This window comes from Lactuca virosa, chromosome 2 (genome assembly GCF_052849685.1).
Source record: "Lactuca virosa cultivar CGN04683 chromosome 2, Lactuca_virosa_CGN04683_v6, whole genome shotgun sequence".
NCBI classification, from domain to species: Eukaryota; Viridiplantae; Streptophyta; class Magnoliopsida; order Asterales; family Asteraceae; genus Lactuca; species Lactuca virosa.
The window spans coordinates 44,527,489-44,599,577 of record NC_136427.1 but is presented as its reverse complement, the minus strand read 5'-3'; the positions used below and the strand labels follow the sequence as shown (position 1 = coordinate 44,599,577).

Below are 72,089 nucleotides of genomic sequence, written 5' to 3'. Positions count from 1 at the left end.
TTCTCCACCAATTCATTTAGGGTCTTACACCCCGTAAAGCTCAAAAACTCCCGAATATCGTCCCTCAGCATGGAATGATATCGGGTCGGCCTCATTTCCTCATCAGTAGCGTATTGCGGAATCAACAAAGCTCGTTCCCGAAACTTGGCGGTGATTTCCGCCACAGTCTCGGTGGTCTGCTGAAAATCATGAAACTCTCGCACTAGTCATTGCACCTCAATGGGTGGTGAAAACTCCAAATCAAATCTCTGAACAAACTCGGCCCATGACATCTCAGCCACCCCGGCTGGTCCCACCTGTTTAGTAACCTCGCCCCACCAATCCCGGGCCCTGTCTCTCAGCATGCAAGAAGCAAACCCAACCTTTGCCACATTCGGGCAAGAACTCGTGCACTGGGCGTTTTCGATACCCGCTACCCAGCGTCGACTGACAATGGGGTCCCTGACCCCGAAAAACTCTGGCGCCCCACACGCCTTGAACTCCCGGAACGAGGGAGTTCGGGCTCCCAACTGGCCCGCAACAATCTCAGTCCTGAATGATCTGAGTCTCTCCTCCATGATCTCCATTATGCCCTCCTTGACCGTCCCAAAAATGATTGGGGTAGCGTCAAGGATGCCCCTGGTAACATCGGCTGCAATAAGCTCGTGCAGCCTCTCATCTATGCCGTCTGTGGTGTCACCCGATTCATTCTCGGATCCAGATCCCGATCCTGATCCTCCCGCCCCGAAACGTGTCACTACCATGCTGAACTGGAATATCATAAATCATAACGATCAAGATTTTCATAAAACGGATCTCTCCACATCGGCCCTCCTTGAAGTTGTCAGCTCTAACATTGGCTTGGGTACAGGTCATGTGCTTCCAGTAGTACGGGCCCAATACTACCTTCCACACCTACCTGTACCTTTCCCCAAGGCTCGACCTGATAATTCCAATTCGTCCTAAATAAACCATATACTACCAACCACCGCGTAACTCACATCCTGGACTATTCTAAGATTTCCTCTACCCACATCAACAGACCAATCATCACACGTTGCCTTTATGCATGCAAATTATACACAGAAGAGGATCAAATAGACTTTCGAATAAAATATTCTACCCTAGGACAACAACCAAACAAGGAACAGGAAGTAAGGCCAAATCGATCATTCTAAGGCTATAAGCTCCTAACCGTATATAAATTTAAAAGCATACACATAGCAAATTCCATACGATCATCCAAGTTCAAATATCAAAATAGCATGACTAGCATATTGGGGTTATACTTACTTGGCTCGGCTGATCACGCGCGTTGCACTCTCATCTTTTCCTTCTTTCAAAAGCTTTTTATGTTATTTTTGAAAACAAATTTACCCTTTTCTTAGTTTGAGTCCTGACACACCCGAGAGTATGCCCGAATCCCTCAAACCAAGGCTCTGATACCAACTTGTAACGACCCAAATTTTACAAAGAAAATTTTCATTTTTAATTAGTCAACCATTTTCATAAAACATAAAGATTCCAATAATCGTTTTCAAAACCATCAACATTACATCATTATTATTTTCAAAACATCAGAGTGTCCCCCAAACCAGATCGGAAAAGAGAGATAGAGTGCACGCCGCATCATCACGTCTTGCCTTTACCCTTGGACTCCGATGTACCTGAAAGAAATTCACAAACGGTAAGCTAAAAGCTTAGTGAGTCCCCCAGAGCATATCCCACACGTAAACCACATAACACATATCGAATTAGCCATATGCTACATAAGTCACAAAAGTCATGCATTCGACAAAATAAGGAATCCCTGGAAACCCTCCCGGGTCTTATACCAAATGCCACGGGAACCCCCACGTGGTCTTTATCTGCCATGGGAACCCCCACATGGTCTTCCTGCCTTGGGAACCCCCACAAGGTCTTCCTGCCTCGGGAACCCCCACAAGGTCTTCCTACCATACAAAACATAATGCAAACTATACAAGCAAATAATTTAGAATGCCATGGAAACCCTCCAAGGTCTTACACCAAAAGCCACAGGAACCCCCACGTGGTCTTCCATGCCAATAACATACGACCATATCGCACATTCAATCAATAATCGTATCTCATAAAATGGGCTGGCCTTGGTGCCTTAGATCCATTGATATGGTGAGAAGACTCGCCTCTCACAGGCTGAACCGGCAAACTGTAGTCGGATTTATCCCACGCTGCTCCTCCCAAACTGCCTATAATCAATGAGTAATTAACTCAGCATAATCCCATAAATACCCCCAGGGTCAAAGTCAAAGTCTATAGTCAAGGTCAACAGTCCATGTTGACCTTGACTCATCGAGTACAATCATTCACTCGTCGGGTTCCCTACTTAACTCGTCGACTCGCCGAGTCACCCGAGGGACTCATCGAGTTCCTTGGTGTTTACGGCCGTAAACCACCAACTGTACACCTTTGACCATAAACCCTTGGCCGTACACTCTTGGCCGTACACCCTTGGCCGAACACCCTTGGCCGTAAACGAGAAAACCCTCTCGACTCGCCGAGTCACTTGCACGACTCGTCGAGTCCCCCATCATGATTACGGTCCTTTCCAGTGGGACTTAAGGTCCCAAACTTTAGATCCAACATCTCCTATTGTAGATTTCACGTAAAGTTACAAACTTTACGTGCATACAGGGCCTTTCATAACCGTAAACACCAAAACTAATCCTCCAACAAGGTTTTCATTCATGGGGAGGGAATAAGCTTATAAAGCATGCAACTTTATGATATTTGGGACCTAAGAAGGTCCAGATCTGGAACCATATCCTTGTGATAGGTTCAGATCTAAGCTTGCTTCCATTTCCTCAAAGTTGGTCATAACTCTCAAATAGAATTTATGCTTAAGGTAACAGATTCATACCTCAAATCAATGTCCAAGACGAACTAGATGCTAGATCCAATGTTTTTCCCTTGATTCTTCTTCTCCAAGCTTGGATTCCTTCCCAAATTCCCAAAGTCAAGCTCTCAAATGCACACACTTCACACACTAGGGAGTTTGCGGCCGTACACAGACTCTAATGATGCTAAGGGAGGCTACAAGGGCGTTTAATGAGGCTTATATAGTGGCAAACCCCAAAATTAGGGTTTTTCATTAAACAGTCCTGACTTGTCGAGTCAGCCTTCTGACTCGCCGAGTCACTTCCGATTCGTGCCCCTGAAATACGACCCTACTCGACGAGTTGAGCTCCCAACTCGCCGAGTCCATGCTCAAATCCTTTCCAATTCAAACCAGGTGTTACAAATTTTGAGACTTGTTGGTGATGATTTCTTTAAAGACTTAAAAGTCCAAGAGATCCAATCATCCATATTTTTTTTTCACCCTCTTTCTCCTATAATTTTTTTTAAATGAAAGTCATAAGTAAAGAATTTACATATGGAAAAAAATCATTTTATAATAAGGAGATTTCATGTTAATGTGAAATAAAAAAATAAAAAAAAATGAACTTGCAAATGAGCTAGTCTCCTATTGATTTGGAGTTCTTACATGTCTGGCTTCTCGTTGACAAGTGACATCAAATTAGTGGTAGGAGGATAAGTATTCTATTCAAATTCCATAATGACTGATAAGGTTATGACAATCAGAATTCAAGAATAAATTAGCGATTCTGGGATGTTGTGGAGTAATCATACACCAACGTGTTGGAAAATAACACATTATTGTGGCCTAAGGACTATTTTGTAATACTTAGTACATGTTAGGTACATTTATAATGTGTATTAATGTTTTCCATAATGACATATCAGGTCCCTGGACTTAAATATTTGTAGTATCATGGATATGAGAATTGTCCATAACTTAAGGGACTATACTTGTGTGGTTCCAATCTCTTTTCCATAAGGTGAAAGTGATGAATATATGAACGATCTGGAGGAATTGAAGAGTCTTTCAGTTATGCTTGTACTCCTTATAAAACACCATGATCGTCCATTTTATCCATCCATCAGGAAATCATCAAGGCACCATTACGAGAAGACAATTAAGGAATCAATAACATGGTTTCATCTTCTTCAAAGATCACACTCCCAAGTAAGCATCACTGATCTCTTGTGAAGTTTGTGTTAAGTGATCTTGCTTCATCCTTGTAAACCCGCATTGTGGTATCAGAGCATGGTTCAAATTTCTTCAAATGTTAGACTTTGGTTCAAATTCCTTCATGTTAGACTTTGATTCTCATTCTCGTTTGACAAATTCCTTCACTGCCGTGTTAGAAATTCATCTTCAAATCAGAAAAATTGAGAGCTAGATATTTAAACAGTTCACAATCTGAAAACCATTTTCTTTGTTGTTTACAAAAGCCATACATATATTTATGTTAATTACATGTTATATTGTATCATTATCTTAAAAATATGTTCCTTTCAAAAGATGTTAAAACGCCCAGACATGAAAATAGAAACAATAGACAACATAAATCCATTCATTGTATACCAACGAATATGTGGTAATTTGTCATCTCTATCTATGCATGCCTTATGCAAACCATAAGAATTTCTTGACTTAATTTACCACTTCTATCAATGGTGTAGTGATGAAAGAGGCACCGCCTGGAGTAGATAATAGGGTTTACCTTGAATGGAGTTTGGCAATTTTATTTGGTTTTAACTAAGTATATTTGGTCCGTCTTCTTTATGGGCCTCATTTGTTTCCAACGTTTTCTTATTTTAAAGATTTAGCTCTAAAAAAATATAAATCACATATAAAAATAAATAAATTACTAAGAACTTTTATGGATTATTATGCAAAAAAAAGGATAATGCTTATAGTTGTGTATTCAATTTGATTTTGATGGAAATCCATATTAGACACATTTATTGTCTTCGAATCATTTTCTTTTAGGCTCATTTATGATATATACTTATGCTTCTATGTGCCATCGTGGTGTCCTTTTATTGTGAGGATGTATTAGGATGAAATAAGCTGTATTAATATTTAACTATTATTATTAATGCAACTTATGAAAATATGTATGCTATCGATTAACTGTAAGTGTCAATGATGCAATTGCCCATTATGGTCTTAATATAGGCCGAAGTAATTGTTGGTCATAAATAAATTATAGAAAATGGAATTTATGCTTAATTAATGGCTTTGAAATATGTGTAAAACTTAAATCTCATATGCTTACACTGAAACATTTAAGCCCTTATGGATGCATGCGATTCTATTTTCTTTTAAACAACCTCTATTTTGCATTTACAAACTTACAGTATGTATTTATGAGGACAGTAAAATTTTCAATCCTAATCTGTTTGTGTCCAATTTGTCAATATAATAAATTTAGTTGGTTTTAATTATCCTATAATTCCATAATTATGCATCAAATTGGCTAACAGTTAATGAACTTGATGAATTTACTTTTATTGCCAATAATAAGTGGTAACTTTAATATCAAGCTTATGTGACCGGACCAAACAAAGGTCGCTTAAGTTTGTCGTTTGAGTTTATTAAACACCACATTAAGCAACTGTTTGAGTTGTTTGTTTAAGGAACCCAAAGGCTAATTGAATAATTACTTATGCAGTGAATTTTAGCATAATATGCATAAATATTGTATCTTTGCCCAAAAATGATTACAATATTTATGTAGCGTAATATAATTTTAGGACACTATTATATTCAATTGTTAGTCTAGCTAAGGCGAAACTGATAATTGAGTAAGGCGTCTATAAAACCTATTATTTTGGTGTTTTAGGTATGTTGATATGCGTTATTTTGTTATCCCATGAAATCACGTAAATATCACTTAAAAAATGGTACAACTTAAGTAAGTGATAAGACTAGTTCTACTATGGATACAAATAAGACTTCAGAAAACCTTGTTGCAAAATTTGCCATAACAAAGGGTGTACATAACGATATTGTACCATAATGAAAGAATGGTTTGCAAAGAGAGGTAAGTTATATGCATTTATGATTTATAAGTCCTTTAGTCAACTAAATATCCCTATAAATATATGAATGATTGATTATCGCTCCATGGCACATTTGTATTTTTTTTTTCATTACAGTGATTTCATACAATTTAGAAGTTCGATTGAAGTCAATGAGCAATTAAAGTTGGGAATGATGAAGACTTAAACATAGAAAAATTGGTCTATCTTCATTATTTTTTTGAAAGTGGTTATTGTTTAAGTCTTAATGATATTCTTTATATATCAAGTATAACTTGAAACTTATTATTTGTATCTAAGTTAGCGAATGTTGGCTACACTTTAACATTTGGATACAATGATGTAACTATTAGTTTCAATTCCCATATTGTTGGCTATGATTGTTGAGTATGGTTTCTTGATGGATACCTCTAAAATTACAACTTGAAAACCACTTTTGGAATCATTACTATCGTGTAATGTTAATGAAATTTTGAATGTAACTGGGATTTGGAGACCTCATATGTGTTGTGGCATTAACGTATATGTCAAATATCACATAATAAATTGCTACGTCTCGTAAAATACGTTCTACCCTAACTTGACTTCTCAAATTTCAATAAATGAAATATGTATAAAAGGGAATAAGGAAGGAATTACAAGAAGTTTGTAATTTCCTAATGGCATCATAAACCTTCTACATGGGACATAAGTGGTCATAAATCATATATATACCTTTTAAAATTTCAATCTTATTTGTACTTACTACATGAACAGTCAAGGTCTCTTAAAATGCTTAAAACCTTTCAGGCAAGAGTTTAAAATTAACTTGACCTGAAAATAAAAGTAATGAGATCAGAAATAGGTGGTGTCTATTATGTATGTATTGGGACTTTGGTCAAACCCCTCGATCTTTCATTGAATTTTGTAAATATCGTGACCTAATTAATCAATACACTGTGCCTAGTACTCCTCAACAGCACCATGTTCTCGAGTGAGGAAGAGAACCTTAATGGACATGGTGGAAAGTATCTTGCAAACACTAACTTGACCCAACATGAAAATTATAAGCCGCTTCCTTATAACGATTTTCGTCACATAGTACCTGGATTAAGCATGTAGGATTTCTTAGGAATGCCAAAATCGGTGGGAGTGGTTTATTGAGGGATTTTGACCTTCAAGAATCTTCAATTATAATTCAAGTGCTCATTACTATTAGCACTTCATTAGGAGATTCTAGTTTTGCCTAATTTAAAAAAAAAATTCAAATGCATAGGCAAATGAAACACCATAAATGATCTCACTCAAGATGTTGGGCATTAAAACCCATGAAAATAGCATATACGACTTCTTTTATTATGTAATCGGCCCATAAACTTTGACGATTACATGAGACCAATCTTGATAAAGGGAAGGAAATAACCCTGTCACAGAGAGTGATGCCATAACTTGTGATCAATCAACTAAGTGTAGTGAATCTATGATTGAAGACCTTAATTTAATGTAAAAGAATGAGGTTTGGGAACATGCCAAATTACCAAAGGGTTTTCAAAACCATAAGATGCAAGTAGGTCTTTAAGACCAAATTGGACCCCAAATGATAAACATTGAATGTCATAAAGTTTGTTTGGTCACTAAAAAGTATTCACAAAATAGGGTATTTATTACCAAGAAACATTCTCATCCGTTTCTCGAATTAACTTCCTTAGGATCATAATGGCTCTAGTATTTCATTTGGATTTAAAGATACATCAAATATATGTCAAACAATTTTTTAACGAAGAGTTACACAATGATGTTTACATAACCCATGCAAACAATTACATTTATAAGGGTTAAGAACATCTGATGTGTAAACTCAAGGAATCAATACACATGCTGAATCAAGCTTCATGTCGATGGTATCTAATGTTCGACAAAGTGATGAACAATAATGACTTCATTAAGAACCAAGTAAATCAGTGTATATACCTCAACAAGAGTGGGAGGGACTTTATCATACTTGTACCATATGGAGATGACATTCTCTTGGTGAGTAATAACAAGATATGTTGCACAAATCGAAATAGTTATTGTCACATCACGTTGACATGAAGGATCTCAATGAAGCCTAGTATGCAATCATATCATACTATATTATAAAGGAAGCATTTTTCCTTTCACCACATTCATTTGAAACTCTCATGTATTTTTTCTTTCACCACATTCATTTGAAACTCCCATGACTTTTCAATTTCTTTCTAATGATAATTATAAGTTGGTTAAATAAATATCAAACATAAAGTGTAATCATATATAAACTAAATTTCAATATTAAAATAATATCTTTACTTCTACTTATAAATTTATGTTTTTTAACTTTTAACATATTATACTTAATTTATTAGTTTTAATATATTGTTGGATGTAAACCATTATCATTTTAAAGATATAATTTTGGAACAATTTGTATAAAATACTTAAATTATTAATTTGAATATAACATTACAGGGTCAACTTAAATATAAATTTTAGTTTAACTTAAACAACCCTAATAATATTTTGTAAATAGTTAAAAGTGATTAATCGTAGTGTCTTTCTAATAATGATTATAAGTTTGTTAATAAGGTTAAATAAATATCAAACCTAAAGTGTAATCATAAATATACTAAATTTCAATTTTAAAATAATATATTTACTTCTACTTATAAAGTTATGTCCTTAACTTTTAATATATTAGATTTAATATGTTGTTGTATGTAAACCATTATTAGTTTAAAGCTACAACTTTTGAACAGTTTGGACAAAATACTTAAATTGTTAATTTAAATATAACATTACAATGTCAACTTAAATATAAATTTCAGTTCCACTTAAAAAACCAAAGAATATTTTGTAAATAGTTAATAGTGATAAATTGTAGTGATAAATGCAAAAACTAAATTATAATCTCAATTTAACTAAAATATTTCCTAAAGATATTTTTATAATCTTTCAAAGTTTTCAAATAAGTAGCTTAAAATAATTTACAATAAAAATAGTTAAAAATAACTCTATATAAATGATTATATTGTTACCTTTAAAATCAAAAAAACAATGTTTGATGTTTTAAATAATTATAATGATAGAAATTAAAACATTAAACAAATAAATTTAAAAAAATTAATTAACAATAACAACAACAATAAAAAACATTAAACCATATATTATATTTAATTTTGTTGATGTGTAACTCGTGGGTAGAAGTCATTCAAACGATTGAGATTATACAAATATAATAGATGTATATATTATCATATAATTCAAAATAATCAATATATTATATCAATTTAGTATACAAATTATTATATCAAACTTAACAACAACGTTATTGCTAAATTTAAAAAAATATATGTATATTTGTAAAGACTTCAACTGTATAGGTGTTTCTGCGCAACGCGCGGGCATTCGCCTAGTAGGTATATAAATACAGAGAGGAATCCAAAGGGCTTTAGACTTATCCCTAAATACATATATTGAGTGTGTAGTAAGTCGATATAAAATGCAACAATACTTCCCATCACTTCCTTCCATGGTTAAGGTACACAATTTTAGTGGCATGCTTGACCGTTATCATTAAATCATTGTCTAAATCACTAGGAAGCTGCCAATAAAGTTTTATAATATTTTCATAGGACTAATAATGACAAACTTGTTTAGTGAAATAAATAATAACATATAATTGATATGTTTCTTGGCTATGAATTTACAAAATGCAAAGATAAGTTGTCATTACTAGGATACGTCGGTATGATGTTAGTCGACCAATATCATGGGAGAGTCATAAATAAACATTGACGGCTATATCAACTATGATGTAGAAATTTGTTTTCATAGATAATGAAACATTTAATGAAATGTTGTTGAGAAATTAAATCACATGACTCATGATCATAAACTCTATTTACCGGCCATTAAAAGAAAACTTATTTCTATAATGCTGCCTCTGTAAGTTTTCCATTAACAATAATTATAACGGAATAATGTTTTACCTCGATACAAAATAATTGTTCGTTAGAGAAAGTGGGGGAAATAATATTTGTATCGAACACATTAACACTAATAATATGCTATCGGATCCAATAACGAAAGGTCTATCACCCAATTATTTGAACATATCGTCAATGTGGGTTTAAAGTTATACCTTATTATGTAATTCTAACATAGTGCTTTAATGGAACTTTTAATTTTATTTATTCAAGTACTTGATTATTATGCCTCCATAATATGCAATTTGTCTATATTAATAACTTTTGCACAATGACGTTTTATACAGACAAATATAATGCATGACCACTTATATCTAAAGTCATTTGGCTTAAATTAATCTTAAGTTTCATATGAAGTATCATAGTATGATCGGTAGGGGTCCCGTATCTAAAATGGATGCGTAAGGTTGTACTTTTCTGCTTTTGATACGAATATAAAACATGATGAACTTATCTTGGCCAAATAATGAAACATGTAAAAATAGTCACTCGGCCAAGTGAGACAATGTTGGAAAATAACACATTATTGTGGCCTAAGGACTATTTTGTAATACTTAGTACATGTTAGGTACATTTATATTGTGTACCATAATGTTTGCCATAATGACATATCAGATCCCTGGACTTAAATATTTGTAGTATGATGAATATGAGAATTGTCCATAACTTAAGGGACTATACTTGTGTGGTTCCAATCTCTTTTCCATAAGGTGCAAGTGATGAATATATGAACGATCTGGAGGAATTGAAGAGTCTTTTAGTTATGCTTGTACTCCTTATAAAACACCATGATCGTCCATTTTATCCATCCATCAGGAAATCATCAAGGCACCATTACGGGAAGACAAGGAATCAATAACATGGTTTCATCTTCTTCAAAGATCACACTCACAAGTAAGCATCACTGATCTCTTGTGAAGTTTGTGTTAACCGATCTTGCTTCATCCCTGTAAACCCACACAACGAACACCAGATTGAACAAAATTTGATTGTACCGAATAGATTGGAAAAGTAAACCTCAAATTATGACTCAAAAGACTAAAATACCCTCTAATAATTTTGTTCCACATTAAATGAATCTTTTGCATTTGTGTATCAACCACCTTCATCTCAACTAAATGACATTTGTTTCCTACAGGAAAAAAAGATACAAAACTGTTTAATATTCTAAAATTCATCATTATTATTAAAAGTATTATTTGATTCAAGTTTTTTTTTTCTTTTATAAAGCATTGCATTTTCCCTTCACTTTCTTTTGGATGTGTGTTTCAAGAGCCGTATATGTTAAATATTAGTGATATCTTTTTCCAAACTATCTTGCAAATCCTTAGATCAAGTGGATGCTAGTGACTTATCTCAACATAAATTTGACCATGTCTGAATAAATGTCTGCCACCATAAGCATATGATGTACCTTGGAGTCATTCCAACATAAATTTTTTTAAAACATATCAGAAGGTTAAAATTAAAATAATAATAATAATAATAATAATTAAAGCTCATAAGGGAAAAAAGTGACCAAAACATAAAAAAATACATATCAAAGGTAAAAAGTGACAAATTCCAAAACATCTGAAAGCCTAAAGAGAAGAAATTTAACTATTCCTAAGTGTTTTAAGAATTAGTGTGTATATATTAATGAGTGAAGTGACTTTTTTAATAAATCCATAAATTATACATAAAAAATAAAGCAAAAATCTAATTCACAATTTTTTTTTATAGTTTCTCTATTAAAAATAAAAATAATATATTAATAAAAATCGATCAATAAAATACAATGTCTATTTCATTTAAGAAGAAATAAGATACTTCGGATTCGGTAAACTAAAGACCTTGGCTCCATTAAACTCGGAGCAGGCTGACCAGTGGGATCTACCGGGCATTGAAAAGGGGACGAGCCGACAGAGACTGTATCTCAAGATCACCGAATCCCTACCAATGGATGACGCCAAAGCCATGGCGCAGCAACAGCAACAGCAGCAACAACAACAGCATCTGATGCTACAACAACAACATCAACATCAACAGCAACATCAACAGCAACAACAGTTCCTTCTCTTACAGCAAATCCAGCAGCAGCACAAACAGCAGCAAGCAATCTCTCGATTTCCCTCTAACATCGATGCACATCTTCGACCGCTACAGCGTCCCATCATCAATCAACAACAGCATCAACAACATCAACAGCATCAACAGCAAAACCCAAATCCTAACCCTAATCTTCTACAAAACCCTAACCCTATGTCCATGAATTCACAGCTTAGACCTCCTAATCGCACCCAAACTCAACCTTCTCAAACTCCTCCAGCAAACCAGGCTGAATTGCAGATGGCGTATCAGGACGCTTGGCGAGTTTGCCATCCCGACTTCAAACGCCCCTTTTCTTCACTGGAAGACGCTTGTGAAAGGTGACATTTTTTTCCCCTTTCTTAATTGTGATGCTTTGAATTGTTCTTTGTTTATACTGCTATACCCATATCCTCGATTAATCTCCAATTTGGGAGAGTTTTATATGCGCTTAAACTGATTATATTTCTAGTATTTAGCAAGAATTGTGATGATTCTTACTTGCTAATCTGTATTTATAGGGAAAATTAAAACCATTAATTTGCGTACATGTTAGAAGTTAAAAGGCTGCAAATTCTTTATGTGTTAGGGCATGATGTGTTCATTCTTTCTATAGCTTTAGGTATGTTCTTTAGTAAAGCTGGTTTAGTTTGTTATTAAGACATTTATACTCTGAAAAATCTACCCCAATATAACAGTGAAAATGGACGCTGCTATAATTGGTAGATTTTTTTAAAATACAATGTTTTAATAGGAAGAAATGGAAGTAGGATGTTGTATTAAACAAATCTTTGAAAGGACATTGCTAATTATTGCATTTAACCCTAAAAACAATCTTCAACCACAATAAACCCAATTATAGCATTGTACTTGCAAGATTTTATTATTAAGACATTACACTTTGAAAATCTATCTAACTATAAAAGTGAAAATTGCTAATTATTTAAACGCAAGAAATAGCAACATAATTTCATTTATTTGTGCATTATAACATAATCCGTCTTTCTGATATAACACTTTTATTGTACTTCAAAAAATCTACCCTATTATAGCATTGTACTTTCAGTACTTTTTTATTACGACATTATACTTGAAAATCTTCTCAAATATAACAAGTTGACATTACTATATATTTATATGAAACATCAACCTCTAATGAACAAATAGTATATTTTTGTGGGTTTAGACTTTGGCCACAAAAGTTTTTTATTTCAAACTTTGGCCACAAAAGTTTTTTATTTCAAACTTTGGCCACAAAAGTTTCTTATGCTTGCAAATTTGGTCCCTAGACTTTTGTATGTTGGCACTTTCCATCCCCATAATCATCCACTTTGCCAGAAAGTATCTTATTTCAAACTTTGGCCACAAAACTTTCTTATGTTTGCAAATTTGGTCCCTAGACTTTTGTATGTTGGCACTTTCCATCCTCCTAATCATTCACTTTGCCACAGAGGTATCTTATTTCAAACTTTGGCCACAAAAATTTTCTTATATTTACACATTTGGTCCCTAGAGTTTTGTATGTTGGCACTTTATTTCAAGCTTTGGCCACAAAACTTTCTTATGTTTGCAAATTTGGTCCCTAGGCTTTTGTATGTTGGGACTTTCCACCCCCCTAATCACCCACTTTGCTAGAAAGTATCTTATTTCAAACTTTGGCCACAAAACCTTCTTATGTTTGCAAATTTGGTCCCTAGACTTTTGTATGTTGCCACAAACGTTGCTATTTCTATCTTTTAACAAAAAAAACAATCTTCTCCAGACTCCTACCGTATCATGTAGTTGCGGATTACGAAGCCGAGGAAGACGACAGAATCCTGGATTCCGACACGACCGGAACCGTCCTTTCCCGTTGCCAGCAGTGGGACCAAAGCATCGCGAACAAAGTCTCCGAATTCACCGCGACATTTGAAAAACAAGTCCTCGCATTCAACATCATATCGCGTAAACGCGCGATGGGCGAATTCCGTTCCGAGGAACGATTACTAATTGAACAAGCTCTGCTCCAAGAAGAGCGCCGCGCGCTCTTCGAAGCAAGGGCGGAAATGGAAAATCGACAAAAAGCAGGGCGGGAGGCGCACGCCGCTAGTATGCGCATGGCGGCGTTGGCTCAAGCGGAGGCGGCCAGGGCGGAGATGATGGCTCGGGCGCCCATTCGGGCTAGTGCGATGGCGGGGATGGAGGAGGATGGGGGTGGCGGCGGCGGTGGTGGTGGTGGGCAGGAGGAGGTGATGAATGGGTGGGGGAGGGAGGAGAAGGAACCGTCGGAGGATTTTTTGAATGATGAGGAGAGGGAGAATGGTGATGGTGGGATGCAAAGTGAGTGGCGTGAGGGAGGGGAGTTTGATTTGAATACTAGATGATGGATTTGTGATTTTTTTTAAATGTAATTTTAATTGTTAAAGTTGGAAAATGTTGTTAGAGTTAAGTTCTTTAGTGATAAAAAGAATATAAATTCTTGAATAACATGCATGTTGTAATAGATTAGAATTTTAATGTTATAAAAAATAAAAGTTCTGAGAGTGGTTGTGAATTTGTTTAATTTGATGTAGTTTTGTATTTTTGAATGCGTGCGGATTGATTTTGACTGAATTTGAACAAATTTAAGATTTTCAAATTAATATGCTTTGGGTTTTTGAGATTTCGAATTTTACTATATAATTGCAATTACGATTTCTTATAATTGATGTTGAATAAAGGTGGAAGATGAATAAAATATGAAGTGGAAGAACAAAAGGGGAAATGATGATAAGTTTGAAGGGTAGCACGTGAAGAAAGAAAAACAAAAGATGAATAACAGATGTTGTAAAATTGAAGAAAATGGAAAATTTAACTTAAGGATATGAAAAAGAAGGGAAGGAAAAAATAAATTAATTGTGTTCTTGAGATAAATGAAATGAAAATATGTGTTTTTAAGTTGGAAGGAAAGAAAAAATAAAAAATAAATGATACTTTTATATTTTTGTTGGTCACTGAACTTGCAATATCAAGAGCTTGAAGAACTTCCAACATACATACTTGTAGATAAAAGTTCACAACATGGCTGTTAGTAATTTACGTCGACGTGTTCAAAATTTGTATGCATCAAATGAAAGAAATGGAAATGGAAACAAAAAATTGTATAATTTAGTACTATGACAATTTTATTCCGTATGCATAAATCTATCTATAAACCATCAATCTCTTTAAGAAGACATGTTATGAATTCTGAGGAGGCTAGCAATTAATCGTGGGACGAGTTCAATGTCAAATTATTTTTTCTTTTAATAAAATTATAATTACAAGTTAAAAACTTAAATAAACTATAAGAGGTAATTAAATGCACCATCCATGGTTTGACGTACTTTCTAATTATACAACTTACACATACATTTTGAATGAAGCAAAAATAATTAATTATGTTCAATACATTTTTTTCGAACACATGGTCTGATGGTGAAACAGAAAGATATTATATATAGAGTTATAGACCTTTAATTTTGATGTGTTCTTACTGATTTAATTAATTTTGACAAATATTATCACCTTATAAAGTGCTCTTACTAATGTTTGTATTATTTTAATATTAGATGTAAAGGTCAAATATCTGTCACTCAAATTAGCATAATTTAACGTTTAAAATCATTGATCCTTGTAAACATAAATTGTATTTGCTTGGGAGAAAATCAAGAAGTGACCATTTAACCCAACTAAACATGCAACCTTGTTAACCCTAAACCTGATTGACCTGGACCCGACTAACCCGTAGCTTAGTAGGGTCGGTTTCGGGTGAACTTTTATTAAAAAAACCCGACTAACCCAAAACCCGATCGACAGGGCCGGACGCAGGAATAAGTAGCATTAGGTGCACAAAAAAGAAAATGATCAAATATAACAAAAGAGAAATTACAAGTGCATTAAACATAACAAACTACTGTAGACAAACTTCGTGAAGGGCAAATTGGTCTTTTTATGGGCAGGTTCTTGGTCTCGTGAAGCTTGTTTCCGTGTTGGTTGTGGTTATACAAGTTTTGAAGGTTTATTACCAAAATTTCATTCCGAAATAATGCATTTTTATCAGTTCCATTATTTAGAGCAAAATATAATATGCAAATGCCAACTAACAAATGCATTTTTATAAGTTCGATACATTTTGCTTGACAAAACAAACGAATCAGTTCAAAATGTAGAATGAGACATAAATTGAGTAAACCTAAATTTTAATAATTATGAAGAAAAGCAGTTGTTTAGTTTGAAACATATGTAATGTGTGGACACATATATGTGTGTAATGTGTATGGAAGAAATGTTAAAATAGGACCCCCCACAGGAGGCGGCTAGCTCGCTAGGTAATTACTTTACGACAAAAATGAATATAAGACGGTTAGGTATACAACCTTACATATAAAACATATTAAAACTACGTAGTTTCGATTAAATCTTATATAAAAATAAATTACTATTCAATATCTACATTTTCTCCTAATATATCTCCAAAATATGTCTTCTTCCTTCATTCACTCCACTATTTTCCGCCACTTCTTATCTAATTCCTTTCTTATTCAAATGACTTACATAAACTAAGTAAACATCTTGACGAATTCAAACTACGTATGTTCTTTGATTTGAAATTTTTCAATCCATGAATATATCGACAAATTAACATTTTTTAAACATAAAACTATTTTCACAAAATTTATCATATTATTATATTATTGTTTTGTCGTTTTCTATGATAAAAAGTTGTTACGTCGAGAAGAAATTTAATAGAAAATTATAAAAAGCCATGGGTCACAAAGAATTTGTATATAGCTTAGATATACCCAATTGTGTATGAAAATATATATTAAATATGAAGCAGGTTGAAATGATTTTAAGTTCGTGGGAGCATATGTTTGCTAATGAAAAAAATATATATATATTAAATATGAAGCAGGTTGAAATGATTTTAAGTTCGTGGGAGCATATGTTTGCTAATGAAAAAAAAAGTGATTTTTTAGTAAATGCTTGTCAAGTTAATGAAAAAGTAAACGATTAAGATAGAAATTTTAAAAGAAAAATGATTTAATTGAGTTTTATTGAAAACGGCTTCGTTTTAACAAGTTATATTCACCAATTACCAAGCCCTTACTTTACGGGTATGATTTTGTTGCTATAGATTTTTGGGGGCCGGTAGCAAATAGTACTTAAAAGGAGAAGTGAATGTAACAATAGAAAAAGAAACTTGACTTGAGCAAGATTTGGACTCGAGCCCTTTTCCAAAGGAGAAGTTTAGCTTGCACCTTTAACCAACTTAACAATCCTAACTTTTGATTATATGCATGAATTGTAATAATAATATATTTGTTTCTTTATAGGTGTATAATAATAATAAATGTTTTTTTACATTAATACCAAAAAATCCAGTAGTTGTCGGTGCAACCCCGTGCACCACTATAAATCCGCCCCTGCCGATCGGGTGACCCTATTAACAGTCTTAGGTACGATTTCTATACCAACATATCTATTCAAAAGGATTAACGAATTTGAAAGTAAAAATATCAGGTTTAGATCCATCGACATGCATTTCCTTAAACGAGTTTAGAGCTCTATTAATATTAGTGGTCTTACGTTAAGAAAGTATGAACTTAGAATGTAAAAATGTGGTAGAAACTAAATTGATGTTGTTTTGAGTATATTTGAACCAAAAAAAGGGAATTTTGGTCATTTTGTGAGTTTCCCGAGTTCTTAAGTAACATTTCTAAATGTTATTAGAGTTGATATGATTTAGATTAAGGATGAGATTTTGGCCCGAAAACCCGAACCAAACCGAAACCCGATCCGAACCGAACTGAATTAGGTTCGAATAAGCAATTCGATTCGGGTTTCGGGTATTTATATTATGCTTATTCGGTTCTCGAGTTATTCAATTCGGGTTACCCAAATAAGAGCTTATTCGGTTCTACATACCCAACCCGAATAAGCATTCATCGCCCCCTTTCTCTGATCGACAGAAATCAAAATCACGATTCACACTTCTGTTATCATCGTTCATAACAGAAAAAAAAACCCTACGCTCGTCCTTGTCGTTTCAAAATCGACCAATCTTCTCTAATATTTCCATACTCAAAATCACTTCTGTCAATCCTTCCTCTTGTTTCAAACTTTCAAAAATCGACCATTCATATTACCTCATTCATGAATTCCTACTTTGTCTAGTCATGAAAAATTGAGCTCTAACTCAAGAAACTCAAGTAAGCAATTAGTTCTCATTATGTTAATCTACTATGTAAATGATATTCTTTCAATGTGTTATTGTGTTATGTTATTCTTTGAATGTTTTATGTTGATGTATAAAAGTACATTGTTATTCTATTATTCGAGTTATAGAATCCTAATACGGTTTATTCGGTTTTTTTTTGTTATATTAAGTCCTTAATCATCTTGTACATGTTATTCGGGTAATAACCGAACCGAACCGATTAATACCCGAATCGAACCGAACCCATATTGGTTAATCGGTTCGGTTTTCGGTTCATGCAATTACCCTTATTCGGTTTTCGGGTTATTCAGGTTCGGGTCGGTTCGGTTCGGTTCCGACCCGAATAACATCCTTAATTTAGATATATGTTATTAGTAATATTTGCCAAAAGTAAGGAGCTTAATGGTTAAGAAGTAGAAATTGTAAACATAGGTAAATTTGGAAATCTAGAGAATGAGAATCTGATGGAAAATGTAGGTTACAAAATTCTATTCTTTAAACGGAAAAACATTTAACAATTAAATGATTAGGGCACATGCAACCTATGAATGATCTATGTCTTTCACGTAAATGCAACATATTATGAACTATCAAACTACAAAATTTCTTATCTAAAATCTGAATTCATAAGATAGAATACATACCTTATTGGTTGTTGAAGTAAACAATCAAGAATCCCTTTTGTTGCTCTTTTGGAAGCAAGCACCACAAGCGTTGTGACTCTAGTGGTTCACACCCAACACAAGCAAGAAGGATATTGAGAAAAGAGGGGGAAGTCAAGAGATCATAATTTCGGCCTAAACTCTCTAAGGTATGAGTGGCCGAAAATCATATCCCTAGGGGCCTTTATATAGTGTAGCAAAAAAACCCCAGATAAGCCCAAAACGAATATAATAATATTATCTTTGAATTGGTAATTATCCAGCTTCCTAATTATCCACATGAGATATTCTAGAAACCCTAAAATATCCCTTGAAACCGTCCATGGCCTCAAGGAGGTTCTAGAATGCCTCTTGTTCAACTATTGAGCAATTACACTTTAGTCCTGCACTTTTAATTAATTCTTTTAATCACAAAATTGATTCTAATTAACTTCTGATTAAATATTAATTAAATATTGTTATTTCTAATTAATATATTATTTCATAATATATTAATAAATTGTTTATTTCAATTTATTAATCAAATAATAAATCAATCCCTCTCTCCAAAATTATCATGCCCAATTGCTAGGTTTGAGGGCAACCCAAAAGAACTATGCTACTATCAATTCAAGTTCATACCAATTATAGTTATGAGCTTAGACACCTAATCCAATAGTCTCCCACTTGGATAACTCTATAACTATAATTGCCAATACAACTTCTAAACTGATCATCAAATTGTAGCTTCCAAAAGCCGTTGTCGAACTCTAACCCAGTCAGTTGCGTGTCCTAAGATAAGTGATCATATAATCCTCCGTTCTAGCAAGATATCATTCGGAAATGAGACATGGAATAGAATCATTTTCATTTTCCAATACTTTGTTTCCTGATTTCTGATTTATAATGACATAGAACTTCTAATCGAACACACCAATTTAGTCCTTACTAGGCCCGGCACTATAAGTCAACACCAAATCACCGAGGGGCCCAAAGATATTGCTTTTCCCGTTAAGGCAAAAGGAACGAAAAAACTTTGACTTATATGCTTGCACCATTTACTCATCAAATCATGCACAACAATACATTTTATAACATCAAGTTACTGATGCGTTTACATATCATCAATGCACAACTAACTTGTAAACCACAACTCATATATCTCCGTTTTAAGATTATAAGATATTATCGTCTCAGAATTACTCGTGATAAATTCCATGAAGTAATTCTCTGAGCGTGGGTTAATCCAATACTTTAATCTCCATTTCAATGTACTCATGAATATTGCATGTAATACCATTGCTATGTCTAAAACTCTTTAGACAATCCACAATCTAATTCATGACAGTCTTAATTGACTACTTACTTCCAAAATTATGATTAAGTGGAGTTTGAATAATCAAATTATTCAGGAAGTAAAACATGCAAAATGAAACACAAGAATAAACAATTGACAAAAGGTAGTAAACAAACTCATAAATAATTCTCTATTATTTAATCACCAAAAGTTAATTACATTTACTTGTTACAAGTTTCAAACTAAGTATGTAATTACTAAAACTAATATCATCTCTCAGAACAATGCTCATAGCATGCTGAATGTGTTTGACCCTACTTAAACCCTTATTGAGGGGATCTGCAGGATTCTCTTCTGATGATACCCTCTTCACTACGAGGTGACCTTCTTCTACCCTATGTCTGATGAAATGGTATTTTCTGTCGATATGTCTTGATCTACCATGATCTCTTGGTTCCTTTGTCTAGGCAACCGCTCCTTCATTATCACAAAAAATTTTCATTGGCTCCTTGATGGCTGGAACAACTCCAAGGTCTCCGATGAAGTTCTTCAACTAAATTGCCTCCTTTGATGTTTCGCTCGCTGCTATGTACTCTGATTCACAGGTAGAATCAGCCACTGTCTCTTGTTTGGAACTTTTCCAGGTAACCGCTCCTCCATTTAAGGTAAACACCCAGCCATATTGAGAACGGAAGTTGTCTCTGTCCATTTGAAAGTTGGCGTCACTATACACAGTTACTCCCAATGTATCACTGCCACTAAGTACTAGGACCCAGTCCTTAGTCCTTAGTCCTTCGCATATACTTGAGAATATTCTTAACTGCTATTGTCACACACCCGACCATCGGCGGAAACGCAGAGGTGCGCGACGTAAATCAGTGATCACAGTTATTGAACATACATTGAACAGTACAAATATAATCTTCTATTATTACAAAAATAGAAATTAGATTTACAGCGACTATTGCTAAATCGTGACACACGCCAAAAAATATGGCATTTACAAAGGTATAATATAATTAACAGAGAGTCTTCTGAGCGAACACTTCTGACCTGCTAAATAACCTGAGAATACATACATTAAGATATGTCAACAAAATTGTTGGTGAGTTCTACCTATTTTGACACAAAGTAATTTTATAACCGAAAGTGTTTTATAAAATTTATCTGGTTAACCAGCTTTTATAAATACGTACTTTTCTATCAAAAGTATGAAATAATTGAGTTATAAAAATGTATTTGGACTCATTTATAAATACCATTTGTTCAAATCTAAATGTACAAAGTTTGGCAAAATACACATAAGTAAAACAAACTTGTATCAAACTTTACGGTTCCCATGACCAAAATGCATTTTACATAAGGATTTTGAATACCAATTTATATAAAGTAAAGTCATATTACCCTTTGTGAAATCATAAAATATCAAATTTTACTCCTTAAACATTGTACAAGCATTCATATAGTTTATATGTAAAACTCATAAGTTTCGAGTTTATAAACTTTGTAAAATCGTGTCGTAGTATTAATTGAGTGTTATCTTACTTAACTTGGGAACCGACACTTAACCAGTTGGGCAAACTCCTCCCACATAACTATGGTGTTTTAGTATAAAAACAAAGGTTTATATAAATAACTTATTAATTGTAAATTATTAAACCTTGATCAGTCATGTCATGATATTAATTAGGTATTATATGACTTAATTTCTGGTGTTGACACTTATCGTTTTGAGTCACAACTATCCCACTACATATAGTCTCTTTCAACTATTATCACTGAACAAAAAACCCCGTATAAAGCCAATATCGATTCTAGACGGTAACAAGACAAATCCGGGATCTATAATGAACTCATAACCGAACTGCGACAAACACCTCTGCACCAGCACAAAACGGGACGTGCTAAAAATTCCACAACACTAACATGGGTGTGCTAAAAGTTCCACATCAACGCTTTATCAACATCGTGGAGTAAATAGTGTCGAAACATCAACGCCAAACTCGTATCGTCAGACGATGGTTGTAGCTAACAACATGTGGGCGGGATGTCAACCCGTATAGATCGGTGTTGTCGATCTATACCTGACGTTCCACGTTCCATACAGATTAAGGATTATAACACAGAAGACCAGGGATTAAGACACACAGTCTTAGTATGGTTACAAACATAGCCCATGCAGCTTAGGAAATGATCCTAACTCATAAAGCTTTTAGAAACAAACGTAGCTCATATAGAACATTCCGGAGGTGTGATGGATCCTAACAATGTGTCTAGGCATCCTAATCATAAACCTTCCGTTAAAAGATTATTGATTTCTTATAATTTGGTTGTTTAGGAATAATAGTTTATTGAAGTCTTTTAGTATTTTGAGATTCGTAACACTTAATGGATTTCCAAATTTCTATTGTCTGTTATGGCGAAATTTGGGCAACATAACGACTGTTTTTATAACATTTTCTAGGTTTCAACCAACGTGAAGCCAAAAATTCTTTATACGAGTTTAAACAACACGTCGACTGTAAGTTTTGTTACACGAGTTTAAACAGCAGGTCGAATGTAAGTGTCTAAAAAGGTTTATTTATGCTACATGTAAATCAAAACAGTTTCCTATCCAAATTTTGATAGCACCCCGGCAGTAAATGACCATAACCAACACATTTCCAATCATTTATACCATAAGACTTTTAACATGTTCATTTTATGAACAACTTGTTATAATTAACACTTTTGTGTCCCTAAAGTGTGTGAATTAAACAATATCATAAGTTGTGTTTCTCTTATCTACAACAAGTCTTTGTGCATATATTAGAAAGACAAAACAGCAAAATTAATCTAGAATGTTGATTTGTCTCTGTTTTTAGAAAAATTATAGAAAAATCATCGTGAGTCGGAATTAGGATGTGTAAACTCTCAAGGTTTAAAATTTGATTCTACTTTGTCCATGATTTTTTCCCTGACTTTATTTGGATCCTGACCAAGGTGAAAATGACCGATTTTACAGACTGGTTCGAAATGTACTGAAATGATATGCAGTTTTGTAAAAATCATCATAAATTGTAGAAAAATCGTTCGAATGTGTGCGAGTAGTCCCTGAAAAGGTATCGATCTGAACTACTTGCATATTGTACAGTTTTGCAATCCATAGGGTTTAAGAGGGGAAAACATGTTTTGAACAGACCGCAATTTTTTTGTAAAAAGCTGAAAATTAAGCCTAGAAATGTTTAGAGAAATAACATGAAACTCATTTTTGTCGCGTAACGTTATTCGATTCAAGAAAGATTCATGAAGTTTCCGGTTCCAACGAATCTTGAGTTTGAATGATTTTTTTGGATGTCTTAACACATAAAGACATATATTAACAATAAGTTAGACTTTTATTAAGCTTTAACTCACTTAAAACAAGAGAGTTTTATGACAAAAGAAAGGTAGGAAACAAGTGTTTACCTTGCTTATTCTTGGATCTAGAAGTGTGTTACCCAAAAGAGTTGAAACAAAAGACTTTTGAGGAACGAAAAATGGTTTTCCTTGGGTTTTAAGATGCTCGAAATTAGCAGCTATGTGGGTTGTTTAGATCTCGAAAATGGGCAGAAAAATGAAGATGTTTGTGGGTTATTTAACACTCGAAAAACAGCCATTGTTCTGGGTTGTTGCTGTCATGATTTTTTTTCAGCAAAGAAGTAAGAAAAATAGTGGTTTAGCCATTGTTTTGAGTACCCATTTTAATGCAGCAAATCAACTAACTTTCATAGGAAAATTTAAGTGAAAATACCAAGCAAAATGAAGGTACCAGGGGCTGAAATGGTGGTTGAAAACCAAGGGGAAGCAACACCTTTCTTGATCTCGGTTTTTGGTAGACCACGAAGATGAAAAGTGGAGCTGAAAATGGCTGGATTTGAGAGTGATCTTGGAGTGATTTCTTGAGAGCATTTGGCTGGAATATGAAGGAGAAATGAGGAAGAAGGTGTTGACATTTATAGGGGAAGGAGAGAGGTGAAAATATCTAGCAAATCTTATCCAAGATATTATAGAATTTACCTTGCAAGTTGCATCCCCACTTGCAAGTTCAGTTTGTTAAAGATAGGAGTTAGTTACTTGGAGATAAGAAGGTAGTTTAGTTAGTTACTAGTTAGTTCTAGATAAGAATGGTAACTAACTTTGTTAGTTGTTAGTTAAATTGTTACTTTAAGGAAGAGTATGGAGCAAGTCACGAAAATAAGGAAGGAAATAAGCGTACAAGTGACTTAATGTATTAAGTGCATTTGTCAAATGGTCTTAACTCAAAATATTTTACCTTATCGAATGTTTTAGACATAATATTCCTTATATTATGTCATTCTAAGTAATGAATCCATAGTTTTCCATCGTATTATCTCATGATAGATATAAATAAAAAAATCTATATGTATTGGTGACAAATAACAATGAAGTTTATACATATTGGTATTTAAATGTTTATATTTGATTGTATTATTTATAAACATTTGGATACTTTCAATTATGCCTCATAATAATCAATTTTATATTTTTATAAGATAAATATAAGATTGATTCCCCACAATAGTATTTTGTGATTTTTAACCGCTTGAACAATAAGGTTTAACCATTTTTTGTCGTTTTGGTTCGTACTGTAGTCAACTTTTGATTCCTCAAAACTATTGAATGTGAGTTCATAAATGGAATTTAAGTTACTCATTAACCGGAGACGTGTTGAAATGGAAATTAAAATTCCGTATTCAATTGACATTATTTGATAGATTTCACGAACCGGTTTTAGTTCGGAAAAATACGTCGTAAAAGAATTTATCATTATTCACTAGTTTTATTTTCACACGACCTTTTCTAAATAAAACGTGTTAAATTCCTTAAACTATTTTTGATAAACTGCTCATATTTATTAGAATCAATATATGCCATCCTATAATTGTTCCTATTTTTGTCAATTGTTACATTCTCCCCCCCCCCCCCCCCCCCCGTTAAAAGAATTTTTTCCCAAAATTTTGCTTATGGTCAGGGTATCTTTGACAATTGGGGGGTACTTCTATTGTGTTTGATCTTGATGTGGTTCTTCCATAGTCACCTTGCGCATGATAGTTGTTAATGGTCTAAGTTTGAATGAGTAACTCTACTCTAAGCTTATACCCAAACAAGGAACAGGTAAATAAGGCTTGAATCAATCATTCTTAGGTTATTGACCCCTAGATATAACTCTCCCGTATGCACTTAACAAGTATGGGACACTAGCATGGTTTCTTAATTCACTTTATTGAGGGATAGCAAGAATGTCACCCCACAAACACTTCTTTGAGATTTTACGCATTAAAATGGAATTCTTATCGTTTAGCTTGTGAGGTAGGTTGAGTAGGTAAGCAACATGACCAATTATGTCAAAATTTCAAAGGTCCTTGTGTCGTGGGTTTAACTTTCCCTGTTCTCTAAAGTGTATTATTCCTTTAAAAAGAGTGGGCGTTTAAAGTTATACAATCTCCTACTTGGAAATTGAGAGACATGTGTTTCTTGTTCTGTATAATTCTTACGCCAGCATCGATCGACCTCCTTTTGAGATGCTCTACGGGAGGAAGTGCAGGACCCCGATTTGTTGGGGCAAGGTCGGTCAACGAGTCATGGGGAGTACCGAGGTGGTACTCAAGACCACTGAGCTGATACACTAGGTTCAGAGCAGGCTCCAAACAGCTCAGAGTCGGCAGAAGAGCTATGCCGACAAGCACCGGTCAGACTTGGAGTTCCAGGTGGGATATATGGTTCTCCTGAAGGTGTCACCTTGGAAATGTGCTATCCGGTTCAGGAAGCGGGGAAAGCTGGGCCCCAGGTATATCGGTCCCTTCAGGGTTTTGGCTCGGGTGGGCCGGGTAGCATATCGCCTTGATCTTCCAACCGAGCTCAATCAGATTCATAGCACATTTCATGTCTCTCAGTTGCGGAAGTGTTTAATGGATGATTCCGTAGTCGTGCCTATGGAGGATATTCAGGTGGATGATCGCCTGAATTATATCGAGGAACCGGTGGCAATTTTGGATCGAAAGACGAAAACCTTGAGGAACAAGGTTGTAGAGTTGGTGAAGGTGCAGTGGCGGCACCGCAAGGGGTCGGAGTGGACTTGGGAGCCCGAGGAGGAGATGAGGGAGCATTACCCAGGATTGTTCGGTGCAGCGTACTTCGAGGACGAAGTCTGATTCAAGTGGGGGAGAATTGTAAGGCTTGGTTTCCGGTATGAACTTTTTTTCACTTTTTATATTTTCTTTGGGACACGGCGTGTTGGAAGCCTCAACACGGCGTGTCGTGATGACTTTGGCCGCAGAGATTAATGAATCAACATGACGTGTCGAGGTGCCTCAACACAGTGTGTTGGCAGCTGGGAAGGAAACCCTAATTTTTAGGGTGTTGCACCCTATTTAAAGGCCTTAAGTCCCTTGGCTGGCCTCCTTACCAGCCTCCTCTGTCCAGAAACCCTAAAATCATGTATCATCTTCCTTGGTTGAGTGTGTGAGCTTGTGGAGAGCCTTGGGTGTTCATTTTTTGTTCTTTTTGAAGGAGATAAAGAAGCTAGGAGTTGCTTGGCTTGAAGAAGAGGACTTGGATCCTGAACCACCACCTTATTTGCCAAGTTTTTCAGGTATCAAGTTCTCACCTTGCTTGTTAGTCGCTTAGATCTCTTCTTGGGTTAGATTGTATGCTTTTAGCCATGGTTGGGTGGATGTTGGGGATTAGGACGTCCCAAAATGCTTATTCTTTCGGATCTAAGGTCTACATGAACTCTTTTGGCATAAAGGTGCCAACTTTATGGACTTAAGGGCTTAATGTATTCATTAAGTCCTTTATTTAGCCCCTTTTGAGCATTTGAGCTTCTCCTAGCCATGCATGAGCGTAAAGTTGGAAACTTTACGTGGCTTTCCAGCTTTAAGGGATCATATCTGCATTTTGGAGCTATGACTTTGATGATTAAGTGCTTAATGATTAAGCCCTCACTCTTTTATGCCCAGGGTTTGGGTTTTGGACCCATTTCGGTGGTCCCTAGGGGTAAAGTCAGAAACTTTACCCTTCTAGATTTCATTTTGGTAGAGATCTGAGTTTTGGAACTCTTGGATTCGTTGAAAACAACTTAATGCATTAAGTTGATGGTCTTTAAACGAACACGGCATGTTGGCTTGGTTTTCCCCTGATCAAAAGTTGGTAAAGAAACACGGCGTGTTGGGCCTTCAGGGATTGTTGACCTTGAATTTTGACCTTTGGACTTTTGTCTTTGATCAAGTTTGACCTATAAGGGGTATTGGGGCATTTGAGTCGTATCTAAGGAATTGTTTCTGTTTAGGGGTTGAGTAGAGCTGATATTCGAACCCGGGACCTATTCAGCTATCGTTCAGCATTCGAGGTGAGTTTCCTCACTGGGTTTAGCGGGCCGAAGGCACCAATGTCGGCCCATGCTTATGTTATGTTAGTATGCTAGCTGTCTTTGTGACTCTTGCATGTGTATGTGTTTATATGCTTGCCGGGCTAGGGCCCGATGACTATTTGTATGTTATGTATCTTGATGTGTGCAAATTATACCTAACAGTTTTAAATTTATTTTCCTAACTAACTTAACTAACCAATATGCACCTAGGCAGTGTACCTAGTCGGATTGTAATGTAGTTTAAGTAAGTTGGGGTCGACCACAGGGAACGGTTTTAATTAATTAATTTAACTATTATTAAGTTAACCTAAGATTCTAGCAAAGTAATGGTTTTTATCTAATTTTGCAAGTTTAGATGAACTTAATTCCTTAACAACTATTCAATCAATTAACAAAAACACTTTTGTTAGTTTGAATCCACTTTCCCTCAATGGTTTTAAATAATAATTATGACAATTCTATTGGTTACCAATTAAAACATTATTAGCACTTCAATTCCAAATTTACTAATATTCAATTAATTCATGTAGAGCTATGTATAATCACACATAATTTAACACATAATCAATTGTTAAATAGAATTGGAGCTATGTAAGATTGAGTTGACAAACACAAATTATGGTCAAATTATGAGTTCTCTAGCACAGCTAAATTCAATAATTCAATTGCTTATCTAAGATTTGTTCGATCTTAGCTCTAATAATCTAATATTCACTAAATTACTAGGTAATCAAATTCATGCAAATTAATGATCACTAACTACACAGAATAAGAATCTAAAGCAATCTAGTTATCAAATTAAGCATGCTAGGTGTAATCAATCAAACACAAGGCATTAACCAACAAGAAAAGTATAAATTACTATAAGCAAACCATGAGTTCCAGCTTCATCTAGCTAACAGAAGCAGCTAGATTTAGCTACTAATTCTAACAAACAAATATAACCAAGTCATAACTAAAAACATCATAATGTACCAAACTAGAAAAAGTGGATTATGAACTTCTTTTTTCTTCCTTGGTATTAGAACCAATTCCCAAGCCTTCATTCTTCTGAAATTCGACTCATGGAACCCTTCTCAAGTCAGCCAACCTCCTCAAAGTTGTAGGGATCAAGGACGTATATATTTTTTGAATTATCCACACTCACGTTGTGAGCATATGCGTCTCACATCGTGAGTTTAGTAGTTATCTGTGTTTAACAAGGACTCTCGATCCGCGATGTTTATCTTCTAGAAGTCCTTACTCACGTCGTGGGTCTTTAATACTCACTTCGTGAGTACGTATTTTTTTGGATTTTTTATCTTTCAACCCTTTATCCTCCAAAGTTCCGTTCTTTAACGCTTTTAGTCCCTTTTCTTAAAAATGTCTTCTTTTTGGCTGCACAATATAATTTAACCTTATAAGTACCATTTATCTATGCAAATAGCCAAAATATTAATCAAAATGTAATTAAATATTGCCTAAAAATATGTATAAATATGGCAATATCAAAATACCCCACACTTATCCTTTGCTTGCCCTCAAGCAAATTTAATTATTTTAAATTCAAACCTTCTTCACTAGCATCACATAGAACAATCCATTTTGAACTCAACCATTATACCAAGACCTCAATGCGCATATTTGTGTCTAATTCTCCTAATAACTTCCTAATCCTAAATACTCACATTCCTTATAAAATTTCACCCCTTAGCTTATATGATATTCATTTCTGCAACCCTCCAAATCAATCCTCAGAAATATTTCTTAACTTCAAGGTATTTTTGGTTAAGCTACCCAAACGTACATACTCTAGAAATTACAACTTTAGATACCACAATGAAGCTCTTTGGAATTCTTCATCTCTTTGATATTTGATCTTTGATTTCTTTGAATTAACCACCTTCTTTGCTTGATTTTTGGTATCTTCAATTTTTTTTTTGAATTTCTTCAGAATTTTGATCTTTTGATCTTCATACTTGACAGCTCCAAAATTCTTCAACTTTTTGGTAATTTCTCTCTCTCTTTTTTTTATAGAACTCACTTTTCTCGCTCAAAACCTACATGCTTAAGCAACGGTGCTTAACTTCAACCTTTATTGGTTAAAGGTATTAGTCTATGTGCAATGACTACATAAGCTTTCCTTGATAGATTTTTGGTTTAGGCTGCAGAACGTATTATGGCATATAAACTACCAGATTACCTTTTCATAACTCATGACTTTTCACTAAGATTTGGGAAGCCACAAATATATTATAACATATGTTGGCTCGGTTAAACATTTGAGCTCTCATTAGATCATCCCATATAACACCAGAAACTTAAGTTTAAATTATTATTACTAGATTAACTATTAGATTATTATTTCAAATCTATTTCTAAATTTTTAAAATTTTAAATTTTTTAGTAATTTACTTTTTCGACCCCCTACCCCACACTTATTAGATACAATGCCCTAATTGTATGCATAAAATAATTTAAAGACACTAAAAGGGAGAAAAAGGAACAGACTCCCCTGGGGTAGTAGTGGCGTGATCGAACTCCAAAAGTGTGGATTATTATGCATCTTGAATATGGACAACTTCAACTATGGAACTTGGATCTTCAATACTTGAGATATGTAAATGTGCTGACAAAAATTAGGAATCGAGCCTTCAATCTTCAACAAATGTGGTGTAGAAAAATCTCCAAAGCAAAAAGAACAATGTGGGAAAGCAAACGCCACAATGTACGGTTGAGAAAATGAGCCATAATTATCTTCATAATAATTCCAAGAAGAATGGTAGTGACCCATGTAACGAAATTGGAATAATGGTTTTCACATTTGTGAAAATTTAATATTCACGGCGTGAGGTAGTATAATTCACGACGTGAGGTCACGTTTACGCGAATTCTCAGAAATCTTCAATAACTGACTCACGACGTGAAATAAGACATATTCACGTAGTGGGAACTGGCATCTCAGAAATAAGTGTCCTCCAATTCTTCTTTCAATTCTTGCACTCAACCCAATGTCTTAATCGATTAAGACTCTTCTAACTCTTATTATTTTCGACTCTTCTCTCTAACTCTATCTTGTATCTTGACTCATCCCACACTTATTTTTATCGTGGGTCTCGACTCTAAACTCTCGGCTAAACGTGTTCGCACTCGTATCTCGACATCCTTTCCTGCATTTTTTCTAGCAAAATCTGAAAATAATAACCAAAGAAGTAAACAAGAACATAACCAATTTTTAAAAGTCTTACAATCCCAAACAAACCAAAACAAAATAAAACAAAATAAAAACAATAAACTAAAAGATAATCTAATCATCTTCTTCATCAATGTTCGCTCCACTCGTTCCGGCCCCGTCTCCTCTCGTCATCCATAGCTCCTCCCACGTAGGAATATAAGGGCATTGGGGATGCACAGTGGGTGGTCTAACCACATTCATGTGGGATAACATGGCTTCAAGGATTTGGGTATTGTACGTAACCCCACCACGAAGATTATCTAGATATGAACCCACCCGGCTTTGGAACGGTTCGGTGGGTTCTCCACCATCATATTGTTGAGTGGGTTGTTGTGTTCTTCCCATATCTCCCCGGGCTCTCACGTTCCGTCTCCTGGGCCTTGGTTGTTGCTCGGGCTCCTCGAGTGGTTGTTCAGCACACTCATCGTTACTGTTCGGTATGCCCCAATGTGACCCATAACTGACCACAACTCTAATGGTCTCAAGATATCCAATAGAAAACTCGTTCCCTTATTTACATGTGAGTGTCCTTGTAATAGCGGGGATGATCACACCATAAGAACGGGCCAGACGGGTGACAAAATGACCACCACAAATTGGGATCCCGGGTCGGGAGCTCGCCGCATATTCCGCCAAATATCGAGCCAAAAAGTAGGGGATATTGCAACAAACCCCCGACTGTAAGATCGTCCATAAGAAGAATAGATTAATCTTGGTGACCTTGTCTCCCTGTTTTTTATGATGGGTGGAAAATGTGATAAGCCTGTGAATCAAGCGATGAATGGGTGATTTAATGTTACTTTCCGGCGACACACCAGAGTTGAAAACTCCTGAAGCAATATGGGCCCAAAATTCGTGTCCCGACATTCCCCCGTAATAAGTACGGATAGCCTCCTGCAAGAATGTAGTAAACTCGGGAGTCATGGATTCATGGGCCTCGTACAAGCCCATCCTCCAAGCGAATTCTACCAAGCTACATTCCTGGTATTCCCCACCCAACCGGAAAACCAATGCCTGTGGGAAGTTCGGGTCCTGAACATTCTCGTGAAAAGTTACGGTAGAGAAGAATTCCACACAAAGCTACTTGTATACTTTCTCTTGAATGGCAAATAAGTTGCTCCAGCCCTTGCATGTGAAAGAAATCCCATTTCCCATAAAAGTTTCAGTAAGAAATGGGTTTAACTGTTCAAGGAGTCCGACCTCCCTAAGTTTGTGCCAATTAACAGTTGGAGCAACCGCGAATTCCCTGTTGTGAAGCCAACCCAATCTGTTATTGTATCTCGTTAGCACATCCCAAGAGATGTTGGTTGGAAACACATAAAACGGGTGCAAGTTAGCAATCCCGCTTTGAGCATCATGAACCTCTTGCCTTGGTCCCATTTTTCTGCAAAAGAATAACCAAGGGACAAAACCAAAAACAAAGAGCCATTAAATATAAAACAGAATCGATAATTATTCTGGAAACCAGAATTCACCTCGTGAAGATTAATAACCCACGACGTGAATTGGGTGCGAAGGCAGCGGACTATGAACACAAAATCGAGCCATTTCCAAACCAATTCTAGTTCAATACTTGCTAAGGGTTTTGTTTAATAACAATTTCAAGCACATTACAAGGTCATGCATGATAAAATCCGGGCATAATCATAACAATTTGTAATTCTAAACTATGAACACAAACCCTAGCCCCAAATAAACCAATTAGTCAAAATAGAACACTAAAAATAGGAGTTGTTTACCTTAAGTGGAAGATTACGTAAGCACAAAGGTTGTTTGTGGTGGATTATAGCCAAAATCGGATGTGGGGGACCAATAATCAGGTTCACTTTGTGAGTGTTATAAAGAAAATGAGGGTCAAAGTGTTTCTGAATCTTTTAATATGTGGTCCCATGATTTCAAAATTCACGTCGTGAGTTCTTTATGACTCACGTCGTGAGTCCGTCTGGGCTTAACAGCTGGGCCAATTTATTCTAACACTAGTTGGGCCATAAAAATTTTGATCATGAAAGCAGCCCATTCCGGATTATATTATGTCTAGGCACAAAATTGGTCCCATCATCAATTCCATTTTTATTAAAAACCCATATTTTTTTAAATTACCACTTAATTTTAAATTACCCCACATTTGATTTTTACTAAGATTATTCGATGATTAGATGATCAGATATCCTAAAAAAAACTAAAAATGCAAAAACTAAACTAAAGGTAAAACGAAAAGAAATCAAGGAGTTTCCTTGTCTTCGACCAGATTTTTCTTAGTTAGTGGTCCTTGAGAATCAAGGAGTTGCCTTGTCATGACATTCACACCATCATAAAATATTGAGACTTATTGTTGTATGTTAATGTCATTTTGAGGACAATTTCTTAGCAACCCTTTATAACGTTCCCATGCCTCATAAGGTGATTCACCAGGATTTTGCTCAAAGTTGGCTATTGCCTTCTTGAGTTTAGCTATTTTTGATGGTGGGAAGAATTGTTCTAGAAATTGCTCGCGTATTTGTGCCCAAGTAGTGATTGCACCAGGTGGTAGTGCCTTCAGCCAGTCTTTTGCAGCTCCTTTAAAAGTGACCGGTAGCATCCTTAGCAAGACTGTCTCTCTAGGAACATTTGGGACATTGAAATAGTCTGCAATGTCATTGACCTCATCTAGATGCTTGTAAGCATCCTCATGATCCCTTCCAGAAAATGGTACATCCTTGAGTGCAGTAAGGATGTGTCCTTTCAGCTCAAATGTGACAGTTGCAGGAATTGTAGATTGTACTAAACCAGGATCAACATCGTCTCTTATCCGCTTTTTGTATGCTCCCATGGACATATCCGCAATGTTCGCCATCTCCTTTTCTGGTTCGTCTTCAGGCTCACTCTTTTCTAATTCGAATTCAGGCTCAGATTCGTATTCGGATTCTTGTGGGTTAGATATTCGATCAAAGCTCTCAACCTTTCTTTTATCCTTTGATGATGTACTTGACTCTCCCACTTTCTTTCCTGTCTTCTTTCCAAAGACTGATTTGAGATCCTTGAAAGGTGACTTCTTTGGTGTTTCGTTCACTCTTGCGTTCTTATCCGTCTTTTTGTGAAGGGCCGACTCTGGATCTTCAAGTGGTGGCACCAAAGGCGTGTTGGAACCTCTGGTCATGAACTACTCCAAATAAACAAAAATAAAAACGTAAAACCGAACAAAAAAGAAATAAAAATTAAAAAACAAAGAGAAAGAAAAACGACTGGATTCACGTCGTGAGCCTTAAAAGCTCACGTCGTGAGTTTAGTTTTGAACAAAGAACTAAGCTGAAAAATAACTTTTTGTAGGTTTTCCTCCACAAAAAGGATCGATTAACCTAAAGCAAATAAATTAACAACTAAAATGGTCGTTCCCCGTCAACGGCGCCAAAAACTTGATGTGTGCAAATTATAACTAACAATTTTAAATTTATTTTCCTAACTAACTTAACTAACCAATATGCACCTAGGCAGTGTACCTAGTCGGATTGTAATGTAGTTTAAGTAAGTTGGGGTCGACCACAGGGAACGGTTTTAATTAATTAATCTAACTATTATTAAGTTAACCTAAGATTCTAGCAAAGTAATGGTTTTTATCTAATTTTGCAAGTTTAGATGAACTTAATTCCTTAACAACTATTCAATCAATTAACAAAAACACTTTTGTTAGTTTGAATCCACTTTCCCTCAATGGTTTTAAATAATAATTATGACAATTCTATTGGTTACCAATTAAAACATTATTAGCACTTCAATTCCAAATTTACTAATATTCAATTAATTCATGTAGAGCTATGTATAATCACACATAATTTAACACAAAATCAATAGTTAAATAGAATTGGAGCTATGTAAGATTGAGTTGACAAACACAAATTATGGTCACAATATGAGTTCTCTAGCACAGCTAAATTCAATAATTCAATTGCTTATCTAAGATTTGTTCGATCTTAGCTCTAATAATCTAATATTCACTAAATTACTAGGTAATCAAATTCATGCAAATTAATGATCACTAACTACACAGAATAAGAATATAAAGCAATCTAGTTATCAAATTAAGCATGCTAGGTGTAATCAATCAAACACAAGACATTAACCAACAAGAAAAGTATAAATTACTATAAGCAAACCATGAGTTCCTGCTTCATCTAGCGAACAGAAGCAGCTAGATTTAGCTACTCATTCTAACAAACAAACATAAACCAAGTCATAATTGAAAACATCATAATGTACCAAACTAGAAAAAGTGGATTATGAACTTCTTCTTTCTTCATTGGTATTAGAACCAATTCCCAAGCCTTCCTTCTTCTGAAATTCGACTCCTGGAACCCTTCTCAATTCAGCCAACCTCCTCAAAGTCGTAGGGATCAAGGACTTATATATTTTTCGAATTATCCACACTCACGTCGTGAGCATATGCGTCTCACGTCGTGAGTTTAGTAGTTATCCGTGTTTAACAAGGACTCTCGATCCGTAATGTTTATCTTCTAGAAGTCCTTACTCACGTCGTGGGTCTTTAATACTCACTTCGTGAGTACGTATTTTTCTGGATTTTTTATCTTTCAACCCTTTATCCTCCAAAGTTCCATTCTTTAACGCTTTTAGTCCCTTTTCTTCAAAATGTATTCTTTTTGGCTGCATAATATAATTTAACCTTATAAGTACCATTTATCTATGCAAATAGCCAAAATATTAATCAAAATGTAATTAAATATTACCTAAAAATATGTATAAATATGGCAATATCATATCCATGTGATTATTGCATGTGTATGTGACTATTTGATATATGTTATATGTATGATGGGTGGGGCCCGATCTATTACCGAGCGGGGATCGATGCCGGGCGGGGCCTAATGTCGGGCGAGGCCCGATACCGGACGGGGTCCGATGTCGGGCGGGGCCCGCTGACAGGGAGGGGCCCATTATATGTTTACTGTATGTATGATATTTGGTAGTTTGGGGAACTTACTAAGCTTTGTGCTTACTGTTTTCAGTTTATGTTGAAGGTACTTCCGGTTGCAAAGGGAAGAGCTTGGGTTGACTGCATCGTACACACCATTAGGATTCCACATATGATGTTTTACTCTGTTTTTATAATAATTGACACAATAGTTTTTATTTGAAATGTTTGGATGATATTGGAAATACTATTTTATCTATTATTAAAAATGAAATTTTTGGGACCATATTTTAGGATGTTTCAGAAATGGCATCCCCACATATACGGTCACTAATAAGCCACTGCCTTCGCCAAACCAATAAGCTCTCGCTCATATGCAGGAAATTTATAGTGCCTATCAGCCAATTTTCGACTGAAAAAGGCAATTGGGTGGTTCTGTTATTAAAGAATGGCGCCAATCCCCATGCTAGAGGTGTCACACTCTACAAACAGGTTTACGAAGTCGAGTAGAGCAAGAACAGGGGATTCCAATAAATCCTTCTTCAATCGTTCAAATTTCGTCTTTGACTCCGAGGACCAAACGAAATTGTTTCAACGAAGCATGCTGGTAAGTGGTGATGTAATTATCCTATAATCCTTAATAAACTTGCGATAGTAACCTATGAGTCCAAGGAATCCTCTTAACGTGCGCACATTATGTGGTTTGGGCCACATCTGTATAACCTTAATTTTGGTTTGATCCACCGCCACCCCTTCCTTCTAGATGACGTGCCCTAAATAAGCCACCTTCTTTTGACCAAACGAGCACTTGGTTTTTTTTTAAAAACAACCCGTGTGTTTGTACCAAATAGAGTACCATTCTTAAATGAACATAATGTTATGCAAGGGAGCGACTATAAATTAAAATGTCATAAAAAATGAGAACGTACCGTCGAAGTTGAGCACGAAACACTTCATTCATTAAACTCTGAAAGGTTAAGGGTGCATATGACAACCCAAATGGCATAACCAGAAATTCAAAGTGACCGTGATGTGTACGAAACATTGTCTTCTCAATATCGGTTGGGTACATCCGTACCTGGTGATATCCCGATGCCAAGTCCAATTTGGAAAAGATAGAAGCCCGATGTAATTCGTCTAATAATTCTTCTACTACCGGTATTGGAAACTTGTCTTTAACGGTTTTTGAATTAAGTTCTCGATAATCCACACAAAAACTCCATGACCTGTCATGTTTTTTAACCAAAAGTATCGGAGATGAGTAGGGTGACTGGCTAGGGCGAATAATCCCATTTTAGAGCATCTCCACACATTGGTGTTTTATTTTGTCCTTGAGGAGATGTGGATAACGATACGGCCTAACCACGACGGGTTCAGTTCCGTTGAGAATACGTATTCGATGATCACAACTCCGAGAGGGTGGAAGATCTTTGTGTTTCTCAAAATAGTCAAAAATTGTTCTTAAAATGTATCCAGATTTGGTTCGGCTTCATCTAGCGAGGTGAGAGCGGCGAGAGTGGCAGCCTCAGGCAATTCTCGTGCCACTTGATAGTGTTTCCTTCTACTTTAAACTCAATTTCTCTCACAGTAAAGTCCCAAAGAATGGGTCCCAACTGCTGCAACCATCTGATACCAAGAACCAGGTCGAAACCTTCCAATGGTATTGCAAAGAAATCTGCCTTGAATTCATGTCCTTGTACCACCAGTTGCAATTCCTTACTAAGATCGTTGCTTGCCATTTCCCCCCGTCAGGTAATGCGACACGTAATCCTGGACGGCGATAAACCGCACTTGCAGATATTTTGATGCTCTTCCTTCGAATACAAGCAGTTTAAAAGAGTATCAACATAAAGCTGGTGAGTTCATAAGCGGTGGTTTGTAGTGAAAATCGTTGATGAGTTCGGAAAATATTTGTATAGTTTCAAGAAAATCCGATATTTTCCTTAGCGAAAATGTAGTGTTACCAGTTCTGTAATAAACCATGTATATCTGTATGTTTCCAAGAAAATCCGATATTTTCTTTAGTGAAAAGGTAGCGTTATCGATTTCGTATAAAACCATGAATGTTCGTTACTGAAAACTGTAGTGATAAGCGAATATACTACCACATGAGACTAGCTAAAGCTAATTATGAAGTATATTTTGAATGCATAGCCATAGCGTAAATTGTTTTGTTTGAAAACCCTGGCCTGGCCAGTATACGTAGTGTGTTTTAGTTCTATTCAGTAAAATAAAACCGTTGAAGAGTGTCAGATTTGTAAACTAAAGGTGATTTATACATAATGTGAGTCGTATAACCATGCTTGATATGACTAGTGACCTTTCCAACGTTCTTCAGGCATCGAGTTAAATGACATTTGTACATCTCAGGCGTGCCCACCTAACTGTAGCTAGCAGTCCAGATGTGGGATTGTCAGTCCCGAATAGATCTATTCACAAATCTCAAGCTCTCCCTCCAGGAGACTCTAGTTATACAGTGGTAGGATTTATCCATGTACACCTAAGGGTACAGTAGTGAAGTAGCGCCTCACAGTATCGTACAATCTAGTTTACATGTAGTGTAGTAGCGTTTTACCGTAGTGAAAATCCGTATGTATACCGTATATAATGATAATTACAGTTATGAAAAAACATGATAAAGTGGTGATGTAACTGTAAACTATTTCTGTCTTCGTGCGTTTGTTTAATAGTGAAAGTTTCTGTACTCGTGATGTTTAGAAAATCCCAAACTATACCGATTATAGTTTGCATGAATAGTGAATAGCGTATCCGAAAAACTATGCAAATTTTTGTGAAAACGTCCCTTATGCTCAACACAGTACAAAAGGGTTAAAGTATGAGATTTGCATAAGTTTTGAAAACATTTATGTTTAGCTTGTATTCCCCCCCCCCCCCTGAAAACATTGAAAATATGGAAAAATATGGGGGTATGAACTCACAGTTGTTGCGTGAAATTGTTGACTGAAAATGAAGATCCTCGAGTTGTTGCACGACACTTAACGAAATCCTATTATCAAATAAATACATATATGTATCTAAATTAGCGATTTCGATAAATAAAGTGTCATAAGAACACTTGTATTCGGTTGAGGAATGTTACCGGGACTTGATCGAATCAAAGAGGGTGAGTTTTCAGCCAAAAGCACCACCAAAAAGATGTTTACGGCCGTGATCTATAGTTTACGGTTTTTGAAGGCTCGGCGAGTTTACGGCCGTAAACTCAAGAACAGAGTTTACGGTCTTTGAAGGTTGGACCGTAAACTCAAGAACAGGGTTTACGGTTCTTGAAGGTGGACCGTAAACTCAAGAAAAATGGTTCTGATTGCTGATTTCGAAGAGATGAGCGTTTCCAGACGTTCCAAAGTGACTCTAAACGTGGTTTCTCGATGTTTTCCGAAGCTTGAAGGTGTTTTGAGTGTTTACGGTTAAGATTCTTTGGCCAGAAATGTTCTAATGAAGGTGGAGGCATCGTATTTATAGGGGTGTTGTGGGGGGTCCACTCGTTACTGACCGTAAACAGGTTTACGGTCGTAAACGAGTTTACGGCCGTAAACACGTTTACGGTCGTAACCTCACTTAGACCGGGAATGTTTAATATTTTTTTTTCGAGATTTTTGGGTTTCCACGCGATTTTTGGTTCCGACTCGTAAATAATTTAATTATATACATAACTCGATTATTTTCAAAACCAAGAAGTTTGACGGAAAAGTTAATGCATTCGAAATTTTATTAACGGAAATCGCGTAACGGAAACGGACAAGGTTTCGGGTTGTCACATCATCCCCCCGTTAGAGGGAATTTCGTCCCGAAATTCGAACATGGAATACAAATCATGGATTAGGAAAGAGATGCGAATACTTCTGTTTAATCTGATCTTCGCGCTCCCAAGTGAATTCAGGTCCCCGCTTGGCATTCCAACGAAGCTTCACTATCGGGATGCGACTTTGTTTCGTTCGTTTGATCTCTTTGTCCATGATTTCGACCGGTTCTTCCACGAAGTTGAGATTCTCGTTGATTTCAATCTCGTCGAGAGGAATCACAAGTGTCTCATCGTACAGACACTTCTTTAGGTTCGATACGTGGAAAACAGGATGAATGTTGCTGAGCTCTCGGGGTAATTGGAGTTTGTATGCTACTGGACCGATTCTAGCAAGGATTTCGAACGGTCCAATGTACCTTGGGTTTAGCTTTCCACGTTTCCCAAAACGTATCATGCCTTTCCAGGGTGAGACCTTCAGAAGGACGCGGTCACCAACCTGGAATTCCAAGGGTTTTCGTCTCTTATCGGCGTAGCTCTTTTGTCTATCTCGAGAGGCTTTCAGTCGTTCTCGGATTTGTATAATTTTCTCAGTTGTTTCTCGGATGATCTCGGGACCAGTGAGAGTACTGTCGGGGACTTGACCCCTGGCTAGTTGCGTGTCACCCACTTCAGCCCAGCACAGAGGGGATCTGCACTTACGGCCGTAGAGGGCTTCAAACGGCGCAGCCTTGATGCTAGTATGGTAGCTGTTGTTGTAGGAAAATTCAACCAAAGGAAGATGAGCGTCCCATGATGCGCCAAAATCGATGACGCAGGCTCTCAACATGTCTTCCAATGTCTGAATTGTTCTCTCACTCTGTCCATCAGTCTGCGGATGATAAGCCGTGCTCATGTCCAATTTAGTTCCAAGAGCTTTCTGTAGTGACTGCCAGAACCTCGATGTAAACCTGCTATCTCGATCGGAGATAATGGATGCAGGTACACCATGAAGGCGAACTATCTCTTGAATGTAGATCCGTATGAGTCTCTCCATCTTGAAGTTTTCTTTGATTGGCAGGAAGTGTGCGGACTTCGTTAATCGATCGACAATTACCCAGATGGCATCGTGCCTACTCGGAGATCTGGGTAACTTGGTGATAAAATCCATGGTTATCCTTTCCCACTTCCACACAGGTATTTCCGGCTGCTGAAGTAAACCTGAGGGCTTTTGGTATTCTACTTTTACCTTGGCACAAGTCAGGCACTTGCCCACGAAAGTAGCAATTTCCGCTTTCATGTTTGGCCACCAATAAAGTTGTTTGAGATCCAAGTACATCTTATCCGAACCTAGATGAACGGAGTATTTCGTCTTGTGAGCCTCATTCATGACAACCTCTCTGTACCCGCCGAACTTTGGGGTCCAGATCCGGTTCATGAAATAGTACATTTCGTCTCCTTTGACCTCCAAGTTCTTCTCCATTCCTCGCAGTGACTCATTTGCCACGTTCTCGGGTTTTAAAGCTTCCAGCTGAGCCTCTCTGATTTACGCGGTTAAATGGGAATGGATGGTCATTGTTAGTGCCTTCACCTTACGTCCTGAATACTCCTTTCGACTGAGGGCATCTGCTACCACATTGGCCTTTCCGGGATGATAGCGAATTTCGCACTCGTAGTCACTGAGTAACTCTACCCATCGCTGTTGTCTCATGTTTAACTCCTTTTGATCGAAAATATGTTGCAAGCTCTTATGGTCGGTGAAGATAGTGCATTTGGTTCCATAGAGATAGTGTCTCCAGATCTTTAACGCAAAGACCACTGCTCCCAACTCTAAATCGTGGGTTGTGTAATTGACCTCGTGTGTTTTCAACTTCCTCGATGCATAGGCGATGACCTTTCCTCTCTGCATGAGCACACACCCTAGGCCCTGATTGGATGCATCACAGTAGACCACGAAGTCTTCTGTCCCTTCGGGCAGGGATAAGATAGGTGCGCTGCATAGGGCCCGCTTCAATGTTTGAAATGCAGTGTCTTGCTTGGCTTCCCAACTGAAGGTTACACCCTTCTGGGTCAGGGTAGTTAAAGGCTTAGCGATTCTGGAGAAGTTCTGGATGAACCTGCGATAATAGCCCGCGAGACCCAAGAATTGTCGGATTTCTGTGGGTGTCTTCGGTGCAGACCAGTTCTCAATCGCCTTGATCTTGGAAGAGTCCACGTGTATTCCTTCCTTGCTAATCACGTGTCCTAGGAAATTTACCTTCCTGATCCAGAATTCGCACTTCGAGAATTTCGCGTATAGTTTTTCTGCCCTTAATATTTCCAACACCTGCCTTAAGTGCTGTTTATGGTCATCCTCACTCCGCGAATAGACAAGTATATCGTCGATGAACACAAACACGAACTTGTCTAAGAAAGGGCGGCAAACCCGATTCATCAGGTCCATGAATACTGTCGGTGCGTTGGTTAGACCAAAGGGCATTACTACAAACTCGTAGTGTCCATAGCCAGTTCGGAATGCTGTTTTGGGCACATCATTCTCATGAACGCGCAACTGATGGTACCCTGATCTTAGATCTTCTTTGAGAAATAACTGGCTCCCTGAAGTTGGTCGAAGAGATCGTCGATTCTGGGTAAGGGATATCAGTTCTTGATGGTAAGCTTATTCAGCTCTCGGTAGTCAATGCACATCCGAAAGGATCCATCTTTCTTTTTCACAAATAAGATCGGAGCTCCCCAGGGTGAGGAACTCGGCCTTATGAATCCCTTACTGATCAGCTCATTGAGCTGACTGGATAATTCTTGCATTTCCGCTGGTGCTAAACGGTAAGGGGATTTAGCTACAGGAGTAGCTCCGGAGATCAAGTCCATACGAAACTCGACTTGGCGCTTGGGAGGGATTCCTGGGAGATCTTCGGGAAAAACATCAGGAAAGTTACAGACTTCGGGGATGCTCTCGAGGTCTCTAACTCCTTGCGTCACGTCTAAAACGTGAGCTAGAAATGCATGGCACTCCTTTCGCAGATACTTCCGAGCTTTGATGCATGAAATGATTCGGAGGTTCGAGCTAGGCTTATCTCTGTAAATCATGAGAGCTTCGCCAGAGGGAAGATTGAGACGGATAGCCTTCTCGAAGCAAAGAATATCAGCATGATTGGGACTCAACCAATCCATGCCGATAATGACATCGAAGCTCTTGATGGACACAGGCATAAGATCGATAGGAAAAGAATAATTGTCTAGGGTAAGAGTACAGCCTATGAATATGTCGTTAGTGCTCTCCTTCTTTCTGTTAGCCATCTCGACGGTAAATGTTTCGGTTAGAGGTTGGGATTTACATTTGATTAGATGTTTGAATGCGTGACTAACAAAACTCCTCTCTGCACCAGAATCGAAGAGAATGCATGCATAAGAGTTGTCAAGGAGGAATGTACCCGTAACAACGGTAGGATCAGCAACTGCTTCCTCCTGGCCCATCACCAGAACTCTCCCTGCATTGCCACCAGTTGTTGCCTTGGGGCAATTTCTCCTGAAGTGCCCAGTCTCTCCACATCCATAACAAGTTTGACCAGCTCCCGCTCCCGGTGCCTGGTTGGTTGGTTGAGCCGGTGTCTTGCAGTATCGAACTGTGTGTCCCTTCCTTCTACAGTTGTTGCAACTCAGCTCACGGCAGGGTCCGTGATGATGGAAGTTACACTTGTGGCACAGAGGTAGTTTTCCAGCATAACCACCGGTAGGGGATTGGGTGGTTGGAACAGCAGTGGGAGCAGCAGCAGGAGCGGTAACAACATGAACTGCCACTATTTGTTGTTTCTTGGAGGGCTCCTGCGAAGACTGTCCCTTTCGTTTGTTACCAAACTTCTTCTTCTTCCCACCGCTTTCCTTTTGTGGCTCGGAGACAGCTGCCACCTCATCCAGATCGATTCCATGATCGATCAGAGTCTGTGCCAGATCCTTGGCGCTTTCAAAAGTAATCGGTCTAGCAGCCAAGACATTCCCTTTTGTTGGTTGTGTCAGTCCCCAGATGTACCTCTCGATTTTCTTGCTCTCCGGGGTGACCATTCCCGGACAGAGGAGAGCCAGATCATAAAATCTCGCGGTGTAGGCAGCGATGTTGGAACCCTTCATCTTCAAGTTCCAGAGTTCGTGCTCCAACTTTTGCACTTCGCCCCTTGGGCAGTACTCCGCGAGCATGAGCTCCTTCAGTCTCTCCCAACCCATGACATTAGCCACTGGCAGGGTTAGGGTTTTGACTCGACCATTCCACCAGGTCAAGGCTCTGTCGGTGAAGGTGCAGGCGGCGAACTTCACCTTGTTTGCTTCAGAACGAACGCAAATTTCGAAGATGGATTCGATCTTCTCGAACCATCGAGTCAGGGCGATGACACCTCTATTTCCGTCGAAGGACTTGGGTTTCGCAGTCATGAAGTCCTTGTAGGAACACTCTTTTTGATGTCCCTAACTTCCATCTTGTCTTCGGGGGTCGGTTCCACCTCCAGTTCCACCGGCGTTCACTTGTGCCATTGCTGCAGTCACGGCGGCGGTAACTGCAGCCTGAAACATGACAGGGTCGAACTGAGGAGGTGGTGGTGGTGGCGGAGTGTCGTCGTTCCTTCTGATGGGTCTTGGTCGAGGAGGCATCTGGTTCTAGAAACAATCAGGAAGAAGAGGATGGTAAGTCCTCGAGATATAAAAACAAAATATATCTCATCCTGATAATGAAAGTATTCTACCGAGCGATAAACACAGAAAGGTTACTAATACAAGTAAGTTATTGCTTAAGGGAGAAGAGGTAGCAACACTTAGAGTGAATCTGTATACTGAGTTTGATTCTAGCGAAAAATACTCCTATAATATTTTATGTGAGATGATTTTGGTAAGTTTTAGGCCTGCTGTAGCACCACAATCACTCCCAAACACATGTTGGTCATGTCTCGACTGAATATAGTTGATCAGGCTATATTCACCCTAGACATGATTACATAACTGCCCAGGTTTAACCGCAGTGTTCCAGCATCCAAATATTTTTGTTCTTTTCTACTAGCGACACGAATTTTGTTATGTATGCATGCTCGTATACTTTTTATAAAAATACTTTATATTTTGAAAGTATACTTTTAGCGTAGAGCACTTAGGCCCCTTAGTGTTTATAGTTGTATACCACGTAAGGTTCGGTATACTAGTTCGCTATAAACAAGGGCTCTGATACCAATCTGTCACACCCCGAAACCGATGGCGGAAACGTTCCGGGGCGGAGGACGTCATGTGTAGCATCACAACCAATGAATAATAACAATCATAGCAACACAACCAGTACAGTGCATACTAAAAATAAAAATGTTTACATCAGTTCTGAAACTTGTTTGAATTACATCATATAACTTGTATGAATATAAACATCAAACTCTTATTGCTTCAACTCTTCAAAGACCCGGCATGTACCTGTCTACTGATTTCCTGAGAATACAAGCAGTTTAAAAGAGTATCAGCATAAAGCTGGTGAGTTCATAAGCGGTGGTTTGTAGTGAAAATCGTTGATGAGTTCGGAAAATATTTGTATAGTTTCAAGAAAATCCGATATTTTCCTTAGTGAAAATGTAGTGTTACCAGTTATGTACTAAACCATGTATATTTGTATGTTTCCAAGAAAATCAGATATTTTCTTTAGTGAAAAGGTAGCGTTATCGATTTCGTATAAAACCATGAATGTTCGTTACTGAAAACTGTAGTGATAAGCGAATATACTACCACATGAGACTAGCTAAAGCTAATTATGAAGTATATTTTGAATGCATAGCCATAGCGTAAATTGTTTTGTTTGAAAACCCTGGCCTGGCCAGTATACGTAGTGTGTTTTAGTTCTATTCAGTAAAAATAAAACCGTTGAAGAGTGTCAGATTTGTAAAGTAAAGGTGATTTATACATAATGTGAGTCGTATAACCATGCTTGATATGACTAGTGACCTTTCCAACGTTCTTCAGGCGTCGAGTTAAATGACATTTGTACATCTCAGGCGTGCCTGCCTAACTGTAGCTAGCAGTCCAGATGTGGGATTGTCAGTCCCGAATAGATCTATTCACAAATCTCACGCTCTCCCTCCAGGAGACTCTGGTTATATAGTGGTAGGATTTATCCATGTACACCTAAGGGTACAATAGTGAAGTAGCGCCTCACAGTATCGTACAATCTAGTTTACATGTAGTGTAGTAGCGTTCTACCGTAGTGAAAATCCGTATGTATACCGTATATAATGATAATTACAGTTATGAAAAACCATGATAAAGTGGTGATGTAACTGTAAACTATTTCTGTATTCGTGCGTATGTTTAATAGTGAAAGTTTCTGTACTCGTGATGTTTAAAAAATCCCAAACTATACCGATTATAGTTTGCATGAATAGTGAATAGCGTGTCCGAAAAACTATGCAAATTTTTGTGAAAACGTCCCTTATGCTCAACACAATACAAAAGGGTTAAAGTATGAGATTTGCATAAGTTTTGAAAACATTTATGTTTAGCTTGTATTCCCCCCCCCCCTGAAAACATTGAAAATATGGAAAAAGGTGGGGGTATGAACTCACAGTTGTTGCGGGAAATCGTTGACTGAAAATGAAGATCCTCGAGTTGTTGCACGGCACTTAACGAAATCCTATTATCAAATAAATACATATATGTATCTAAATTAGCGATTTCGATAAATAAAGTGTCATAAGAACACTTGTATTCGGTTGAGGAATGTTACCGGGACTTGATCGAATCAAAGAGGGTGAGTTTTCAGCCAAAAGCACCACCAAAAAGATGTTTACGGCCGTGATCTATAGTTTACGGTTTCTGAAGGCTCGGCGAGTTTACGGCCGTAAACTCAAGAACAGAGTTTACGGTCTTTGAAGGTTGGACCGTAAACTCAAGAACAGGGTTTACGGTTCTTGAAGGTGGACCGTAAACTCAAGAAAAATGGTTCTGATTGCTGATTTCGAAGAGATGAGCGTTTCCAGACGTTCCAAAGTGACTCTAAACGTGGTTTCTCGATGTTTTCCGAAGCTTGAAGGCGTTTTGAGTGTTTACGGTTAAGATTCTTAGAGAGAGAAGGAGAGAGTTTTTGGCCAGAAATGTTCTAATGAAGGTGGAGGCATCGTATTTATAGGGGTGTTGTGGGGGGTCCACTCGTTACTGACCGTAAACAGGTTTACGGTCGTAAACAGGTTTACGGCCGTAAACACGTTTACGGTCGTAACCTCACTTACACCGGGAATGTTTGATATTTTTTTTCGAGATTTTTGCGTTTCCGCGCGATTTTTGGTTCCGACTCGTAAATAATTTAATTATATACATAACTCGATTATTTTCAAAACCAAGAAGTTTGACGGAAAAGTTAATGCATTCGAAATTTTATTAACGGAAATCGCGTAACGGAAATGGACAAGGTTTCGGGTTGTCACACTTAGCCCTTCGATTTTCCATTTCTGGTTCTATAAGCCTCTCCCAAGTTGGGTTTTTTTGACTCAGTTTTACCCGAACTTCCTGTTTCTCGTACGTGGTTTCCACCTGATGTTCGATTAACTGCTGGCATGATCAAGCTTCGTAGTTGACCTACTTCAGTGACTCTTAGTTCTACCTGTCATGCCAAGTTCATGGCGTAGTAAATGGTAGTTGGTATTGCGAACTCTACCTCGTAACACAACACCGTTTTTAGCCCAACACAAAATGACACGTGCTTTGTTTTAGAGTTCTTCGGTTGTTCTTCCTAGTAGAGACTTGAAACCTGCGCAATAGTCTTCCATCGTGCCGGTTTTCCTGAGTGACGTTAGTTCTCCTAGCGGGTTCATACTCATCGGAGGCCCAAAACAGATTTTCCACTCCTCCACAAACTCGTTCCAGGTTAGCCACCCTTTCACCCGTCTCAAATTCCGATACCAGTTTCTTGCCTTGCCTTGAAGAACAAAGGTCGACTGACGAACCCATGCTTAAATTGGTGTCTATTGTTCTTCAAAGAAATCTTTGCACTTCTGTAGCCATGCCAGCGGGTCGTCCTTGCCATCATAAGTTGGAAACTCCATTTTTGTAAATTTCGGCACCCTAGTCGCTTTATACCCATTGACTTCATTAGTTTCGTCCCATATTTTGAACCTCTGTTCCGGTTATGTCCTTTGATACATAGGGTCTTGATCACCCTTTTGATTGTATGTTGACGCTTCACCTTTTAGAGGATCCCACTTGTATTTGAACTTCGGTGGGTAAGTGCTCCTTTATGATTCTGATTCAAGTGCCTTCCCTATGCCGTTATGGTTTATTCTAAACCCCTTCGCTGCGTTGTTAGGGTTTATTCTAAACCCTCCTCGTCCTCGTCTTGACCTCGTTGAAGATATGAATCCCCTTCCTTCTTGCGTGCCCAGAATAATACCCTTGCCCCTGCCCTGGTCGGGTTCGTTGATGTCTTCAAATCGTTGGTCACCTTCTTCCTCCATGCTAGCTTCTGATCCGTTTTTGGAGTTTTTCTGTTTTGACAAACCTTCTTCCAGGGACGCATTTTAGCTTGTAAGTCTGCAATCACCCATTTAATATCGTTATTGCTTTGTACCTGTTGAATCATGAATTCCTCCAACTTTTTCACCAACTCTTCTGCAGGAGTCGCCATCGTGGCTCTGGTACCAAACTTGTTATGTCATGGACCTTAGATCTCATGAACTCGCTAACATGAGCCGTGAGTGCTGAATAGCCTAGTTTCCCTCTCGAGAAGCTAAGTTATAAAAACTGGGAAGAACTAAACTAAAATTAATAAAATTCAAGCATACTTTATTCAATAATCTCGAAACCTATATATAAGTGTTAAACAGGAATTTGACTCAAACACAAAGACTTAAACTAACTCAAAAATAATTGATGGAAATTTAAAAGTAAGATAAATACTAAAAAAATAAAAGAATCAAGTCCCTAACAACATTCCAATACTTATCACAAGATTATTCATTGTTTTCCCCTTTCTTTTTTGTGCTGATACACCTTGCCATATCGAGTCGATACAACATATTAAAACCTAGTTGTGAGCTAGATATAAACTGGTACACGATATAAGAAAAGTTTCTAAATAACTAAGGACCGCTTATCTCTTTCGATCCAAGATGCTTAGCCGAAAGCCAACCATATTGGATTGCCGAGACTTAATGGTGTTAGGCCCATTTGCTTGGCCTACCTTCCTCCATAAGACAGTGAACATGATTTCGATGCCCATGATTTGCTTGGATACCATGTTCTCTATCCATCAAATATGAGAAAAGACAAACATTTTTGTCCCCTCTCTCTCCTCCATTGTTCCATTATTGTCTCATCATTTTCACTATAAATAGGAGCCTTTCCTCCACCATTTGGACAAAACACAATACAAAGAGCTCTATACTTGAATTTTCCTCATACACACTTCTCTCATAGATGGTTATGTCAAGCCCAGAGAAACCACCTTGATATATATATATATATATATATATATATATATATATATATATATATATATATATATATATATATATATATATATATATATATATATATATATATCTATATATATATATATATATATATATATATATATCAAGGTTGCAGAAAACGCTAGACGTTAGCTAGGCGGTGGACTGAGGTCTAGGGATTAATCGGTTAGACGGGAATTAATCGGGGACTATTAATTATTAAAAAAAATAATTCAAAAAATTATAAATCTAATTTTAATACTAAGAATATAAGTAAATAAGCATACAAGTTTAATAATAACTTAATAAGTTTAACAAGCACAACCCTTTATCATCCAAAATAAACATAAAAGTTTAATAATAAGTTTAACAAGCACACCAAATCATATCCAACAAGTCCATAAAAGTTTAAAATAAGTTTTAACAAGCACAACAATTTTCTTCTAATCTTCACCACATATTTCCATTATTTGAACCCCATCCGACTCATATTCGTCTTCTTCTAACACTTGATCCTCACTCTCGGACTCGAAATCTTCATCAAAAAGTTCCCTCGTTTTTGGACTTTCTCGGGGTGCTTGACTAACATCTGTAGAACCTGGTTCTTGGTATGTATTTTTATTTAAGTATTTTTGCATTTTTGGCCTTGGACTCGGCGACCAACTCGCCGAGTAAAAGCGGGATGAGGCGCGGGATTTAAGTGATGGACTCGTCGAGTCGGGTCCCGGACTCGACTAGTAGACTCTGACTGGACAAAAACCCTAATCCGAGGGTTTACACCCTATTTAAACAATGTTATGTCGGCCACAACATCCCTTATGCTCCCAGAACATCTCTCATTGAAACCCTAGCCGTTATTGAAGCAATCTAAGCCTTGTTGGTGGATTTTGGTGCTTGTGGTCTTAAGAAGGAAGGAGAAAGGCTTGAGGAAGCAAGTAACGACCAAGGGAACCCGAGTTTGTGCACCTTCTAAAGTTCATTGAAGGTAAAAAGCTGTAACCTTGCTCTTTCATTTGTTAGATCCCTTTTGGGGAGATTTAGGGCTTTTATAAGCCACTTTTGATGGCCAACCATGATTGCAAACATGGTTGGGGGTTAGAGCTTCGGAATCACGTCATTAAAGGAGTCACAAGGCAGTTGGGGACTGCTTTTGCACCCATGAAAGGCCCCATGCATCTTAAGAGCTTGTTTTATGTCTTTTTGAGCTCAAAGTCCCATGCAAGCACGTAAAGTTTGTAACTTTATGTGCTGGATCGATTATAGAAGCTTGGATCTATCTTTTGATCAAAGGTTGTACATCAGAATTCAAGGATTTAGAGTGTGGACATGACTGACTCGGCGAGTCCGTTCTTGGACTCGACGAGTCCGAGGCTTTGAGCCTCATATCTGTTGAGAGTCAAAGGAACCCAGTTGAGTGTTAGAAGGGTTGTAATCGGACAGGAAGAGTTACCCAATGTATTGGACGTGATTTTAGACCTGGAGTTCATGGGACTCGACGAGTGCTAGAACAGACTCGGCGAGTCCAAGGCAATCTTCTTAAGGATGAAGATGAACTCGACGAGTTGTTCATCAACTCGGCGAGTCGAGGACAGAACTTGTTCATCAGATGAAGGTGAACTCGACGAGTTGTTCATCAACTCGGCGAGTCGGATGAGTTTCATGCGATGTTCATGTGAGGGAGGAACTCGTCGAGTTGACGGCCCAACTCGACGAGTCGGGTCGTGGATAAGGACGAGTAAAGGGTGAGGGACTCGGCGAGTTGACGACCCAACTCGGCGAGTCGGGTCAACTTGAGGTTGACTTTGACTAGACTTGGACTGACCCTGTTTAGGGTTGTACTGGCTGTGTGTTGACTTGAAGGTCATCGTGTAGGGATCGAGGAGTCGAGGGGAGTCGACTTGTGCGCTGAGGATAATTCAAACACTGCACGACATCGAGGTGAGTTACCTTCCAGTAGGGGTGGGTCTAAGGCCACAATGTCGGCCCACCAAAGAGGAGTATTTGTAAGATGATTGTCTTTGTGATAATTATCTTGGTTTGGTTATGTGCTTTGGTCACGAGTATTAGCTGCATGATATGTTACGTGTATAGTAGGGATTAGGATCCCTGACAGCGGCCCTTAGGGCCGTAGGGTAGGTCAGTACCCGGATATGCCTGACTGTATGATTGTACCTTGTTGTTGTATGCTAGTGGTAGGGGTGAAATAGTCCCCAGTTACCGGTTGAAAGATACCGATGACAGTTACCGGTTGAAAGATACCGATGATGGTTACCGGTTGAAAGATACCGATGATGGTTACCGGTTGAAAGATACCGATGACGGTTACCGGTTGAAAGATACCGATGTTGGTTACTGGTTGAAAGATACCGATGATGATTACCGGTTGAGAGATACTGATGATATTGTATGGTATGTGGTATGATGGGGGAACTCACTAAGCTTTGTGCTTACGGTTTCGGTTTTGGTTTCAGGTACCTCTTCGTCTAAGGGGAAGGAGCCGGCGGCGTAGCATCGCATCACACACACATATGGTTTCCGCATGGAGTTTTCTGGGATTATACTATGATATGTTATTATTCTATGGCTTGGGTTTTCAGACATGATACATTGTTTTATGAGATGATGTGTTTTCGCAGTATTTTCTTATGAATGTTTTTATGTGTTGGTTAATTAAAAAGAAATTTTTTGGACCTGAAAATTGGGATGTTACAAGTTGGTATCAGAGCCCTGGTTTGAGGGATTTGGACACACCCTCGGGGGTGTCTGGACTCAAACTGAGGGGCTAAAAGGTTTTTACAAGGAAAAATGGTTTTTTAAAATCTAAATGGAAGGATTTTAAGAAAGACGAAGTATGTGATGCATGCGACCGGCCGGGCTCAAGTAAGTTTTCCCCAAGATACCCATACTTGATATGTTATGCTATATGGTTTTGATTCAGAAAATTGCATGCTAGAATAGGACTAAGGATCTAGGAGGATGCCTTGTGTGCCTGATATATGATTCTGAGAATTGCATGCTAGTTAGGGCTAAGGATCTAGGAGGATGCCTTATATGCCTGTTGTATGAGCTGTATGCTAGGACTGTTTAGTCAGCAGTAGGATGGCCTGTGTAGGTTATGCCTGATTTGGTTACCCAATGCTCGAATGCTGCTTGCTTTGTACTATGGGGGTTCTGGCCACCTTCAACTAGCTAAGGAACAGATATGTAACAGTATCCGCAAGTTAGTTAGGGGGAAGTGGTGGGGACTCCTAGTGCAGCTGATGGCGGAGGGTAGGTCGGAGAGTGCCCTAGGAAAACCTAGGATGAGGTCAGTGGAAAGGGGTATCGGTGAAAGGGACTTGGTGAAGTCGAAGCAGTCCTTGAGGAAAGCACGGATAGATGTGGAAGGTAGTATGGGCCCATACTACTGGAAGCAGAGGATCCGTACTCGAATCAAGGAGGGCCTAGATGGAACCGGGAACCTTGGAAAGTGTGTTAGGCCTCTTGGAAGTATGTATGATCCTGACATTTATGCGTGTGTTTTCAGCATGGTGACCACACGACATGGAGCAGGAGGTTCCGGATCAGGATCAGGATCGGGCTCGGGTGCAGGATCCGAGCAGGTTGATGACGGGCTGCGCGAGTTCATCGCGTCTGAGATCACGAGAGGCATTCTTGAGTCGACCCCGGTCATTTTCGGGTCGATCAAGGAAGGGATTGTTGAGCTGATGGAGGATCGCCTCCGGGCATTCAGGAGTGATATGGCGTCTAGCCAGACGAGTACGCGCACACTGTCCTTTAAGGACTTCCGAGGGAGCGGTGCGCCGGATTTCCATGGGGTGAAAGACCCCATTGCTGCTAGGAGATGGATCGCAGACATCGAGTCTGCGCAGCTGACCAGCTTCTGCCCTGAGGGGTCGAAGGTGAGATATGCAGCAGGGTGTTTGAGAGACAGAGCTAGAGATTGGTGGGAGTCTATTGGTGACTCATTGGGAGCCTCGGCTGTTGAGGCTATGACCTGGTCAGACTTTGTGACCAGATTCAGGGCGGAGTTTGCGCCAGCTGTGGAGCTTCAGCAGCTGCCTAGAGATTTCTTGGACATGAGACAGACTACGGAGACTGTGGCGGAGATCACCGCCAAGTTCTGGGAGAGGGCATTGTTGGTGCCCCAGTATGCGGGTGATGAGGACATGAGGAGGAGCCGCTACCATGATATGTTACGAGCTGACATCCGGGAGCATGTCAGTTTCTCAGCTTGTCCTACCCTGGATTCCATGATTACCATGGCTAAGGAGAGGGAGATTGATCTGGAGCACATCCAGAAAAGGAAGGCAGCGGAGGGGCTGACGACGGGGGCTTCGGGGAAGAAGCCCAAGGGATCCGATGGTAGGCCGAAAGGCCAGTCTGGGCGGGACCGCTGTGGGAAATGCGGTCGGTCACACGAGGGAGCTTGCCGCACTGGGCCGGGTTCAGGCTGCTATAAGTGCGGCAAGGTTGGGCATTTTGGCAGAGATTGTACCGCCCCTACTCCTGCGGTACAGATGACAGACCTGATTTGCTTCCATTGCAATCAGAGGGGCCATAAAAAGGCCAACTGCCCGAGATTGTCAGCAGCGTCAACAGCGGCGCCAGCAGTGGCACCGGTCTCAACGACAGTGCGGGTTGCAGATGGCCGGAAGGCCAAGACAGAGGCTCCAGTGGTGCGGAGCCGAGCATTTCAGTTGACAGCCGAGGAGGCACGCGTTGCACCTGATGTAGTGACGGGTATGGTTCCTTTCTTATGCTTTTATGATATGGCGCTGTGATCTTGATATGTTATGTATGTGCACTGTTTAGGATCGTTCCATGTGAACGGTATCCCAGTTCAGGTATTGTTTGATTCGGGTGCCACGCGATCATTTGTCTCTCTTGCGCTTAGCAAGAAGTTTCCTGAGTCTTCGGGCATGCTGGATTGCCCTCTAGAGGTCGAGATTGCGGACGACCGGTCGGTACGAGCGTCGGAGGTTTACCGAGATTGCGTCCTACAACTGTTTGAGGAGCGTTATCTGGTAGATCTGGTTCCCATACCTTTGCGGGGGAACAAGGTTATTATCGGTATGGATTGGTTGAGCCCCAACAGGGCAGTGATTGACTGTGCGCAGCAGTTGGTGCGGATCAGGACCCCAAGTGGGGGAGAGCTGGTAATTCAGGGCGAGAGGCCACTGCGAGGACCAACTTTATGTTCAGCAGCGAGAGCTAGGCGTTACCTCCAGCAGGGTTGTGCAGGTTATGTCGCCTATGTTATGGATACCCGGGAGGCGGGTAGGGCGACGGTGGGCGATGCGCCCGTGGTGCGAGAGTTCGCGGACGTATTCCCCGAGGAGCTACCTGGGATACCTCGGGAGCAACAGGTGGAGTTCAGGATCGACCTAGTCCCTGGTGCGGCTCCGATAGCCAAGGCACCGTATCGGTTGGCTCCTCCTGAGATGCAGGAGTTGTCTACACAGCTGCAGGAGCTGTTAGACAGGGGATTCATTAGACCGAGTAGTTCTCCCTGGGGAGCCCCGATTCTGTTCGTGAAGAAAAAGGACGGGTCGCATCGGATGTGTATAGACTATAGGGAGCTAAATAAGGTAACGGTGAAGAACCGTTACCCACTCCCGAGGATTGATGACCTCTTTGACCAGCTACAGGGAGCGTCTTGGTTCTCTAAGATTGATTTGCGTTCAGGGTATCATCAGATTAGGGTCAGAGAGGAGGATGTATAGAAGACGGCGTTTCAGACGCGTTATGGCCACTATGAGTTTGTGGTGATGCCTTTCGGGCTCACCAACGCTCCTGCCGCGTTCATGGATCTCATGAACTGCGTGTGTAGACCGATGTTAGACCGGTCTGTGATAGTGTTTATCGATGATATCTTGGTTTACTCCAAGACGCGAGAGAAGCATGAGGAGCATCTGCGAGAGGTTCTGGAGACTTTGAGGAGGGAGAGCTTGTATGCTAAGTTCTCCAAGTGCGAGTTCTGGTTGCGCGAGGTGCAGTTTCTTGGGCACCTTGTCAACCAGAACGGGATTTCGGTAGATCTGGCCAAAGTGGAGGCCGTGATGAGATGGGAGGTTCCGAGGTCTCCATCTGAGATTCGGAGTTTCCTGGGATTAGCCGGCTACTATCGGAGATTCATCCAGGATTTCTCCAAGATAGCCTTACCCCTGACCAGGCTAACGAGGAAGGTCGTGGTCTTTCGTTGGGGGCCTGAGCAGCAAGCTGCATTCGAGACACTGAGACAGAGATTGTGCGAGGCGCCAATCTTAGCCCTGCCCGAGGGCATGGAGGATCTCGTCGTGTACTGTGATGCGTCCATCTCGGGCTTGGACGCAGTATTGATGCAGAGAGGGCATGTTATTGCTTACGCTTCGAGGCAGCTGAAGCCTCACGATGCAAACTACCCGACGCACGATTTGGAGCTGGGGGCTGTTGTGTTCGCCCTCAATATTTGGCGTCATTACCTCTATGGGGCTCGTTGTACGATTTACACGGACCACAAGAGCCTGAGGTATCTCATGGACCAGCCAAATTTGAACATGAGGCAGCGTCGGTGGCTTGATGTGGTAAAGGATTATGATTGTGAGATCCTCTACCACCCGGGGAAGGCCAATGTGGTGGCCGACGCGCTTAGCTGCAAGACAGCACCGATCAGGGATATCTGTCTGAGGATGACAGTGGTGACTCCGCTGTTGGAGCGGATTCGGGAGGCCCAACAGGAGGCCATGAAGGAGGAACATCGGAAGAGCGAGCGGATTGTGGGGCAGGTTTCCTCCTTCGACTATGATAGCCGAGGGTTATTGACTCTTCACCATAGGGTGTGGGTCCCTTATCATGGAGGCGTGCGTCAGATCCTGATGGAGGAGGCACACAAATCCAGATTTTCTATCCATCCCGGAGCGACGAAGATGTATAGAGATCTTCGTCTCGATTATTGGTGGCCCTGCATGAAGCGGGACGTAGCATGGTACGTGGAGCGGTGCTTGACCTACAGGAAGGTCAAGGCCGAGCACCAAAGGCCACACGGCAAGATGCAGCCGTTGGATATCCCGTTGTGGAAATGGGAGGATATTACGATGGATTTTATCACAAAGCTTCCCAGGACCGCGCGAGGGGTGGATTCGATTTGGGTTATCGTCGATCGATTGACCAAGAGCGCTCATTTTATTCCGATTCCGGAGAGTATCTCGGCCGAGAAGTTGGCCGACATCTATATCCGGGAGGTGGTGTCGCGGCACGGGGTGCCAGTTTCAGTGATTTCCGACAGGGATGTACGGTTCACTTCCAGGTTTTGGAAGAAGTTTCATGACGAGCTGGGTACTCGTCTGCATTTCAGCACCGCTTTTCACCCGCAGACGGATGGTCAGAGCGAGCGGACCATCCAGACGCTAGAGGATATGCTGCGGGCATGTGTTTTAGACTTCAGAGGTAGCTGGGATACCTACCTTCCGTTGGCGGAGTTCTCGTATAATAATAGCTATCATGCGAGTATCGATCGACCTCCCTTCGAGATGTTGTACGGGAGGAAGTGCAGGACCCCGATATGCTGGGGCGAGGTTGGCCAGAGGGTCATGGGGAGCACTGATGTAGTGCTCAAGACGACCGAACGGATCCAACAGGTCAGGAGTAGGCTTCAGACCGCTCAGAGTCGGCAGAAAAGTTATGCCAACAAGCGCCGATCGGACCTAGAGTTTCAGGTCGGGGATATGGTTCTCCTGAAGGTGTCACCATGGAAGGGCGTCATCCGATTCAGGAAGCGGGGCAAGTTGGGTCCCAGGTATATTGGACCCTTCAGGGTTATAGCCCGGGTGGGCAAGGTGGCTTATAGGTTGGATCTGCCAGCCGAACTCAGTCAGATCCACATCACTTTCCACGTCTCTCAGCTGCGGAAGTGCCTGGTGGACGACTCAACAGTAGTACCCTTAGAGGATATTCAGGTCGATGACAGCCTGAATTACATTGAGCGACCTGTAGCAATCCTTGACCGGAAGTCGAAGGATCTGAGGAACAAGAGGGTTGAGCTGGTAAAGGTGCAATGGCAGCACCGGAAGGGCTCAGAATGGACTTGGGAGCCGGTGGATGAGATGATGGAGCATTACCTAGAGCTGTTCCAGGATCGAGCAGCAGACTTCGAGGACGAAGTCTAAAATAAGTGGGAGAGATTTGTAGCACCTGGTTCTTGGTATGTATTTTTATTTAAGTATTTTTGCATTTTTGGCCTTGGACTCGGCGAGTTGAAGGACCAACTCGCCGAGTAAAAGCGGGATGAGGCGCGAGATTTAAGTGATGGACTCGTCGAGTCGGATCCCGGACTCGACGAGTAGACTCTGACTGGACAAAAACCCTAATCTGAGGGTTTGCACCCTATTTAAACAATGTTATGTCGGCCACAACGTCCCTTATGCTCCCAGAACACCTCTCATTGAAACCCTAGCCGTTATTGAAGCAATCTAAGCCTTGTTGGTGGATTTTGGTGCTTGTGGTCTTAAGAAGGAAGGAGAAAGGCTTGAGGAAGCAAGTAAAGACCAAGGAAACCCGAGTTTGTGCACCTTCTACAGTTCATTGAAGGTAAAAAGTTGTAACCTTGCTCTTTCATTTGTTAGATCCCTTTTTGGGGAGACTTAGGGCTTTTATAAGCCACTTTTGATGGCCAACCATGATTGCAAACATGGTTGGGGGTTAGAGCTTCGGAATCACGTCATTAAAGGAGTCACAAGGCAGTTGGGGACTACTTTTGCACCCATGAAAAACCCCATGCATCTTAAGAGCTTGTTTTATGTCTTTTTGAGCTCAAAGCCCCATGCAAGCACGTAAAGTTTGTAACTTTACGTGCTGGATCGATTATAGAAGCTTGGGTCTATCTTTTGATCAAAGGTTGTACATCAGAATTCAAGGATTTAGAGTGTGGACATGACTGACTCGGCGAGTCCGTTCTTGGACTCGACGAGTCCGAGGCTTTGAGCCTCATATCTGTTGAGAGTCAAAGGAACCCAGTTGAGTGTTAGAAGGGTTGTAATCGGACAGGAAGAGTTACCCAATGTATTGGACGTGATTTTAGACCTGGAGTTCATGGGACTCGACGAGTGCTAGAACAGACTCGGCGAGTCCAAGGCAATCTTCTTAAGGATGAAGATGAACTCGACGAGTTGTTCATCAACTCGGCGAGTCGAGGACAGAACTTGTTCATCAGATGAAGGTGAACTCGATGAGTTGTTCATCAACTCGGCGAGCCGGATGAGTTTCATGCGATGTTGATGTGAGGGAGGAACTCGTCGAGTTGACGGCCCAACTCGACAAGTCGGGTCGTGGATAAGTACGAGTAAAGGGTGAGGGACTCGGCGAGTTGATGGCCCAACTCGGCGAGTCGGGTCAACTTGAAGTTGACTTTGACTAGACTTGGACTGACCCTGTTTAGGGTTGTACTGGCTGTGTGTTGACTTGAAGGTCGTCGTGTAGGGATAGAGGAGTCGAGGGGAGTCGACTTGTGCGCTGAGGATAATTCAAACACTGCACGACATCGACGTGAGTTACCTTCCAGTAGGGGTGGGTCTAAGGCCACAATGCCGGCCCACCAAAGATGAGTATTTGTAAGATGATTGTCTTTGTGATAATTATTTTGGTTTGGTTATGTGCTTTGGTCACGAGTATTATCTGCATGATATGTTACGTGTATAGTAGGGATTAGGATCCCTGACAGCGGCCCTTAGGGCCGTGGGGTAGGTCAGTACCCGGATATGCCTGACTGTATGATTGTACCTTGCTGTTGTATGCTAGTGGTAGGGGGTGGAATAGTCCCCAGTTACCGGTTGAAAGATACCGATGACAGTTACCGGTTGAAAGATACCGATGACAGTTACCGGTTGAAAGATACCGATGATGGTTACCGGTAGAAAGATACCGATGACGATTACCGGTTGAAAGATACCGATGTTGGTTACCGGTTGAAAGATACCGATGATGATTACCGGTTGAGAGATACTGATGATATTGTATGGTATGTGGTATGATGGGGGAACTCACTAAGCTTTGTGCTTACGGTTTCGGTTTTGGTTTCAGGTACCTCTTCGTCTAAGGGGAAGGAGCCGGCGGCGTAGCATCGCATCACACACACACATATGGTTTCCGCATGGAGTTTTCTGGGATTGTACTCTGATATGTTATTATTCTATGGCTTGGGTTTTCAGACATGATACATTGTTGTATGAGATGATGTGTTTTCGCAGTATTTTCTTATGAATGTTTTTATGTGTTGGTTAATTAAAAAGAAATTTTTTGGACCTGAAAATTGGGATGTTACAACATCGGTTTCAAGAGTTTCATCAACCGTTTTGCGGTCTACTTCATCTACATCACAATCATCACAATCAACAATCCATTCTTGAGCGGAGAGAGAATGATTTGATAATAGCACTTCCATGTTTCTATCTTTTCTCTTTTTGTTTTTCTCCATTAAGTTAGCATTGAATTGAACATAAACAAGATTGTTCAATTTGCTTGTCTCCAATCTATTTCGTTTCTTTGTATGTACCTACAAATTTAAACACAACAAAGAGTTTAAACATGCTTAATATTTAAATTTTATAAAATATAAATTTAATGCTTTATATTACTAACCCCTTCAAACGTGCTCCAATTCCTTTCACAACTCGATGAACTACTAGTTAAAGAAAGAATCCTCATTGCAATCTTTGTCAAATGAGGAGTTGTGTCACCAAATAGTCCCCACCAACTAGCTATGATTTTGAAACAAAAACACATTATTAATCGATAAATATCAAAATTTTATAAAATAGATAAATAGATAACTAAAAGGAAAACGAATTACCCGGATCAAAGTCGGCATCATTCACCTTACAGTGTTTAATTGCAAGATCGGAACCAAATCTATCAACCTTTTTCTTGTACTTTGGCAAGTCAATAGTTACGACTTGCCTTTGCATCTCTAAATCTCCAAGAAATAATGTATCAAAAAAATCAAGAACCGCATCCATTACATCGGGATCAAATTGGAGTTGTGCATCATTATAATGGTAATACGGATTCAAAAGATAAGATGTCAAATGTAAAGTTGAATCTAGTCGACCTTTCATCTTTGTGTTTATGATATCTATAATAGGCTTGTAGTGTTTCTCGTTACCACCCAAAGATTTGATAATTTCTTCTTTTGCAACTTTAATCTCCCCGTAAACAAAACCCATTGAGGGCTTCCAATCCGCATCAACCATTCGAAGGACTTTCACCAAAGGAGAGAACACTTTTAAACATTGTGTCACACCGGACCAAAATTGGACACGTGTCACCGTTTTATATGAGGCAATCCCTTTAGGCTTACCGGAAAATTTACATTCCTCCCATTCGTTGCTAGAGAACATATGTCTTAGTTGCTCCTTTTTTTCGGACAAACTTTGTAATGTTAGAAAGGCGGAAGCAAATCTCGTGACTCCCGGTCGGATAATTTCCCTTTTGTTGGTGTAACTTCTCATCATCGCCAAGGTTTTGTGGTGAGCGTAAATGAATATGGTTAGTTTCTTTGCTTGATCTAGGATTTTCTTAAACCTTGGGAGTGCTCCGATACCTTGAAAAATAAACATGATTAAATAACAAATTATAATATATAATTAAACATTTTAAAACTACATAAAGTACTAAACAAATAAAATAATAAATACAATAAATAAATAAAATAATGTAAATACCTTCAAGCATGAGGTTAATGGTATGTGTTGCACATGATGTCCAAAAAATAGATGATCTTTTCTCTTTTAGCAACTTCGCTGCCCCCATGTTATTTGTAGCATTATCGGTCACAACTTGAACTACATTCTCGGGACCAACTTGTTGAATACAATATTCCACATACTCATATATGTGTTGGCTTGTATGTGCTTCACCGGAACATTCTTTTGAAGATAAAAAAACGGTACCCATCTTCGAATTAACACATAAATTCATAATGCTTCTCCTCTTTCGATCGGACCAAGCATCCGTCATAATCGAGCATCCATCCTCTTTCCATTCTTTTTCGTTTTTTTTCAACAAATTTTTTTGTTCTTTCAACTTCAAGCTTTAGAAGTGGGTCACTCAAAGCATATCTAGTAGGACATGGAAGCCCGGTTCCAAATTGGCCAATAACCTCCACCATCATTTTGAAGCTATCCCTTTCAAAGGCATGAAAAGGAATTGCACTCTCATATGCCCACCTACTAATAAATTTATGGACCGCTAATATTCTTTCTTTCCGGACAATATTGTTAAGATCAATATTTTTTCCCTTTCCCGCCTTCACAACTTCTTCGGGGTTTATTATGTTTGCGAAGTTATCCATGGGGCCTATAACATTTGGAGCCTTCGACCCCAAAGAATTTTCTACTTCATCCACGCTATCATGCAATTCTTGTCTCGCCTCTACCCTTAAGTCTTCAATATGAACTTTTTTAGCTTTCTTTTTCAACTTCCCTTCGTTAAGATAATTTACACATTTCAATTGATCATCTTTTGTAGACTTTGGACATGAAGATACATTCCCCGTCACATGAGCAATATGTTGTTTCATCCTATAAATCCCCCCACCAAACACTTTTCCACACAAGGTACATTTCAATCTATCCATGTTGCTTTTATCCGGGATGACACCATATTCCCAACCAACATCATCTGAATTACGTTTATGTGCACCAGTGGCGGTTGATCCAACAGATGTAGTAGATGCATTAGATGTCATTGATTGTCAACTGTTATAAAAAAAATACATTAACACATTTATTCAAGTTATGATAATCTCTAAATCAACATCTCTAAATCAATTTATGATAATCTATAACGCTGTATGAAACATTGAAACTATAAATCTTATTCATATATCACCATTTACTCCTACTAAGCTTTAATACAGAGTTTAAAATAACATATTTATTCAAGTTTTGGGAGTAATATGAAGTAAGACCAGGATTTTTAACATATTTATGAACATCTCTGTAAACAAGTTCTGTAAACAGTAAACTCAATCATATTTCCAAACTCGTTGCTAAAGATTTGTTAGCACAAAGAAACTATTCTGTAAACTCAATCTCAGCTCTATTGAAGCAACAGGTAAACTCAATCGTATTAACAGGTTCGATTTGAGAACGGACTTGCGTCTTCAATGTTTAACATAAAAAATCGAGTTTGTGAACAGACTTGCGTCTTCACTGTGAAGCAACAGGTTCGAGTATATACTTCATCACCAGTTCATCACAAATCAGTTGATTAACAACTTAAATTGACGAACAATAGGCTAAATCGAAATTTGACAGCATAAATCAAGTTTGAAACACTAACCTGTGTAGATTAGGCGGACTGCCGTCGGAACAAGGAAGACAAATGCGGCTCTAACAACGACTCTAACAGCCACGATGGCGAAGTTCACAGATTTCGGCTGTAAGGACGATGGCGAGGGCGAGCTTCCACTTCTCCGATTTCAATTTTGAGTCGAGAGAGAAACCATAGAAAACTTGTTCACAGGGATGGGAACGAGTGAAGTGGGAATGAGCGAAGGTGAGAACGAACCCTAGCAAAAAGTTTTCAGTTTTTACAATTTTGCCCTTAATCTTTTTTGAAAATCCGTTGACCGAAGTTGACCAATAAACCGCCTAGCTCCGATTACCTCCGATTATATCCGATTAGCTCCGAGTTTGACCGTCGTTGACCAGCCCCGATTACCTTGAGCGATTACACATAAACGTGGTCGGTTGCAGTCCGCCTAGCGCCTAGGCGCCGATTAATCGGCCGCCTAGGCCGATTTTTACAACACTGATATATATATATATCTATATATATATATATATATATATATATATATATATATATATATATATATATAGGTTCAAATGTTTCTAGCAACTATTGTGTTCCTAAATGCACCAATCACAATTTAGCAAATAATTAAATAATTAATTAAATCAAAAAGGGTATTTCTGGTTTTTTGCACTTACAATTAAGGAAACAAAATAAATATATGTTGACCTAATATCTCTTATTTATAACCATCGCAACTACTCAATTCTATTCCATGCGTGTATGATCTGTACTCAAAACCCTAGGCGAGTGCTCCAATCATGAATTTGTTGATATCACTAGGTCGCGGCTGGTGAAGATCGAAGAAAGCTTGGCGAATCAACTTGAAGAGGTCGCTCTGTCCGATAAATCTTCCTGAAGCCTTTGGGAAGCTTCGTATGTTGGTTTCTCTTAAGATATCGTCGAATCAACTTCAGGTTAGTCTAATAATTTCATGTTGTTGTTTATGCTGCTGTACGAGGGATATGTGTTTGATAAATGATAATCATTAACATTGCCATCATCTTCAACTGCTCCCGATTTTGAATTGAAAATCATAAACAAGCGCAGGGAACCATTTAGGTTATTTCTCCTTCTGCCTTTCTCTTGGCTTGATTAAAATAATGGAGTTGGAAATCCATGTCAATGGTGATGGTGAAATTAGCAAATTTCAGGAAAGAATTCGTTTATGTAAGTCCTTTATACCTCTCTCTCCTTTTGCAATTTTGATTCTTATGATTAGATAATTACCACAAATTTTTGATTATGGGTGTATCTGACATCAATTCTGCCGGAATGGAAGATCAAGTTTTAATTTTGTCATAATGGAATCTCGATTTATGACATGAAATCTCAAATTACTCGTTAGTATTTAAAGGTATACACTTTTTATTGTAAATTTAGTCACATTCATGTATTTATTAATTACATATGTTGTATGTTTCATCAAATGGAGTATAAAGATATGAGCATCCGATTTTGCCCGCCAATTGTCTGCTAAAATGCTTGAATCAAATATTTTAGCCAATTTTTTTTTGTAATCTTTGAACTATAATATCTCTCTAATACCAGCTTGGAATGATTTGAAATTTTTTTATGCATGTTCCCCTTTGTGTTAGCTACAAGTTAGGTTCTGAAGTCATTTTAATTGGATTAATATTGGCTGAGTTACAGTCATTCAAACATTGGATGTTATAGCTATATTTTTAACACTTCTACTTTGTTCAGAATTTTTTTGTGATCTTTGAACTGTCATATCTCCCACATTCTTGCTTGTAATTAGATTAAGTCGATTATTTGGATCAAGTGACTCGGGGAATACTTGATCAAGTGACTCGAGTATTACATTCTGTTAGAATAAACTAAAAGTATTTAATGTCTAACACATTCTATTATAATTTATAGTTTTATTCTTTTAGAATATACTAAAAGTTTTAATATTTTAAAGTTGATTATGTTTTCTTTGTGGATATAGATTTTGAAGAGGCTGCAATTGATATGGAAAAAGAAGAAAACATGAAGAACGAGAGTATTCTAGCAGAATGTATAAAGTGTTTCTTAACAATAATATTCTTTCAGAATGGATTAGTGTTTTTGTTAGATTTTGATGTTTTTATTTTTATTTTTTTAACCATTCATAGTTTTAATCTTTAAGAATAAATGTAAGTCTTATTGTTTACGAATTAATGTAATTAGTGATTCTTAAAAAATAAAATCTGTATTCTTTAGAAAAAGTTATTCTTGATAATATGTTGTATAATTCTTTAAACATTTTAATTATAAAAACTATATTGAATGAACCATATTCTGCAAGAATAAAATCGAAAATATGTTTACTAGTTTATGTTTGACTCTCTGTCATTCTGATAGAATAAAATCGGTTAGTATTAGAAATTATAATAGAATTAAATTTGAATTAATTTAAAAAATTCAGATTTAAAAAAAGGAAATTAATTATCCCTTAAAATCCGAAAATTTCCTTTTTTAATATAGGTCAATTGACCAAAACACCCTTCTGCTGAAATTTGTGTGATTATATGGTACATTTACCCTATTGTAATATTGTAGACCCTCAGATCATGATCATTGATTTTATTCATCCATTGGTCTAGAATTGTGCTTACGGGCACACAATAGATATAAGAAACAAAATAACCTAGCCCTATATATATATATATATATATATATATATATATATATATATATATATATATATATATATATATATATATATATATGTCACACCCCCAAACCAAGGATGGCGGAAACGTTCGGGGGTGGAGGACTTCATGTAAAGTATCACAACAACGAGTATAATAGTGCTCAAAGTAAATACAACCATCATAAATATAATTGAAAAGGTTACACCATAGAATAAGTTTACATGTTTCAAAATCAATTACATTATGATGACAAAAATGAATTGTTTGACGATTTATCGTCCCATCCTCAAAATGCTGTTGGTTTTCCTGTTTCACTGATTTCCTGAGAATACAAGTAGTTTTGAAAAGAGTGTCAACAATTAAGTTGGTGAGTTCATAAGAGTTTTGTTTGAGAAAGAAACCGTTTTCCTTGTAAAAGCGATAGAGTATGATTTCCAGAAAATCCAATATTTTCTCAGTTAAGTGTGGAATGAATGCTCCTATGTTATGCGATAACGAACCCTAGAAAGACCCATAGATTCCTTCTATAATCGCCCAACATATATAAGTTATATAAAATTTAAGTTAAATAAACCGTTGAATATAATGGGTCTGCCCTAGGTCCACAACCAAACAAGGAACAGGAGATAAGGCGGGCCCACCAATCCTAAGTCGATTGTGACTAGATTCTTATATAACTCTAGCATATACACTTAGCAATTATAGCTGAAGTCTAACAATTTTAGATGAAATGTAGTTTTAATAGAAATATGTTTCCAAAGAAAATCCAATATTTTCCTTATAAAAGTTATGTAGTCCTAAATCCCAGGACCGAGAATAAACAAGTATTTTTCCATACTTAAAGTAATTCATGCAAGTTTAAATCGACATAAACTCGTTTATTTTAGAAGTAAACCCCTTTTCAAAGTAGAATTTTCCATGTAAACTTGAAAGATTGTTAACTACCTATGTGAGTCGCTATAACCATACTATGACGAGAATATAACATGCACAACGTTTTTCAGACGTTAAGATACTATGACTCTTGTCACCCGCAGACCTGCCGGTCCGGCTGTAGCTAGCAGCGAGGTGTGGGGTGTCAATCCCAATATAGATCTATACACAATTATCACGCTCTCCCTACAAGAGACTCTGGTTATAACTTACAGGAATTGGGATCCCGTACTCGAACGTACGGGGAGAGAATTGCCTCACAACCTAAGTTAACTAGTTTACACATAGTTTGATATTAAAACCTCTTTCATGGAGGAAGTAAAATCACCTTTTATGAATAAATTAGTGATATGAAATCTTTAAACTATTACTATTATAGTTTATCATGTAGTATATAAAAACCCATTTGTTTTGAGAGTAAAACCTTTTTCACGTAGTAAAAATCCATAAACTATGCTTATTGTAGTTTATTATATGTGTTCAAAATGAATGAGTAAACCTTATCATGAATGACTAAATTTCATTTTATGATGATAAACTAACACGAAAATACATTCAATATTTAGAATTTACTATTATACACTTTGCTCAACACAATACAAAGTGTTATGAAAGTTATAGACTGTTAACTAGTTTTTAACCTTTATGCACTGTTTTAGAAAAATCATACGAAGTCGAAAACTGAATCCGTAAATTCTGAGAGTTCAAAAAATGTGTCTAGTTTATTCATAATTTTTATTATGATTTTTAGAAGTCTTTAACTTGTGTTAAAATGTTCATATTCACGGACTGGTCCGAATTCGTTTCTGAAATGATAGACAGTTTTGTAAAAATCACCATAAATCGTAGAAAAATCGTATGGAGATGTACAAGTAGTCATTTTAAAGGTATGAACCTGAACTATTTGCATATTAAACAGTTTTGAAAGATATTAAGTTCAAGATAGTCAAAACAGTCCATGAATAAGACTCAACGTTTCTGATGAAAGCTGTTGTTTGAGTTTAGTTAAGTTTTTGGTGTTTTAACTTGTATTCCCCCCCTAAAACTTGAAGAAAACATGAAAATGTAGGGGTATGAACTCACCTTGAGTGATTTCAGTGGATGGATGATGAAGAAAAGAAGTGTTCAACTCAAGAACACTTAGAAGATTGCTTGAAGATTCGAAGAACTAACACAAATATGATGAAGTTTGTGTAAGCAACCTATGATTTGAATAGAAAGAGGTGGAATAATCATATGAAGGATGATAATACTTACCAAAAGTAGAAGAAAAGCTGGAGAATAGCCTTGAATCTCGAAATTTAGAGAGAGAAAGTGAGAGAGAATGAAGTTTGTTCTTTGGTGGAAAATGAGAGAAAATAGAGGAGAGAGGGGGGTTTTCCAGCCTTGGATCAAGGATGTGGCTGGAAAACGATGGAAAAAGTACAATGAAAGGGCTAGGTATGGTGGAAGGACAAGGGGTTGTACTATGAAGGTATGGGGAGGTTGCTTGTGTCCTTGTCCAAAGGATAAGTCAACACTCCACCTAAATATCTCACCAAATAGATTTTATTCTTAGACAATGATTTTCCTCAAAATATGATTAAAATATGAATATTTAAGGTTTTATATGTCAAAATACGAGTTTGAGTGAAAATCCCACGTTAAAATAATTAAAAACGGGCTTAAAATGGAGTCGTGGTCGAAAACCGGGCAAAGAGGCGAAAATCCGAAATTGGGGCCGAAGGTCGCGAAGGCTCGGTCTTAGCAGCACTAGAACCGAAGGTAAGGTTCGGCTGGTGCATTGGAACCGAGAGTAGAGGGAACCGAAAGTGGAGTAGGAGCCGAAAGTAGCAATCTCGGACCGAAGGTCAAGATCTCGGACCGAAGGTGGCCTCTCGGTCCCTTAGCAAGTTCGGTTCTCAGGAGGTAGTTTCGGTTCTTAGGAGGTTTCGGTTCCTTAAGGGAGGTTCAGCTCCTTGAGAGGGTTCAGCTCCTTAGAAGGGTTCGGCTCCTTAAGAGGTTTCGGCTCCTTAAGGCTGTTTTTCGCGTAGACTTCCGTTTTCGAGCGGTTTTCGACTAAATCGAGGGTCGGGATGCCCCAAGTGATTATAAGAAGTTGAGAGAGATTTCGAGAGAGATTTGGGAGAGATTTGACATACTTGGAGAGATTTGACATACTTGGAGAGATTTGGGAGAGATTTCACATACTTGGAGAGATTTCTCGTACAGAGAGAGATTTGGGAGAGATTTCACATTTTTGGAGAGATTTCTCATGCAGAGAGAGATTTGGGAGAGGTTTCACATTCTTGGAGAGATTTCTCATACAGAGAGAGATTTGGGAGAGATTTCACACACTTAGAGAGATTTCTCGTACAGAGAGAGATTTGGGAGAGATTTCACATTCTTGGAGAGATTTCTCATACAGAGAGAGATTTGGGAGATGTTTCACATTCTTGGAGAGATTTCTCATACAAAGAGAGATTTCTTTTGTGACCTTTTTGAGTGTTTGGCTTCGCAACGCAAGGTTCTTACACTCTGTTAAGCCTTGTTATGAATGTTATACGCTCTCGAGGGGTATGGAATAATGTTTTAGAATTTCCGAACACGTGAAAACTCTAAGTGATACTTTATATTAAGATTGCGAGTAGTACAATAAGAATCATAATGGAAACCCTAATATACAAGGGTTAGATGAGTTGACCGGTTTGACTTGTTGACTTTAGTTGACTTTGACTTGGCCAAAAATTGACGGTTGTCACAATATATACATACACACATACACACACCGATCTTACTTAATTGTTAAAGTATGCTCCTGGACACATGCCTTCGGTAGCTCTAACAGTTCTCTACTATGATGTCAGCTAGGAACACATAATCTGCTAACAAATCAAGACATCCAACAAAGATCCGATGGTCAGTTCTATGTTGCATCATAAACTTTGGTTTGTTATAGACTAATGATTAAATCGTGATTTCTTCCCTGAACAACACCAAATCATTAATTTAAAAGAAATTCGAAACTAACAGATTAAATCGGAACAAATTTAATTTTTTTTGCTATGATTGAAAACCAGAACATGTAATTTATCGATTTAATGTACTGACAAAAAGTTTTGTATACTTTTAATACGTGTAGTACTAAAAAAAGACATTTACATGAAATCAAATGTGGTACCAATATAGTAAAGGGAAAATTTCATATATACCCTAAATAAACAAGGAAATATCATATTTACCCTAACTAATATCTAAATATCATATATATCCTAAATGAACAACCATAATATCATATTTGCCCTAATTTTAAATTTTAATACTTTTATAATCAGTAATTAGTATTTAAAATCATTATAATTAAAAAAAACAAATAAATTGACCATAATACCCCTTTCCAAACACATTACCAAAGCCCTACGTTGATGAAAGATGCAATCCACGCACGTCGGCTCCATGATTCTTGCCCCGTCGTCATCTGCTCCACAGAAACTCGATTGATCACAGCCAATTAGCGATTCTGATCATTAGCGGCTTGACACCAGGTAATATGTCATTCATATCTCTAGTGATTTCATCTATGGATTCTTGATTATACCTGCGTGGCTGCGTGGAGTGTGATAATACATGTGTGTAGTGTGTTTTATGTGATTATACACCTGTGTCGAGTGTTTCAATACCATTGATGGTTGTGTTGGGTGTTTAAATGTCATTAATTATCTACTTTATTTTTGAAAACTAAAGCTTTTTAATGTACATTAATTACACGATTATGACCCATAAAAACTTGCTGTCCATACGTTCATGCATAATCACACAAAAACAACTAATTGCGTTAAAGCTCTTTGTCACTAATGTACATTAATTTCAAGAAGTGTCGTATTTAAATTTTGAGTCTTCAACTAGAAGCAATTGACTACTTTATAAACCTAATCAAGCCTATATTATATTACATGTATTGATGGCTGTGTATTCTTTCTACAAAGGCATGTATCAACAGTTTAAAGGCAACCCTTTGTCTTCTTTGATTAAGGCTCTTATGGCCATGCCTACCCCAAATTTCAGATTATGCCTTTTTATTCCAGAAAGAGTAGAAGTGGATGAGTAGTTCCTGACTCTTAAAGTTCTTTCCCACTATGATGAGGCTGCCGAATTTGCTCAATTTTATGATAAAGCAACTAAAAACATAATATTCTAGATGTTTAAGATTATTAGTTTTTTTTAGAGATGTTAATGTATATTAATGTTTTGCTTATTTTTTAAGATTTTTTTACCAAGATCGAGAATTGATAGATGGAAGATACTTTTGATATTATCCTTGACGACACCTCGAAACCGGTATGGGAAAATAGGGATGAGTCTCCAATAATCGATTACGTTCCTGCAAGTATACCAATGGGCAAGTACAAGCTAAAATTAAAATACGGGGGTTTCTTTCGGTTAGCGAAGAACGATTGTAAGAAAATATATTGCTTTGGCTCTCAAAAATGCATCCACATAGACACATGGTCCTACAATTTGAGTCAACTAAACGAAGAAGTTATAAAGCGTTATTCATCAAAGAACAATCCAAAATTTTCAATTTCCTATGTTGATAAGTGTGCATCAGGCCAATCCTTTATTGAGCTTGATTCTGATGAGAAGTTCATGGCTATGCTTAATATGTATGAAAAAGAGAAAGAAGTAACCATTTACATCACAACAGAGAATAACCACAACTCAAATAATCAGTGTGCGCATAACCATTTATGTGACAACATAGATGAACCTCATGATGATTCAGACTACTGTCCTAGTGAAGAAAGCTATTATAGTCACCTTAGTTCTGAGAATGAAGATGAGCCAACAAATGATGATGAAGCAGCTTACTCTTTTAGTAAGAATACTCTATGCATGAAAGTTGGCACAAAATTTGAAAATGTGATTGCTTTTCGGAGAGCTTTGAACCATTACGCAATCATAAATGAGTTTGACTACTATATTCAAAAAAGTGACCCGACACGATTCACAGCAAGGTGTGAAAATATAGATTGCAATTGGAGAATTTATGCGTCTGTCATGCAAGATGGTATTACCTTTGAAGTAAGTACATACCTAAGTTATTTTTAACATGATTTCCAATTAAAATATATTTATATATGTTCATTTAATTATTGTGCAGGTTAGGAAACTTGAAGAAGGACATACTTGTACTCGAAGTAACATGGGTGGTAATAAGCGTGCCACTCAAGGATGGATTGCAAATATAGTTACTGACAAGTTGAAGTTTGATGGGGACATTTCTCCCATGGAGCTTAGAAAGTGGATTATGAAAACTTACAATGTTAACGTACCATACCTAAAAGTATTCAGAGGGAAAGAGCAAGCATATACTGATATGCATGGTAAATGGGAAGACTCTTTCATGAAGATGGATGTATTTAGGGAAGAATTGCTAAATAGGAACCAAGGAAGCGTTGTCGAAATTGACTTTGATGTAGTTGGTGGCAAGAAACGCTTCAAAAGGTTTTTTATTTCTTTGGCCGCTTGTTCGAGAGGGTTTCTTGCTGGTTGTCGTCCTTATATTAGTCTTGATGCTTGCCATTTAAAAGGAAAATTCAACGGTGTATTGGCCGCTGCAACTAGTGTTGACGCTAACAATTTCATCTTCCCGATAGCCTATTGTGTGCTTGAATCAGAGAACACACAATCATGGACATGGTTCCTTGAATCACTTCAAAAAGCAATTGGGACGCCAAGTGGTCTTGTTATCTCATCAGACATGCAAAAAGGGTTAGAAGTTGTCATCATGCATGTTTATCCTAATGTTGAGCATAGAGAATGTATACGACACTTATATAGCAATTTCAAGAAACGTTTTCGTGGAAAATTCTTCAGCAAGAAACTATGGAGGGCTGCAAAAACCTACTTGCCTACCAAGCATGATAGATTATTGAAGGACATTGGTGATGTAAGTCAAGACACCATCACATATCTAAATACCAACCACAAAAAGGTATGGAGTAGAAGCAAGTTTGACATAACTTCGAAGTGTGATTATGTCACTAATAATATTTCAGAATCATTTAATTCTTGGATTGGTGTATTGCGCTATCAACCCGTGCTTGATCTACTTGATGCAATTAGAGAAAAACTTATGAAAAGATTTGATAATAAAAGAATGTTAGTGAACAAATGGAATGGTACATTGGTTCCTATTGCTAAGAATCATGTTAACGACATTTCAAAGGTAAGTATGTTAAATTATAATTGAATTACATATCTATAATCATCTTACCAATATCTTTTTTTATGTAGAACTTGGGTGAATATGAAGTTTGTAGAAGTTGTGACAATAAAGCTGAAGTGAAATGCAAGGAA

The 72,089-nt window shown here is 38.1% G+C and overlaps 2 protein-coding genes, 1 non-coding gene and 1 pseudogene across 4 annotated transcripts in view; 3 read left to right on the top strand and 1 right to left on the bottom strand.

The window, feature by feature from the left end:
- The first annotated feature begins 11,719 nt into the window (after window positions 1–11,719).
- Window positions 11,720–14,485, top strand: LOC145159080 (uncharacterized). Its single transcript, XM_079077978.1, has 2 exons — window positions 11,720–12,304; window positions 13,726–14,485. Exons 1-2 carry the CDS (start codon window positions 11,835–11,837, stop codon window positions 14,324–14,326), a joined length of 1,071 nt encoding a protein of 356 aa, XP_078934104.1. The 5' UTR covers window positions 11,720–11,834; the 3' UTR covers window positions 14,327–14,485.
- An 18,603-nt stretch (window positions 14,486–33,088) lies between these two features.
- Window positions 33,089–33,195, top strand: LOC145161941 (small nucleolar RNA R71). The gene has a single exon (XR_013738797.1). It is a non-coding gene; the product is annotated as a small nucleolar RNA R71 (small nucleolar RNA).
- Window positions 33,196–59,648: 26,453 nt separating this feature from the next.
- On the bottom strand, window positions 59,649–61,569 carry LOC145157411 (uncharacterized; annotated as a pseudogene). The gene is made up of 2 exons (XR_013737188.1): window positions 60,540–61,569; window positions 59,649–60,418 (listed from the first exon to the last, which is right to left on the bottom strand). The product of XR_013737188.1 is annotated as an uncharacterized LOC145157411 (transcript).
- An 8,453-nt stretch (window positions 61,570–70,022) lies between these two features.
- The window catches only part of LOC145157410 (uncharacterized), a 2,484-nt gene continuing 417 nt past the window's right edge, over window positions 70,023–72,089 (top strand). The window contains exons 1-3 of the mRNA XM_079076454.1: window positions 70,023–70,811; window positions 70,891–71,958; window positions 72,027–72,089. The exon at window positions 72,027–72,089 is cut by the window's right edge and continues 417 nt beyond it. Of these exons, the coding sequence (XP_078932580.1) occupies window positions 70,023–70,811; window positions 70,891–71,958; window positions 72,027–72,089 (1,920 nt within the window). The remainder of the gene's footprint in view (window positions 70,812–70,890; window positions 71,959–72,026) is intronic.

Excerpts from the sequence above, each read along its gene's own strand:
- LOC145159080 (XM_079077978.1), top strand. The coding sequence starts at position 11,835 with ATGGATGACGCCAAAGCCATGGCGCAGCAACAGCAACAGCAGCAACAA. Across the intron at positions 12,305-13,725 it reads CTGGAAGACGCTTGTGAAAG|ACTCCTACCGTATCATGTAG; the intron begins GTGACATTTTTT and ends AATCTTCTCCAG.